Source organism: Phascolarctos cinereus, unplaced genomic scaffold (assembly GCF_003287225.1).
Source record: "Phascolarctos cinereus isolate Bilbo 61053 unplaced genomic scaffold, phaCin_HiC Scaffold_3;HRSCAF=262, whole genome shotgun sequence".
Lineage (NCBI taxonomy): Eukaryota > Metazoa > Chordata > Mammalia > Diprotodontia > Phascolarctidae > Phascolarctos > Phascolarctos cinereus.
In genome coordinates, this window is record NW_027555736.1 from 36,781,775 (window position 1) to 36,848,910 (window position 67,136).

The following is a 67,136-nucleotide window of genomic DNA, read 5'->3' on the forward strand; positions in this document are numbered from 1 at the left end:
TGTGTATGTGTATGTGTATGTGTATATGTATATGTATATGTATGTGTATATGTATATGTATATATGTATATGTATATGTATGTGTATGTGTATATGTATGTGTATGTGTATACGTATACGTATGTGTATGTGTATATGTATACGTGTACGTATACGTATATGTATATGTATATGTATATGTATGTGTATGTGTATGTGTATGTGCATATGTATGTGTATATGTATGTGTATGTGTATGTGTTTGTGTATGTGTATGTGTATGTGTATACGTATGTGTATATGTATACGTATACGTATGTGCATGTGTATGTGTATGTGTATATGTATATGTATACGTATACGTATGTGCATGTGTATGTGTATGTGTATATGTATGTGTATGTGTATGTGTGTATATGTATGTGTGTATTGTATATTATATGTATATGTATATGTTATGTATATGTATATGTATATGTATTGATTTATATGTATATTATGTATATGTATATGTATGTGTATGTGTATGTGTATGTGTATGTGTATGTGTATATGTATATGTATATGTATATGTATGTGTATGTGTTTGTGTATGTGTATGTGTATATGCATATGTATACTATACGTATATGTATGTGTATGTGTATGTGTATGTGTATGTGTATATGTATGTGTATATGTATACGTATACGTATGTGTATGTGTATGTGTATATGTATATGTATATGTATGTGTATAAGTATATGTATATGTATATGTATACGTATACGTATGTGTATGTGTATGTGTATACGTATGCGTATGTGTATGTGCATGTGCATGTGCATGTGCATGTGCATGTGTATGTGTATGTGTATGTGTACGTGTACATGTATGGTGGCTGTTTCCCCAGACAGAATGTGAGTCCTTTAGGGTAGGGTCTCCTTGTGTATTGCAGTGAATGCCGCACAGCAGGTCATAAATAAATGCTCAACTATTTGAACAGCACTGTAAGTTTCCCAAGGGAAGCATTTTTGCTTTCATATTCCCAATGCCTTTCATGAGGCCCTTAAAATGTGTCTTGAATGGAACCACTGCAGCCTCCTCTTGATGATGCCTTGATGCAATCCAGTCTACTTTTGGACAGCTCTGATGGGTAGAAGGTTTTTTTTTTCTTATAAAACTTACCTCTGCTTCGCTGTACTCCCTGTCCCCCATCTCCTTAATGCTGCTGTTCCTCTCCTTTGGGACTGGTCTAATCCTATGTCCAGATAACTGCCCTCAGAACAATCAGAGACAGTCAGTGGGTTCTCTTAAAACACCTTCTTCCCTAGGCTAAATTCCTTCAGTTGATCCTTATGTATAGGCTTAATAAATTTTTGTTAATTCTGTGGCCTGGCCCCCAGTCCCCTTCACATCCTGGGCGCTCTCTTCTGCCTGCCAGATATCCTCCAGCTTCTCAAAATCTTCCCTAAAATGTGTTACCCAGACCTAGGCACAGTGGTCCAGATGTGGTCTGATCAGGGCAGAAATGTCCATTAACCTCCCATTGCTATAGCCGAGCTTTAACATGATCCCTCAAGGTTGGAAACAGTGAGACAAAGAGAACAAGATACAGTTTAATAATGCTAAAAAGTGAAGTTCTTCACAGGCTAAAAAAAAAAATGAAGGAAGGAAGGAAGGAATGAATGATACAAATATAGGTGGGGCTGAGGGAGGAAATGGGAATCAACAACAATTCTTGTGAAAAAACACCTGGGGACCATGAGGTGAAAGAAGCAGACAGCAGTCAGTACTATGACATAAAGGCCACAAAAACTAAGAGGCCTTGGGCTACATTACCAGAAGCACATTGTTCCATTTTTAAAGGGCTTTAATATTACAAAGTGCTTTCCTCACAACAAGCCTATCTCAAAGACGGTAAGTGCAATTTGTTTACCCGTTTTACAGATGAAGCAACTGAGGAGTGACAACTTACTTAGGAAATATACAAGCTGAGACTTGAACTCAGATCTCCTGACTCCATGTTCTACACTTTCCACTTATTCAGTCTTTTCTGTCATGTCCGAATCTTCATGACCCCACTTGGGGTTTTCTTGGCAGAGATACTGGAGTGGTTTGCCATTTCCTTCTCCAGCTTATTTTACAGATGAGGAAACTGAGGCAAAATGGGTGAAGTGACGTGCCCAGAGTCACACAGCTAGTAAGTGTCTGAAGTCAAATTTGAACTCAGGAAGAGCAGTCTTCCAGACTCCAGATCCGGCGCTGTGTCTGCTGCACCACCTAACTGCCTTACTCTTTCCACACTACAGCAGATTACCTAGAAGCTCAATTATAAGTTTATAAGAAAAGTAACAATTCAAATTAATTAATTTATTTCAGGGGCTGTGGAATTCCAGAATTGGGGGCTTCTATTTTCAAGGCAAGAAAGCTGAAACTCAAGGAGAAGATACTAACAAAGACTAAGGAACACTCAGGTTTGACTCCCGAGTCCTATGCTCTCTTTACTCCACCCACCTGCCTCTCTCATTCAGCAGTCCAGAGAGATTTGAGACTCTATAACATGGCCTCTGTATTTTCAATGAAAATAATTCAGGATTTCTGAGCATGAAAAGCCCTTAAGAATTCTCATTCCAGTCTTTTAACTGTGAGGGAAGGAAGGAGGGGAGAAGTATGATTTGCCCAAGTTACAAAGCCAGTTATTACAATATTACAAAAAAAATTACAATGTTACAAAGCCAGTCAGTACTGCTGACCACTATCCATCCAGGACTGATAATGAGAACAGATCTAGCTCTTAAGAAAACGGAAAATATGGGGGCAGCTAGGTAGCACAGTGGCTAGAGCACCCAGCCCTGGAGTCAAGAAGATCTGAGTTCAAATGTGACCTCAGACACTTGATACTTACTTGGGCAAGTCACTCAACCCCACTGCCTAGCCCCCCCCCCCCAAAATCAACAAAACTCAATAAGAAAACAGAAAATATGGTGGCAAAGGGAATAGAACTTAGTAAGCTTTCTCACACCCTAGGAGGATTCTACAAGAGAAAAACGTTTAAAATAATGTGAATTACATTCTATACCATAGTATTTCTTCACTTAAAAAGTGATCGTACAGAAGTTGGTCTTTAGGACGAATTCACCTTGGTACATTTCACCTAATCGGGCGATCTGAAGTAGAGGCCTCAAACATGAAGCCCAAGGCCTGCTTGTAGCTCATACACCCACAACATTCCTGAGTGCTTCGGAACCAGATTAAGATGTAATTGGTAAATATTTAACAAAGTAAATAAAAATATAAAGAAACAGATGTTAAAATGTAGTCTTTTGAGTCCATATGCTGCTCAAAGGGATCCTTATGTACCTACTGGCCTGTTTCTCTTTGAGTTTGATACCATTGATCTAAATTGGATTATCCGAGAGGAGAACAAAATTCTTTCTGGGATTCCAAATTCTTAGATTTTACTTCAATGCATTTTTAGTCTAAGAATCAATTTTCTCAGTCCACAGGCATATATATGTACTTTGTGATCCAATGTATTCAGTACTATGCAGAGCACTGGAAATAAAAAGACAGAGATTAAAGTCTCTGTTTTCAAGCTTACATTCTCCACGAGGGATTGGGGAGTGGGGTGGGGTGGAGAGAGATATTGAGGCACAGGTTGTGAATGTGACCAGCACAAACAGGTATAATACAAGGTAGGAGATGATAGGGTCAAAGGGAACAATCCAAAGGGCCCTGGACATTTTTGAGGAGGAAGACTTGCAGGGGAGAGTTGGGTGAGAATCCTGGAAGGCTTTTCTGAAGAAGGTGCTGAGCATTAAAGGAAGAAAAGGCGTATGAGAGGCAAAGATGAAGTAGGAGTGTAAGGCAGGAATGGGGAGTGGCCTGGCTTTTTGTATGTGAGCGAAGGCTTGGGTTATCTGGTGCCACCTTAGCCTGAAATCTTGAGCAGACAGACAAGTTGGTGTTAGAAGCCCCAGATCCCAGATAGGGATGTAGCTATTTTGCCTTCTAAAATGATAAGTTCTCTCAGCATCAGAAGCTCAGGAGAAATATCTAGGGAGGTACTGAAGTCTATCCAGAACATCTTGTGTGGGGGCAGCTAGGTGGCACAATGGATAGAGCACCGGCCCTGGATTCAGGAGGACTTGAGTTCAAATCCAGCTTCAGACACAGAACACTTACTAGCTGTGTGACCCTGGGCAAGTCACTTAACACCACTGCCTAAAAAACAACAACAACAACAAAAAAAACAAAAACAAAAACAAAAAACAGAATGTCTTATGTGGGGGGCTTTAATCCTATAGAGGACATCTCTTTATTTTTCATTCTTCTTTGTGCATCTTGCTTCATCTTGGAGACTACCCAATGACTCCTCCAACAGTGCCCTAAGTTGTGACAAAGAAGCACAATTGTGTAAAACCAGCCAACACATTATCTGTCTCAGAAAATGAATGCCCCATTCAACCCCAGGAGGCTACCACCTCTTATGGATGTCACTATCAGTTCTCTGAAGTTAGGAATGGTCACTGCACTGATCGGAATTCTGAAGTCCATCACTGTCACTTTCTTTTGTATTATTTTGTTTATTACATTATCAAGTATAAATTATTCTAGTCTTAGTGGATGACAATTACCATTGGGAGAAGCATGATGTAGTGAGGATTGAAGTTGGAGTCAGGAGACCTTAGTTCAGGTCCTGTGACTCTGCCACTTGTGTGGGCAAGTCGCTGAGCCTCCCTGGGCCTCAGTCTCTCCATCTGGAGGCGAGGAAGGAGTGTGCTCCAGAAACGAGATAACGAAGGCAAAGACATGGAAATGGGAGATGATGTACAGTCTGTGAGGAACAGAGAGAAGGCAAGTTTGCCTGGTTCTCGGAGTGCGAGATGGGAAGGTATACACCACGAGGCAGGGAAGGTAGACGGGAGACAGGTTAGGAGGGTTTAAAACCTATCTGTACACGTGTTGTCTCTTCTCATAGAAGGTAAGCTCTTTGAGGGTTTACTTCACTCTTTTTGGACTTCGTATCTCTGGTGCCTCATACCTGACGCATAGCAGACAATTCATGGAAATGTTTGACTGACTGCTATTGTTGCATAGCTCATATGATGCTATGTTTCTGTACGTGACCTATATATTTGATGACTGCACACAACTCTTACACATTCTACGTGTATTTATTACAAGAGACTTGAATTTCTGGTTTTTATTTGCAACATTGTCATTTATGCTATGATCGTGTACAGTGAATTAAAGTTGTTTTGCATGCTATGGTTGGCTACATGAAATTCTAATGGAACAGATGTAGATTAATGCATACATATCACTGAATTATTTTAACATCTGCCGAGGAGACTAGCTGTGTTAACTTTATTGATTGTTTTCTATTAATTTCTTTAATTATTTGATATGCTAAGTTCTGTCTGCTGCACTACATATGCATAGACATGCTGGTTGTATGATTTTCAGAGACTGCAAATTCTTCACTAGGGGAGGATGTAGGGCAGCGCTTAGCGCAGTGCCTGGCATCCAGATAAGTGTTTAATAAATGCTTGTTGACTTGATATAATTTGTCCCATTATTGTGGCAAACATCTAATTCTGAGTCCAGAGGCATATCAACACAAACTTGCAAAACACCTGAGTTGCAGCATGTTTCTTTTTTAAAGAAATTACTCTATGTTATCCACTGCATCCCAGGTCATCTCCAGCTCTCTTGACTTTTGTCTGGCCCCTGGGACTTTGATGACTCAGGAAGAGAGTGAGGCTGATCACTCCACCTCATTTAAATCCAATTCACAAGCAAGCCGAGACATCACCCGTAAAATCAATGGTCCTCTTCAGAAATGAAGGATGAACATCAATGATCATGAGTGAGTCACTTAACCTCCATGAGTTTTAGTGTTTTCTTCCCAGGGTAGCTGTGAGAATAAACTAGGATGCCTGTAAAGCGCCATGTAAATAAATGTCAGCTGTTATGATGATTCATCCTGAAAAGGGATATCAGACTTTGAGGTCGCCTTGAGAGAGTTTGGATGGCAAACCAGAAGGAAGAAGCACCACGGAGCATTGGGAATTAAACCAGATTCAGTCAAAAAATCCAAGCTCAATTTGGCCTTCGTTTAGGAAGCATCTACGCTGTGCTCTTGATACTATGCTAAGCACTGGTTGGAATCTGGGCCCTGCTACTTACCACTTTGCTAAGTTAGCCTTAGTTTCCTTCTATGCCAAATGAAGGGGTTGAACTCGATTCTAAGGGCCTTTCCAGTTCGAGATTCTATGAGTCTAAGCTCATCTTATCACATCTATGGCAAAAAAAGGAATCGGGGCAGCTAGGTGCAAGGGATGCAAGTGGTGCAGCGGATAAAACACTGGATCTGGAGTTAGGAAGACCTGAGTTCAAATCCGGCCTTAGACATCTACTAGGTATATGATCCTGGTCAAGTCACTTCACCTCTGTTTGCTTCTGTAAAATGGGAATAATAAGAGTATCTACCTCCCGTGGTTGTTGTGAGGATCAGACAAGATAACATTTGTAAAATGCTTAGCACGACGGCCGGCGTATAGTAAGCACTATATAAATGTTAGTTGTTATTGTGTCTGAGCAGGGTTAAATCTGATCATGACACCAGGTACCGATATACCAACTGGCTAAATTGGTCTTTAGTTTGAGAGGACACGGCTGTACTCAGTAAGTGGGTATCTTGTGAGGAAAATGGGGTTGACCTTTATCCACAATGTTCTATTTTCCAAGCATGAACTATGTACTGGGCATTGTGCTAAGTGCTGGGGAGAGCAAAAAAGATATAATCCCTTCCCCCACAGAGCTTACACTCTTTTGAAAGAGAGAAAACAGGTACACCGAGAAACAAATACAAAATATGTATAATGTAACTTTAGCGTACGGAGAAGCTTCTTGCAGATGGTGGCATCAGCAGAACGAATGTTGAAAGAAATCAAGATACTTTAAAAGATGGAGACTGAGGAAGGAGTGCACACAGGGACAGTCTATGCAAAGTCATGGGAACAGGAGGTGGAAAGTCCTATCCTGGAAACTTCAGGTAAGCCAATCTGGCTAGAATGGAAAGGTCATGGAAAGCAACTAGCAAAGATCTTGAAGAGCCAGGCCGAAACCGAGTCAGGAAGTCCTAAATTGCAGAGGAGACACCAGGGTGTCTTGAGTGGGGGGTAACATGATCAAGTATGGTTAGCTGGGTAGAGGACGCGGGGGATTCTCCTGGTCAGGCACAGAAGAGAGGCAAGGAGGACAGTTAGGAGGCCATTCCAATAGTCTACACAGGGCAGGAAGACTCAGATTGAACTATCCTTATTAGTGATATTCAATAGGGAAGCTGGCCCAAATTAATGTGAGCTTATGCATTTTCAGTTTTTATGGCAAAGTTTTGATCGGTAATTTTATTATTTCAGGTAATTGACTTATTACTTATACTTCGTGGATTCCTACTTCCCCCAAGCAGATAGAAATTACTTTATATCTTATTAGACTGTTTCTCACTTGTTGCTTTAGCCCCCAAATGCATGGCTTGGTGCGGCCTCTCAGCAAAGAACTTCTCTGCTTTTTTCTACACTTATCCCAGGATGATCTTTGGTTCAGGCCATCTCTGAAGCCTTCCTATTTCAGGGGCAGGGTTTGTGGTCTACTGTCATGACCTTAAAGAAAGGAAGGTAACTTCTGGGACACAAAGGAGGCTCATAGGGGGAACTTTAGTGAAGACAGATTCACAATAATATTAGAAGAGATATTGTTGAATACTTACCAAAGACACCTATTCAGGTTTTCAAAAGCCTCTTGGGACACACCACACAGCTAAATAAAACTGATCCATAGAAAAGTTAAACTGCTATCTTCTGGCTGAATTATTCAAGGCCTTTCCCATTTCAAAAGGAAAAAAAAATTCAACTTGATTTTTAAATCCATGAGATGGATATGACAAATTACTTTGCCACAATATACTTGTTTCTCTTTTCTCCCTTAACCTTTCCCCTCTATCTTTCCCTCCTCTGCTACCACACATACCTTGGGCTCACAAACCTAATATGAACTAAGAATGGGATAAGGTGAAGCTCAAACACAAAGGTATTCCTAAATTATCATCACTTGAAATCAAATTGCATTTTAACTATCATACTTCCTTTACCTTTAGCAAGAGAGGAAAGAGACACAAGGTGGGAGCAAGGAAGAGTGCTGTTAACATGTTGAAGAGCTCCGAAGTTTGTCATCCGTGACCATATTGATCCGTCTGACCATTATTACTACAGTAACCCAAATTTTCACAGGCGGAAGCCTTGCACAACACTGACCTTTCACACCTTCAGAGATGGTCTTCAAGAGTTCCTGAGACCAAAATAAAAATGATCTAGTGGTCAACTTTCTTACTGATGAGCCTCTCCAAACCTGATTAGACAGGCTGGTCCTTTAGAAACAGGTCTAGGGACTGGGACTCGTGCTGATTTCATTGACATAAACAACTTCTGGATGAACATATTCCCCCCACCAGTGAGGACCAGAATCATCTCTGCAACTTAGTCTTAGACATTGAAAAGAAGTGACTCACTTCCAGGGCCACACAGAGCCAGTGCTTAAGGCCTTTCTAGGCAGGAGAGCTGGCCAGAGTCTGTATTCTGCTGGCAGTGTTTCTGAGAATCAGGGTCTCTAAAATCAGATGCCTCCTTAGGACTTCAGGAGACATATTACAGTTAACTGTACACATTTCCTTTTCTATATAAAGGAGAACTGAAATAGCAACCTTCTGCTCTGTGCTCCTGACTAGATTACTAATGGTGGAAAGGGGCTTCTAGGCATTGTACAGAAACAAACACGTTCATGGGGAAATCCCTCTAGACTTTTCTGAAAAAAAAAAAAACTAACCTTGGGGCCCAACACAAGAAAAGCACGGCAGCACAAAACACATTACTAATATGTACTAAAATAAGGTTATTTACTTAAAAATGATACATTGGACATAATCTGTGTACAGAACAAAGCAATTCATGGTAAACTTAATAAGGCACCTTTTAAACCAGATGCTGTACAAAATACATTTAGTGTATTACCATTTAAAAGCGTAATCTACACTTCTGGTATCTAAGCGAGAATTTAATCAAACTGTTTATTTTATTTCATTTTCTATTTACATTTTCTCTAAGTAAGGTATAATGTTACTTTCTTTTTATACAATATACTACAATTTAGTTTTAAAATGGGCATTTCAAGGGCAGTCACTAGGATGGGCTTTTAAAAGGTAGTGTATGTACAGCAGTGGTGTCAAACTCAAATAGAAACAGATCCCTACAGCCCAAATGTTGACTTAGAAAACCACAAATTAACATTATGTTACACCATATTTTTATTTCATTTGTTAAACATTTCCCCATGACATTTTAATCTGGTTAGGCTGTACGGGAGTTTTGCTGGAAGCATGAGGCCAGCCATGAGTGTGACACCTCTGGTGTAGGAGAAGGAGCTTAAAATCACCATGAGATGACAGTGTATACTTTACTCAAGCAATATGAACCACACTTTCCTTATGGGCCTCCCTGGGCCAAGTGCCCCATGGTGGCTCTGTACCACCCTGTCAGACATAATTCTACTGTAAGTACGAAACGTGCCACTTCTCTAAGAAACTCTCTCTCTGATTTCTCATAACAGTGAGGCCAGAGGGAGAGCTGACAGATTGCCCTGTCAGTATCTGACCAAAATAAATGACAGCTGTAGCTCCTCCTTTAATTCCAAAAGGACATTTTAAAATTATATGGCATTTTTCCTATCCAAAATGCTTTACTTATTTAGAAAAAAACTCAACTTCAAATACATTTGAGGAAAAAAATCAGTAATTTAAAATAGGGAACCAATCCTAGAAAAAAATATATAAATTCTTTACAGGCAAAGATGTCCTTAGCTGAACTTCGTATTTTTTCCAGAACCTAGAAGAGAGCTCTGAGACACTGTAGATGTTGGACAAAAGTTTGATGAATGAATACTTCTAAACAAGGCTTTCTATTTGATCCTAGGGAAACTGTCAAGGGAAATATTTGAACTTTTTGTTGCTTTCATTTCCAAAAGTAAAGTTAGCATAAAGAAAAAAAAAATTAAATATGGCTATAGTAAATAAGAGATCTGGCACAATTTGGTTAAATGTTATTTTCAGGCATTTCAAAGTTTAAAAAATTTACTTAAATATTGATGTTAAAAGACCACAGTGGGTGGGGAACAAAAACTCATGCTGGAAGGTATTCCAGAAAAGTTATCAGAAAAACTGGATTTAGTTCTCATACCTCTGGTATTTGTTTGATAAGAAGGTATCAAACTGAAATCATTTTCAAGTTCAACTGTACCTTCAATTCTAGCAATAATCTAATTCCTTTATCAATTAGAAGGAAAGCTGATTCAAGACACTGCATTCTCTTTCACTAGAGTTAAGGGGCACCAGGCATGCTCCTCTCTGCTCAGTCTCACATCGACATCTAAGCTCAGTTTTAAGCTTCAGGAGGGACTTGCCCTGGGTCACTTGAATAGGCTGGTCTTTTAAGAAGCAGGTACACAGACAGGCCCCTCCTCCAACCCAGGGAAGTCCTTAAAGCCTTTGCAGGCAATGAGGCCCACACTGGCATCCAACACCAGGGTCATCCTCCAAGCCCCAGAAAGGCTTTTTAGCTTAAGTAGCTTGAAACTGCAATGCGACTTTGGGGACACCCTGTATTTTAAGTACTTCATACACAGAATAAACACGTAATTTTGAATGAGGAGAAAGGAATAGAAGGGTTTCCAAATAAGGTAACATTTATGTTTCAACACCATGTTGTTCCTTACAAATATTCTTACTGAAATCTTCTGAATGCTATGATTTTCAAACCAATTTTCTACTACTAGTTTATTGAGCATAACTCTGACATTTATGCAGTATGCCTAATATTCTGCTTCTGAAAATATTTTGTGATCTTAAAAAAACTGCTGGGAAGAAAGGTTGCATTTTTCATATTTTCTCTGTTTTTATTAATAATAACAAACGGCTTCTTTGAAAGTTTGTAATTTTGTCATGTCCAAAAAAAATTAAGGTCAAATTAGACAAATAAGTCAGAGCTAATAAAGGAGCTTGAGTCACATGGCACTTCACATTACAGTACTTGTGTCCCTCTGTACAAACAGATGGAAAAACTGTTCTTTTGAAAGAACAAGCTCATGGGACACAGAAATCAATTTTTTTTAAAAGAATGCTTCAACCTTAGAACATGACAAAGAGAAGCTTTATTTTAGACTGTAAAAATGTTAAATCTTTCCAGTTTCCAGTTACCTGTGCAAAACTGGTCTGCTTAGAAATACTCAACAGCTTCGACCTTCAATGTCAGTCAAGTTTTGGCAATGGACGGGAAAATGCTCTAAAAATTATTATTTTAAAAAATTACAGCCCTTTGTCTTCAGTACTTCTATAGCACAACCCCATTTATTGTCCTATGCTGCATCCAAAACTAAATTTAAGTCTAACTTCATGGGCCCATGAATTGTTCTGCCAGAATATAACATTAATACTTAACAGACATTACAAAACTGTAATAACTTCAAAGAACAGAAATGTCCCTTGAGATAACCAGGATTCTATAAAATATGTAGCACTTTGTTAAATAAAATCTGTACACTGTGATAGTAAAGAAAAACACTGATACTTCTTTTTTTTTTGCCTGACCTTTTTGCATCTGCTTTATAAACAATGGAAAAAATATTGTTTCTTAAAAAAACCCCAAATTTCAAATAATGACTAAGATGGGCTAGAACCTAGTTAGCAGTTGTTGGTACGTTCATGTAGGTTCTGCAAAATAAATTTCCAATTAGAATTTTCTCTCGTAAGGAAAAATTTAAATGAAATTATTATATTGAAAGCTGTTATTGTATGTATATTGTAACAAAGCCTCGGTTAGAAGATATAAATTTGAATGCATTCCTTTCGAAAACACATCCACATTCATATGCATAAATGTTCTTCCTAACTATCTTTGGGTGATGGTTGTTTTTTTTCTTTTCACCTTGTAAGCCTGGGCTATGAGGCGTGTGTGATCTGGTTTCTATGGCACGAATGTGTGTGGACAAACGTGACTACCCAAAGTGAAGGTAAGACTGATGTCCTGCAAATCAAGCACACTGTGCACAAGATACGTCATTTCCCTTTTAAAAGTCACCTAGAACAAACTGTACAGGACAAGGTTGTAGGCACTTAAATTGCTATCAAAATCACCCCAATAAGTGAGTTTGTTCTTAAGGACAGTCATCACATTGGGAGTTCCAACTAAAGATATTATGCTTTTCACAATAACAGTAAAAATTGCCGAAAGAAAGAAAGAGAAAGAAAGAAAGAAAGAAAGAAAGAAAGAAAGAAAGAAGAAAGAAAAAGAAAGAAAGAAAGAAAGAAAGAAAGAAAGAAAGAAAGAAAGAAAGAAAGAAAGAAAGAAAGAAAGAAAGAAAGAAAGAAAGAAAGAAAAGAAAAGAGGAATGAAGCTCAGGTTTAGAAACATGGTCTTAGCTTCTTTTGGCTTTTCAATCACTACCAACTTTCCTGGTCAGAAAAGGTGCTGGTAAGGAAGCCAATTACTCCTATGAGCTAAATGGCTTTTATGTGACTGGCTAGTCTTATTGCAACAATGACAAAGACCCAAAGCACTAACCAGCCCCACCTTCCTGGGCATTCATTCCTCATTTTTTTCTCTTAATCCACATGGCAGCAGAGGAATCCTGGCACACACACAACACAGACGATAAACTGTTAAAAAGAGAGTAGTATCCCAAAATGATCATGATCTACAGGCTGTTTTACAAAAGCAATAATATGAACAGACTAAGTTTTATCAGGTAGAAGGCAAAAGCTTATATTTCTCCATCTCTGTTGAATTCATTTTCTTCTTAAGGCTTTCACAGAAAGCACCATAATATAAACATGCAATTCAGTACCCAGAGTTTTACTGGAGACTCATGAACGATGACTGAAGTTTCAACATAGCTCATAATCCCTCCTCCCCCCCAACAAAAAAGAAACACATTTAAAACAAGGCTGTCCATAAACGTAGCATGTAGTGAACACAAGTTCCCAGCATCATATTCTACAGAGTACTGAAAGGTTTCATATTAGCAGCCTGTAAAGGTGTGGTGAGGAAAAAGTCTAAGAACCACATGTATTTCCTCATGCCACTTCAATCACCACCCTTTGCTTGGGTGAAGAAAGTTCTTGGAGTCCAATGCAGCTCCTGAGTGTTATGTAATTGTCAAATCTTTACATCTTGAGATTCAACCATCTTGGCAAGTGTCTTCTTGATTCTCAAGGCGGTAAGTCTTGAAGCAGGGTTGTGGGCCCAGCATTCTGACATTAGCTTCAAGATAGCTCTTAGACACTGAAACACAGAGAAAACAGATAATGCCATTTAAAAAAAGAATAAGAAAAGAAAAAGGAATATATTCCTACAGATTTGTGACTACAGAGAAATTAATTTCCAACATACTTCATCACTATTCCATCGGTTGGACACGATGGGGCGCAATCGCTTAACACACACAACCTCACGCATATCTTCGTAAGAAGGATCATGAGGCACCATGTTGTAGTAAGGCAATTGGTACTCTTCTGCAATGCCTGTAATGGGGAGAAAAAATCCAAAACTCTGAGTGGCAACAGACAAACAAAACTGATAAATCTACTATAAAGTAATTACACTTAATTAATCTTAATTAGCCCAATTGTGGATACATAATTTACTTCTACATAACAAAGTAAACTTTAAATCAAGGTTAACTAGAATTTAGTGCTAATGTTTACGGTTTCTTCAGAAAATATTTGTTACAGGTCTTTCACTTATCTTCCAATTTACTTCACATAATCACAAAATATCAAAACCAGAAAGGACTTACGACGTACCTTTGGGGGTACTCTTAGGATGTAACCCAAGACCGTTCTGGGTCTTTTTTTCTTTTCTCTCTACCGATGAGCTTAACCACTCCCACTGGTTTGACTACATTCCCTATGCTGAAGACTATAAGATATCTATATTCTGTTAGTGTTTCTGCTAATTTTGAGCCCCACATAATCCAAACTGGATGCCCCATAATATCTCAGGTTTAACACATCCAAAACATAACTTTTACTTCCAAAACCCAAAGGGAAACCTCTTCCAAAGGGGAACCACCAGGCTTCCAGTTACTCAGATTCCCAAATTCTGTGTCCTACTCCATTCTTGTCTCACTCCACATTTGACAATCACCTGCCAAATCTTCTATCACCACCACAACACCCAAGAACCTTTCTATCTCCGTACTCACACACAGCTACTACCATAGTTCAAGCCCTCATTATCTCTCACCTAAACTGCACTGCAATAACCTCCTAACTGCTCTGCCTGCCCACTTCAATCCAACATTCACATGGCTGTCAAAGAGGTTTTCCTAAAGTACAGACCTACCCATATCTTTCTCCTACTAAAACTCTAGTGGCTCCTTATTACTTCTATGACCAGCTATGCGTTCCTCTGTCTGGCGCTACAGGTCCTTCACAACCTGGCTCCACGCCACCTTTCCAGCCTGATGACACTCTCTTCCCTTTTCACACACACTACATCCCAAGAGCGATTCCATCCTAGCCTCCCCATCCAGTACTCCATTTTCCCTACTGATCCCCTTGAGCAGGCTGCCCCCCAGTGCCTACAAGGTCCTCCCCCCTTCACCTTAGTGCTTCCTAGGCTCCCTCATTTCCTTTGAGTCCTAATTTAAGTATCTATTTCTACACGCAGTATCTGGAGGTAAGTAACTGCTCTAAGGTCAGTTAGTAAACAGCAGAGCCAGGATTTGAACCCAGTTCCAGGACTCTTTCCACTGCACTTAACCTCTTCCTTCAATACGCCCAGTTAAAAGATTATTTTTTTCTTCCTCAACAAAGGATCTGACCCATCCCCAAAGCATCTCTTCTCCAAAATGTCTAGTGCAATTTCCTTTAGTTCAAAAAATCCATTTCTCCCCAAGAAAAAGCGTAATAAAGACATTTCAATTACATAACCTAAACAGGCACAGCTTGCTGTTTCTCTCCTGGCGGCATCACACGAACACCCACCTCCTGTGACACAGCGACGAGCCATCTCCCACATGATCAGTCCAAAGCTATAGATGTCGGCCATGATGTATGGCTGAAAGTGATTTTTATTTAGGCTTTCATCGAGCACTTCTGGGGCCATGTAACGTTTTGTACCTACTCTAGTGTTCAAAGGGACATCAACTTCATTTGTATCACTGAAAGAGAGAAAAAACCACCACAAAGTCAGAGGGCAGTACAAATATATTTATTTTCTATTTTCTTAAAGTTAGTTTGTGGACATACAACAAAGTTCACACATGTAGACTGAATTGTCTACAATATGGAAAAATGTAGCTATATACTGTAATAATATTACTGCTCTATTTCCCATATTTGGCCTTTAGGATACCATTTGGTTGGTTCTCTGTTGTTTCAGGATATGGTTTCAAACTAAACTACTTTCCTTCTTTTTAAATTCATTTTTTCGCCCCACAAAATTCTACCTTCTCTCCCTCCTTCCCTGCCACATGGCCCACTGAGAAAGCCAGAAAAACACCCCACCCTATTATAAAAAGGCAGAGTCAAGAACAACAAATTCCCTTGTTGGCCATGTTTAAATAAAAAGTGCCCCCATCAGCCCTTTGAGTCAGTCACCTCCATCTGAGCGGAAGCTATTTTTTTTTTCAATTTCTTAATACCTTACTATGGAATCTTAGTTGGAAACTTAAGTCACCCCTTATTTTTCCTTTTACTTAACATCTCTTGTCAATTTCTGATCCAGGTATCATTTGTGAAGGAGAATTAAACGGAAACCTTCGTTTATTTTTCAGTTGGCAAGAAAAGAAACTACTTCAGCTCAATTAAACCCCAAATAAAAATACTATTTTTATAGTTTTTATCAAACACACACACACACACACACACACACACACACACACACAGAACCCAAAGCAGCAGCTGAGCGGCCACAAAGACAGACTCCTGAACATACAGTCTTGGCTCCTCCAAGGCAAGGAAGGAAGAGCCCTGTGATGAACAGGCCACTGCCACTGCAAAAGGAGAGCGGCACCGTGCCTTCCCCAGCGTAAAGGGCACCAAAGCATCTACACAAGCACTTCTGAATCACATCTCCATGGACCTAAGCAGATCCTTCTCCTCTGAGGCACGAAGACTCTCACCCTTGGGCATGTGAGGGTGGCTGGGGCCCCACAAAGTACTACCTGTTAAATTTCACAGCGAGGCCCAAGTCGGCGATACAACAACTCCCATTTTTCTTGATCAGGATATTCTTGCTCTTCAGGTCTCGGTGGGCGATCGCAGGCTTTCCTTGGGTACCGTAGATCTCTGTATGGAGATGGCACAGGCCACAAGCAGCTGAATATGCCAATCTGAGGAGGGCCCTGCTGTCCAGAGTGGCACACTTCAGGAAGTCGTGCAGAGATCCGTTTTCGTGGTAGTCGGTGATCAGGTACAACTGCGTCCAAGAGCCTGTGCCCTTGATGTCAGCCGCGATAAAACCTGTCCGATCGATGAAGCACAAGCGTGAGGGGCTCGTCCGGCTCCCTACAAGGTGACTGAAATCTGACTCTGCCTGGGTACAGGAATCCCCGACAGAAACCGCTTGCTTCCCCCATCACTACATGTCTCCACAACATGGCAGGCAATGTGGTGGAGCACTAGCCCGGAATCACAGGCCTGGGGTTCAGATCCTGCCTCTGATGCTTTGACCTCCCAGGGCCTTCCTGGCTCAGTCACCTGTAAAATGGCCTTGCCACTGCAGCTCCAAGGCTACGACATCCTCACATGTAAAATGCAGCATGCTTCATAATAAAGGGTGAAATTACCTGCTTCATGAAGATCTGGGGAAATTTATCTTCCCAAACAAAGCTTCCCTTATGTCTATAAGGCAAGCTTAGAGGGAAAAGAATAGAGCTGAACTACAAACAAACTCCCTTGCAGAAGTGCAGGATTTAGGTAAAATGGCTGCCCAAAAAGGGAATCCCATCTCAGGCTGCATTCATAATGTGCATGGTATAGAGGGAGGGGAACCTTCTGCCATCCTTAGCCACAGACACAATCTAGGTGCCGCTTTTTAGGAAGAACACTGAGAAGAGGGACTGTGTCCAGAGAAGGGCAGTACTAAGGATGATGAGGGAACTTAAAATCCTAAGGATCAAATAAGGGCATTCAGGACGTTAAGCCAGAAGGGATGCCATGATTGCCACCCTGAAGTATCTGAAGGCCTATCACATAGGAAAGGGGACGAGCCTTGGTACGTTTGGCTCCAGAGAAAAGAGACAGGAAGAAGGCATGCAAACTGCAATGACAGACCATGGAGTCACACGAAGAAGAAGCTTCCTGACAAACAAGAGATGCCCCAGGAGAACCCTGAGTGCACCATTACTAGAGGTATTCAAATGGAAATGAGAGGTTCATTTTCGGGTCTCCTGATCAAGTGTGGGTTGGACTAATGGCAGAGGGTTCCTTTTATTTTGATAGTCTCATGAGCTTAAGTTTGCTTTGGTTAAAAAAAAAAAAGGCAAGCTAACATAGGATTTGGGGCCATTCCTATAATTAACCATGAGATACATCAAAAGAATGAGTCCTGAATTGAAGTCAGTTCCTTTTTGCCCATTTATCTTACTTTTCCAGTTTGCTTCTTGTGGTCAACACCTTAAACACTATCTCCAAAGTAAGAGCATGGAAATCAAATAAGGAGTCAAAATGGAACTATCATACATGAAGAAGCAAGGTTAAAAACCTCTACACGTACTGTCTACATAACAAGGATATAATGCAAAAATAAGGTCAAGATGATCTTTGTTTCAAAGAACTTACAAATATTATATAACCTGAATTTTAAAGTACTTTCACACTTCATCATTATTTAACTACTACACCCCTTTACAATTTGACTCAATACTTTTTCTTCCAAGGCCAAATCTGCTTACCGAGGATATTCTCATGACGCATTAGAACAGTTTGATAGATCTCTGTTTCCCGAAACCAACTGGCCTCTTCAGTGGTGAAGAACACTTTGACTGCCACCTTTTCACCCCGCCATTTCCCCATCCACACCTCTCCATAGCGACCTTTTCCCACCTGTCGAACCATCTGAATCTGCTTGGCAATAGTTCGTTGAACCTGTTAGGGGAAAAAAATTGTTTTGGCATATTTTTTAATCCCTTGGAAAAAAAAGAATTTAGGCTAAAACTTATTACAAGTTCATTTGCCTACCAAAGTACTCTCATCTAAAAGGTTAGCTACATGCTGTTATTATTAGGAATGATAATATACTAAGCTCACTAAATATTAATAACACCAAATAAAAAGAAAACATAATGCATAATATATCCCAAAATCAGGAACTGTTGTATGTGTATACATACACACAAACACACATGCAGTTATGACATGTAGTGTGGCATCACAGAGAGAGAACTAACTCCTGAGATGAGAAGGCCTGTGTGCAAGTCCTATTTCTACGCACTGGCCTTGGGACTCTGAACAAATGGCTTCACTTCCTGGTGCCCCATGCTATAAACAGAGCAGGAGCTGATCAGCACTGGTAGATAGAATTTACTCGTTGGGGGTTCTCTATGCAATTAAAATCGTAGGTCCAGTAAAAAAATACAACTATATTTCTTCCTTATTCCTATACTATTATTACTATACTATACTGTTACTTATTATATATTATATATTATTATATTATTCCTTATTCCAATAGTATATACTACTATACTATACTATTATTACTAATAGCAGTAGATCAATCAACAAGAATTTATTAAGCATCTATGACAGAAGTAAGTCTATACCTCAAAGAGATCAAAGAAGAAGACAAGGTCCTATTGCATAAAAATATTCACAGCATCTCTTTTTGTAGTGGTAAAGAACTGAAACTAAGGAGGTGCCAATCGAATGAGGGGATGAACAAACTATGGCACATAAATGTAATGAAATACTTCTTCATTCCTATTAGAAATTATATATGATACAGTTTCATGTGTGTGTGTGTGTGTGTGTGTGTGTAAAAAATACATACACACACACACATACACACATAACGAACTGATGCAGAGTGATATAAGAAGAAAGAGAGATTAGATCTGGACAGACAGGTCTGAGAATCACTGGCAAACTGAATCTGAGAGAGCTGTTTTTCACCACAGACAAAAGGTTTTAGCATGTGTTTTCTCTCCAGATACTAAAGGCTGGGACTGAGCTTCACAAATCACAGATCACAAAATTTTGCAAGATAAAGGTCCTTAGAAACAAATGAATTTATTTTAATGAAGTTTCATTATAATAAAATAGGCTGAATGTCCCATGGAATTTGTTGTAAGAAAATTTTGCCTATGAACAAAAGCAAAGCTACCATATATAAAATGTATATGTAAACATGCATTATTTTTTGTAAAGATGGATGGTAAACTGGAGTAAATGTTTTACTCAACAGTGACATTACTGAAGAATGAGGGAAAACACTATATTTACCAGCAAAGGAAGTCCAGATCCACTGCCAGAACTTTGTGACTGGTCAATAAGGTCCTTCAATGACTCTCCAACTGGTATAAAAGCTTCATCCTGTTCTAGGTCCCGATTGTAGCAACGACTTCTTGCTATTCTTTTGCAGTAATGCCTTAAAAAAAAGACAACAATGCTAAGTGAAAAAATAGTGCACACTGAATTATATCCTTTGAAAGTCTCTCAAATTTATTCTCTCCTCCTGCTTTTAGACAAAAACATATCCAGGTGAGTTAGCCCTGTGTATGGGAGTCCATCTTACTCTAAAAATACTTCCAAAGGAGTATTAGCATAGTTAGGGCAGGCGGGCAGGCAGGCCTCCCCTCAGTAAGTCATTCTAACACTTTAAAGTTCTCATTAGAGAATACTAGTTATGTATTATCTAAATCCTCCATGCTGCAAATTCAATTTGTAATATATATATTTTTTTAAATTCAGCAGTGGAAGAGAGTCAAAGGGCCAAAATTTAGAAACACATTAAAAGTTGATTGAAAATAAAAAGAAAGGAATGTTAGAATAAAATTCTTGAACAAAACAGGATTTAAATACCAAGTGACATTCAAAATAATCACCATCACCTACAAGAGACTGAAGTTAAACAGTTATTTTTGAAGCCAAAAATCACTTAAAAACTTACAATGTGAGTAGATTCTGTGAAAAAAAAAACTACTAATCTACATGTAAGGAAGGGCAACGAGTAATGGGAAAATCATCAGAAGCATTCACGAGTACAGAGAAGCAGAGGATTTGGCAGTTATCCTTTCTTCTGCAATACCTGACAACTCAAACCTAAACCATGTCAGTCACTTGTGGGGCATGGGAGAAAAAGAAGCCCTCAAGGGCCTGATAGAGGGGGTGAGGAGGCAGAACTTTTCTTATGTGAGAAAAAGGGTGAAAATGCAAAGTTATATAAAGAGTTTCTCAACTTCTCATGTCTCCTATTTCTTTCACAACGACATTATCTGAAACAATTAGACTAGATTAAGGGGTTTGTCTTTCTTTTCCAAGTATGACAAAAATCCACTTCAATTTCATTAATAAAGCACAGTTCTTACTTGTAACAAAAGCAGCTGAAGAAGATGATCATAGCAATTATGCACACAGCCATAGAAACAAGGACAGCCAGCCAACGAACACTACCATCAAAAAATGGACCTAAAACAAATCATAAAAAACACTGGTTGTAGAACCACAAGAAGGGATTACTTTACAATCAATGTAGTCTCTTCAATTTTTATAACATCTGATTTTGAGAAAAAATATTCAGAATTTTCTGAAGACAGCACTATAATTCAATGGCACACCAGAAGTTTAAGAAAAAACAAAGATCGCTGTTAATAGTCTCATGTGTCCTTCCCCCAATTTCTAATATTTCTTTGAAATGTATTTATAAACAAAAGGGTAATAAAAATTGGTCTATCTGCTGACAGATCAGGGCACTGAACTGGGTAGTCTGCGTGATTTAATTCTTCTTTCATGGAAGACACTTTTATCACAGTGAACAAAAACCGTACCTGTATACAAAGCTTTCTTAGTGAACAAAGGAGAAATTTTTCAATTCAATATCTCACATATCTATGAACAAATTAAACTGGTAACACTGAAAAGCCTAATGTCCTAGGCTGAGAGAATGTTGAGAAAGCATAAAAGTTGATCATTAGCAAATCTGCTAACAGCTAACATACTTTCAAATGCAGTGAATACACTGGGCTTCAAATACATGGCATAATGATAAAAGGTATTCCACCTAGTAGTAACAAAAGGCACTGCATATAACATTTCAATTTGGGACCTTCAGGTGCTACTCTTTCTTTAGTCAACTGACCTACCTATAACAACAGGTGGTAGTGTAGGCTGCAAATACTGGTTACACAAATTGGTTCGGCAACATTCAATTGTTCTCCGTAGCTGAGCTTTGGGTGAATCCTGGAGGAGGAAAAGTATGAAAAATATCAATGTTTCAACATGATAAGCAGATTCCTCAGATTTCATTATTGTCACAGCTCTGGAAATATCTGCACTAAAAAATGAATAAATGAATTAAGTGATTATTTTGTGCCAAGAACTGCACCAAAGATACAAATACTAGAATGCATGGTAGAGAAGGAAAATTCAGCTGAATTTTGGCTGAAATATTACATTGAAGCCCAGGAAACACCAGTACAGAATCATATATTCTCCTTCTATAAGTCCTGATAGAACACTGCATACAAATAAAGTGAGATTATAGATTTAAATTTTAAGTCTTTAAAGGAAACTTTCCCCAATCCCTCTTAATTCTAGTGCCTTCCTTTTCTGGATTATTTCCTATCTATCCTGTGAATAGCTCATTCGTACACATTCATTTGCAAACTGACTCCTCCATTAGGTTGTGACCTCCTCAAAAGCAGGGACTGTCCTTTGCCTCTCTTTGTGTCCCTAGGGTTTAGCATGGTGTCTGGCACACAGTAGGTGCTTAATAAATGCTCACTGACTGAGTCTGTACAGCAGCTTTATAAACAAAAGGGCAACAAAAACTGGGTCTATCTGTTGATAGGTCAGGGCATTGAACTGGGTAGTCTGCATGATGTAATTCTTCTTTCAGGGAAGACACTTGTATCACAGTGAACCAAACCTGTACCTGCACACGAAGCTAAAGCTTGAATGCTTTACTCCATAAGCATTTACTGTGCACTAGGCAGAGCACTAGGTACTAAGCACTGGGACTCAAAGACAAAAGCACAACAGCTCCTGCCCTCAAGGAGCTTATCTACAAACAGGGAGATGTAAATAAATAGACACAGTCAGTCCATTAGCATTTGCTAAGTACCTATTACTGCCAGTCATGGGTTTTAAGCTAAGGATACAAAGAAAAGCAAAAGACAGTCCCTGCCCTGTGTGTCATCATACAGTGTGGCTATATTACTGTGGACAGTGTTCTCCTGGCTCTGCCCACTTCACTCAGCACCAGTTCATGTAAGACTTTCCAGGTTTTTCTGAAGTCTGTCCGCTCATCATTTCTTATAGCACAACAGTATTCCATTACATTGATATACCACAGCTTGCTCAGCCATTCCCCAACTGATGGGCATCCCCTCAATTTCCAATTCTTTGCCACCACAGAAAGAGCTGTTATAAATATTTTTGTACGTGTGGATCTTTTTCCCATTTTTATGATCTCTTTGGGATACAGCCCGAGAAGTAGTACTGCTGGGTCAAAGGCTATGCACAGTTTCATAGCCTTTGGGGCATAGTTCCAAATTGCTCTCCAGAATGGATGGATCAGTTCACAACTCCACCAACAATGCATTCGTGTTCCAATTTTCCCACATCTTCTCCAACATTTATCACGTTCCTGTTTTGTCATGTTAGCCGATCTGATAGGTGTGATGTGGTACCTCAGAGTCGTTTTGATTTGCATTTCTCTAATCAACAGTGATTTAAAGCATTTTTTCATATGACTATAGATAGCTTTAATTTCTTCCTCTGAAAACTGCCTATTTCATATCCTTTGACCATTTTGGATAAAGAGATTTCAAAGTACACACAAGAAACAGAGAAAGTAGAAAGAAAATAGCCTTTGAGGGGAAGACTACATAGCCTGAGAGATCTAAACATCCTTTTGCAGAAGGCAAAGTCATTTTAATTGAGTTTTCAAAGAAGACATGGATGTCAAGAACTAGAAGGTAGGGAGGAAGAGCATTCCAAGCTCAAGAAATAGGTAACACCCTGTACTAGAGTGGTGGCTGTGTGAGAAGCACTGTGGAGACAGAAACAATGACACAGATATGCATTTGCTTTGGGAAGGAAAGGTTTCACTAAAGTTTATTCTGTAACATGGCTGAGGCTTAGTATGCTGAGGCTCTCCATTTCTGAAGGAAATGTCAGGGAAAAAAATAGCCTTATTAGTATAATTATGAATGGGTTTAGAACCCAAAGACTTCCCTTGGCTGTCTTAGCTCTCACCTCTAAGTCTTCATACTGTTTGTCACAGCCCTTCTGCGTCACCCCTATCTATATGACTTCTTCTCCTCTATCAATCAACCAGGTAAGTATTTCCTAAATTTATATTTGGCTTATTTCATAAATTTCAACATTTTGAAATGTTTCTGAGCTTTAAAAACAGTGTAGAAGACTGCTGCCCTGGAAACCAGTCCTCTCTAGATAAGCTCCCCAGGTTGAAAGGTAAGAGTAAGCCACTTTTATTGCCCCTCCCCCCACTCCTGCGCACCTATCTCAAGACACAAGTGTTTTCAATGAAGAGCTACCTCCAAGGTCTGCCCTTCTAATCGTTAAAGTACTGATGCGAAACATCTTCTTGGTTTTGCTTCTCCTGATTGAATAAGTCCATCTGACTTTTCACCCCAAACACAGTGTATAATTCAGGGGTCTGAATGATGAACTCATTTTCCCGAGTCTTTGTGTTACATTAAGTAAGCCATTTCTCAATGATTTCATCTTCAAATCTATAAAACAGTGACGACCAATCTCATAATATGCACATGAACAATAATGAAAAATATCCTTAGAAATTATGAAAAATTAAATCGAAGGGCTTGGGGGTTTTTGTGGTGACAATACCTACCCTTAGTCCCACCCAACATTTGGAAATGGAAGAACTGTCATAATTTTAAAAATAAATAACCAGTACATATCTAGAATCACAAATTGCAATGAGGCCCATTCTTCCCCAAGACATTTAATTAAACAATGTCACAGATCACTGGAGCTTGAACTGGTTTCTAAAATCAATGGATTTAGACTCATTTTACAGATGAACAAACTAAGGTTGTGGTGTACAGAACTGATACTAGTGTACAAAACTGTGCTAACCCGATTCCCATCACCATTTGCAACATTCATAGGTCTCAAATTAGATCTTACCTTGCACTGAAAATCTGAACCTTCATACTTCATACAACCTGAAGCTAATGTAGTTTCTCCTTGATCATCTTCTTCTATGATGGCAAAGCAATGACCATTAGTTCTGAAAGAAATGCAAAGACTTCCATTGAAAATTTACTAATTCTACTGGGCTTCAACGAAACTGCGCACCTCCCTTAGCCCTACTACTTACTTAACAAGTGGTATTCACACAGGCATCCTAGGTAAAGTTTAAAACAAAGTGGCTGGGTAAATAGATGCTCTCCAGCTCTGTCTGAATTAAGACCAGCAGTATAAATGAGGCAATGTCAGATTAACAGGTGAACAAGGACTAGGATGCAGCTTTCCAGACATGGAATGCACTAATTTTCCCCCACCACACTGCCTGAGTAAGAAAGCATATCTAATAGAATAAAATACACCCCTTGGCAACCCAGAATGTCTTTGAACAATACTGATTTTTTTATGGGAGAATGTGCTTAGCACAGAAAAATATGGGCAACAGAAAATACAGGCTGACTTTTTGAAAAGCTGGTGAGAAGTAGCTCTCTGAAAAGCTTTCCTGGTCAAACTCCTGAGGAATCTCAAAATGAGAGGCTGACTCGTCACAAAATAAAGCTAATCACCACCAGAGGGCAGACAAACCAAAGACAACAAGCACAGAACAGACTCCAGGCAGCAAAGAATTTTCTAACATTCAATGAAAACCAAATACCTTAAATTTGACAACTCATTCACATTCAAAATCCATGCAGAATTACACAACTGTTAAGAACATATTATTCAACTAACTTTTTCTTTAAGATGTAAAAAGCCAACAAACTAGTAAAGCTGGGCAACTCAACAGCCTAATTTACATACACTGCCTTAGTAATGTTTTCCTTTTGCATTTATAACTTCATGGAACAATTTTTTACACCACCACATCTAAAATCATCCCCTGGGACATACAACACTCACTTAATATTCTAAGCAGCTGTGAATTCACCCCTGTACTTTTTTCGTTCCAGCAATGAAGAAAAGTACTCTGATTTGGTAGCAAGTGAAAAATACATTACCCTGAGTCCCACCTGAACTTAGGGAGGCTGTCTCAGGAACAACCAGAAGAGTCTGTCATATAACATGGTCAGTGTCTTTCTTTCTTTTTAAAATAACATGAACTACAATCCTCTCCCCAAAAAAATTCTGGTTTCCATCCCCATTTTTATTTGTGTTTTAGGCTTACATGATAAAAGCTATTTAGGTTAAGTCTGACCTATAGAAGAGGCAGTATGACCTAATGCAATGGTGCCAAACTCAAATAGAAATGATCCCTTTGGCTAAACAGTGACTTAGAAAACTGCAGAGTAACATCCGCTAGGTTGTGTTGTATTTTATTTATCTTGGGGCACATTTCTCAATTTCCTCTTAATCTTGTTTCCAAAGCACTAGGGCAATGAGTCTGATACCTTTGGCCTAGTGGACAGAGAAATGGCCTCAAACCTGGTCCAGTTCCACCTGTGACACATGGTGACTGAAGGATTCTGAGCTAGCTTTTGCACCTCTGAGAGCTGGTAGAGAGCATTTCCTCAGAGGGAGTTTCCCATACCAGTGAAGTCACCTGTCCTATATCCCACTCCAGAGACACGCAAACTCAGGCTCAATAAAGTTTCACATGAAAGTCTGACAAGTTTATAAAAACAGGTACACCATAATTCTTTTTGGAGGGGAATATATAAGGTTCTTTATTAATATATTTTCAGGTGGAGCCTGATGAGAAAACACTTGACTCCTTTTCTTTTATTTCCCTTTGAAAAACTATTATAATAATAATAACTCATATTCATGTGCTACACTGTAACCTGCCTGGTGCTTTCTTTACAACTCTCTTCTGAAGTAGTGAGTCTAAGGAAATAGTATTCTGTCTTACAGATGAGAAAACAAAGGTTCTAAGAGACTGGCTTCCCCAAAGCCACATGGCTAGTGGATTTCAGGCGGAGGGATTGAACCCAAATCAGTTGTGATGTTTCTCTAAGAAAACAGGTGCCTCCGGTGGTGCATACTTGTAATTCCTACTACCGAGGAGGAGGAGAAGGCTGGTGAGTTCTGTGAGTTTGTGAATTCTGGATGCTGTACGGCTAAAGCCAATCAGGTGTCTATACAAAATTTAAAACCCATATGTGAGCCCCAAGGGTTTGGGGAAGCAGGGCAGGCTCTGTAAGGAAAGGCAAAGCAACCCAGGTCAGAAATGGAACAGGTCAAAGCTTCCATGCTGATTAGTGGTGGGGTCCATATCCATGAATGGTTATTGTACTTCCAGACTGGGCCAGATAGGGAGGATGAAGGCAGAGGGAGAAAGGAGAGGAAGAGGGAAAGTGAAAGAGGAGGAAAGGAGAGGAGAGAAAGGGGAAGGAAAAGGAGGAGGGAGAAGAGAAAGGGAGTCTTACTCTAAGCAATATGCTCTATTATACGCAAAAGGAAAGTATTTTTAATCTTCTAAGATGAAAGCTATCATGTAAGATGAACTATTATTAGGCTATTTAGTTAAAATGTCCTTACAATAGGTGAGCAAACTTATAGCATTCTGTATCTAGCACTATTATTGCCACTGTAAGACCTCTTACACATAATACTCACATGCATGTGTTATTAATAGCATCATCAGGGCAATGTCCTGAACAGTGGCACTTCAGAAAAGGCAAAGTATCCTCTGGTGCTAAGGTTACTCCATTTTCCTGCTTTTTTTGATTTTGGTCTGACTTCATTTCTGTACCATGAAGGAATCGACTATCTGGATTCTGTCCTGCATATTAACATATAGGAGAATTATAAACATTTTAGAAAATCATTTGATTATGTTATTAATAGATAAATATTTTCAAATTACCTTATCAGAATAATACAAAATACCATTTGACCTTATATAAAAACAATTCCTTTAAAGCCATTAAAAATGAATCTTTCAAAGATATGATTACATGCTGTTAACTTGGGAATTTTGCTCCAAAATATTTATCAGGTTTCACCAAGACATTTATAACAAGGTACAGAGTCTAGAATAATCTAAAGATAATTATTATAGTGACTGAGGCAAATAACTTACCTAAATAAATTAAAGCTTTCTTTGACATGTTACTGATATCTCTCACACACACACACACACACACACACCCTAATAAAATGTGTGTGTGTGTGTGTGTGTATTTATGTATTTCAAGCTTCTGATATCTGTTTTAAATGCCAAACTGAGGGTTTGGATTTTATTCTAAACATTAATAGAAGGCCACTGGGACTTTCTGAGCAAGAAAGAACATGGCTCAGAGTTGCGCATTAGGAATGTCAATTCAACAGCTATGCTGGAGACTGGCCTGGAGAGAGAAGAATATGAGGCTGAGATACCAATTAGGAGGCTACTGCAATAGTTTAAAAGAGACAGGCTGGAAGCCTGAACTAAGGAGTGGTCACATAAGTAAGGGAGAGGGAGCAAATGCTAGATGTTGTAGAAGAAAAATCAGTAAGACATGGCAACTGATTAGATAGGGGGTGGGTACAGTGGGAAGGAGTATCAGTGAGAATGGAGAGTTTTACGGGGGTGGGGAATCTGTGGCCTTCTAGGTCCTTTGGTGTGGCCTTTTGACTGAGTCCAAGTTTTACAGAACAAATCCCCTTTTATTAAGGGGATTTGTTCTGTGAACTTTGGATTCTGTACTTGAGGACCTACAGGGCCACATGTGGCCTTGAGGCTACAGGTTCTCCATTCCTGGTTTAGGAACACTCCAATGCTGAGAACCCAAGTGACTACAGAGATGGTGGTACCCTCAACAGAAACAAGGATTAGGAAGAGGATGAACTGGTTGGGGTAAGGGGAGATACCAAACTCTGTTTCGGATGCCTTTGGGAATCCAGCTGGAAATGTCCAACAGGCAACATGGCTCCCATCACCTTTAGCTGGCTGAGTCCAGATTACTGGCCATCATAAATTCTACATTCTCGTCCAAATGGCATATCTGCTGTTCCCTGCACAGAACAATTCCTCTCCTCTGTCTCCAAGCCTTTGCAGACTGTCTCCCATGCCTAGAATGCATTCTCTCCCTTGCTTCCTTCAAGGTTCTGTTCAAGTGCCCCCTCCAACAGGAGGCTTTTCCTGGGGCACCCAGATATGATTTTGTGTTTACTTTGCATTTAAAGGGTATTCAGAAAGTCTTAGTGGAGTTTTGAGCATTAATGGCATAATACCACTTTAATATATTAAAACTGAACCAAGACTTTTTGAGTACCCCATATTTGCTACTTTCATGTGTACATATTTCTCTCCAGCAGAATATAAGCTCCTTGAGGGAAGAGAATGTGTTTTTGTCTTTAAATTCCTACTACCTAGCACAGTACAGCACACATATAAAGGCTTTAGAATGAATTAACTACATAGTATTCTTAAAAAGATTCCACTTTTGTTTCTGTTTGGATTAATGATTGCTAAGCATCTTACTTGGGAATTGAATTTTAATATTAAAGTAAGGGAACTGTGAGAGTACAGGAACTAATCATCTATTTTATCTGGTGTATTGACTCTCAAGACCAGTTTAGTTAGTAACTGAAAGTTATCACTGGATATCTGTCTGACAGTCTATCGAAAAAAAGTTTTCAAGTTTTAAGTTAGAAAATAGTTTTAAATAAAAAACATACTATTCTCTTTGGTATTATATCTGGCTATCTTGGTATAGCACAGCAGACACCTATTGCTTCAGAGATGTCCTGAAGCACCCATGATGACCAAGGTCATTCCTTCATGTCTGAGTCTTTTGCAGATTTGAAGACTTAAGGACAAACAAATTGGAAATGACAGTATTATAAATGGGTTTCATATACTGCAGTGAATTTAAGTGAGTAATGCAAGCTGTAACATATGCCTAAATAAATTAAAGAATTTAGCCATATGTACTTAAATGAACTATTTAACAGATAATGATAGCAGGGATTTAAAGCAGAATCATGAGAGGACCCATGTGCACAAAGATATTTATCATGGTACTTTTGGTTGTACTAATGACTTGGAAACAAAGTGGGTGCCTAACAAGCGGAGAATGGCTGAACAAACCGAAGCAGATGAATGTAACAGAATATTACTGTACATTAAGAAATGACAAACATGACAATATCAGAGAAACCTGGGAAGGCTAGTATAAACAGCTGCTGAAGTAAAAGGAGCAGAAAAAATAATACAGAATGCCCACAATAAGAAATGTAAAGAGAAGCAACTGTGAAAGAGTACAAAAGTCCAATCAATGCCATGACCAATCATGATGTCTGAAGACTGATGCAGACACATGCTGCCCATCTCTGGTCAGAGGCGGTAACAGACTAAACACACTGAATGAAACATGCAATTCAGTTATGGCCAATGTGTTGAAATGTTTTGCTGCACTGTAATAATTTGTTACAATGGAGGGTTTCTACAGGGGAGGAGAAGAGTTAGTGGGTACTGACTGAGGAGAAAAAAAGGAAAAGAAAAAAGCATCAGTAAAGTATTAAGTACACAGATGACAAGATAAAGTTCGGGAAAGGGCACAAACAAGGCATTTGTCACTACAATGTTAAATTTGATATGTACTTTTAAAAATTAAAACTACATCAATATATCACAAAGATTATACACTATGGCCAGGTTGGATTTAATACCAGGAATGCAAGACTAAGTCAGTATTAAGAAAACCATAAACATAACATATTAATAACAACAACAAAATTATATAATTATATCAATAAATGCAGAAAAAGCTATAGTCAAAATTCAAACATTTAAAAGCACAGGAATAAACAGGACTACTCATTAATATGGTGAATAATGTCTTTTCTATAATGGGGAAATGCTCAAGTCTTTATGATAAGATCAGGGATAAAACAAGAATATCAACTGTCACCTTTATTATTTGATAGAGTTTTCTAAATGTTAACCATAAAACGAGTAAAATGAATTAAGCATCTGCAAAGAGGAAACAAAATTAACTCCTTAAGCAGATAATATGATGGTTCACTTAAGGAACCCTACAGAGTCAACTAGAAAATTAACTGAAACAGTAACCACTGCAAAGCAGCAGAACATAAATTAAATCCACATAAATCATTAGCCATTTCATATTCTATCAACAAAACCCAGCAAAAAGAGATAGAAAGAAAAATTCCATTTAAAATATACGCAAAATGTATAAGCTATTTGTGAGTCTAACTACCAAGACACACAGGAATTATATGACTACAACTACAAAACAGCTCTTTAGAGAAATAAAGGCAGACTTTAAAAATTAGAGAGATGTTCATTACTCATGGTTGAGCCATTCAAATACGATTAAAATGGCAATATTACCTAAATTCATTTTTCAGTGCAATACCAATCAAACTACGAAAAAGTTATTTTATAAAATGGGGGGGGATCATCTGAAAGAAGACTCTCAAGGGAAATAACGAAAAAAGTAGTAAGAAGGCGGCTCTGAAATAACAGATCTCAAACTATGCCACAAAGCAGTAATCATCAAAACTATTTGTTACTGGGTAAAAAATAGAAAAGTTGATTAATGAAATAGAAAAGTATACAACATGAAGATGCAAAATGACACAGTAATACCATGTTAAATAAACCCAAAGATGCCAACTACTTCAATAAAGACTCCCTATTCAACAAAAACAACTAGAAACACTGAAAAGTAGTTTCCCAGAAATTACGTTAAGACCAACATCTCATACCACATAAAGCTCTAATCTAAATAAATGAAAAACACAGATAGAGAAGGACATATCATAAACAAATTAAAGGAGCAAGGGGGAAGATGTCCTTCACAACTATGGACAGGGGAACAGTTCCTGACCAAACAAGGGAATAGAAAAGATCACAGAAGATAACATGAACAGTTTTGATTATTAACAACAACAATAATAACTAGAGTTTACATAGAGCTTTCAGGTTTGGAAAGCACTGTACAAATACTATCTCATTTGATCCTAATAACAACTGTGGAGATAGTTACTACTATTATTATCCCCATTTTACAGCTGATGAAACTGAGGCAGACACAAGGTAAGTGACTTGTCTAGGCTCACAAAGGTAGTATCTGAGACAGGATTTGAAGTTTAGTCTTCCTGACTCCAGGTTTAACATTCTATCTACTGCACCACCTAGTTTCCTGATTCTGTAAAATCAAAAACCTCTGACGCAAAATCAGTTCAGTTAAAATTAGAAGTGAAACAGTTAACTGGGAAAAAATTTTTGCAGCAAATTTCTTTGATAAATGCTTCAATGGCTTAGATATACTAGGAACTGATTCAAATCTATAATAGCAAAAGCCATTCTTCAGTAGACAAATGGCCATAGACATGGGATATGAAAGGGATTTCTCAAAAAAGGAAAAGAAAGTTATTAAAAGTCATATAAAAATGTTACAAATCACTAATAAGAAAAGAAATTCAAATTAAATAAACAGGTTCTACTGAACAGCCATGAAATTGGCAAGTATGACAATAAAGGTTAAATGTTGATTGTAGGAGGACAGAAACACTGAGGCACTGCCCATGGTGGAACTATGAATTGGATCAACTATTCTGGAAAGTAACTTGTAGTTATACCCCAAGAGTCATTAAACTATTATCAGGCATATAAGTCAAATAAAATTAAGAAGAAAAGGATCCACACATACAAAAATATTTATTTATAACAACACTTTTTGTTGTATTAAAAAAAACACAAAATAATTTGGAGAATGGCTAAAACAAATTATGGCATATCAATACAATAGATTGCTACATATGAACCCAACGATGGGGACACATTCAGAGAAGCCTGGTAACACTTGCATGAATAGTGAAGCAGAACGAGGAAAACAATCTATTCAACTCACAACGTTGGAAAGAAAAATAATTTTGAAAGACTTAAAAAACATTATCAATGCAATTGATTACCTACTATGACTCCAGAGGACAAATAATAAAGCATGATATCCACTGCCAGACAAGAGAATTAAGAGAACTTAAGAACAGGCTAAGAAATGTCTGGACGTGACCAATGTTTTGCCTGACTATGTTAATTTGTTGCAAAGTCCCCCCACACACACACACACCTTAATTGGGGGAAGGAGGATTTGGGAGGGGGATATTATGATAGTAGCTAAAGAAGAGAAGTGTAAACATCGGGTCAAAAACAACCCACCTGATTTTAGCCTTCATTCTTAACTAGACAAATCAGTCACTCATCTACTTTAGACTAAGTATTAAAAGGCCTTCAAATTATAATGACTTTGCACTATTTCATCAGGACAAGGAAATTTGGCCATGCCACAAGGATCATCCAAAAATTAAGAAGTCGAATTTAAATGAAAATGACATCCACAAACTGGAGCACGTGTGACATTTCTGAGGAGTAACCAGCTGCTGGAGGACAAAAGGGCTAGGCTTTGCCCTTTGGTTGGAAGCAGACTTTGCAAGCAAAGGGTCCAGAAGATCTTAGATTTTCTATCTCCCCACTGGATAGTGAGCTCCTTGAGGGCAGGAACTGTCTTTTGTCTCTTTTTACTATTCCCAGCGCTTAGCATAGTGCCTGGCACATAAGAGGAGCTTAATGCATGTTTAGTGACTCTCTTTTCATCAGTGTCCTAGAAGCACCTTAGGTCACCTGGCAGCATTTGTGCAGATGGGCACAGATTCACCATGTTGCAAAGGAGCTGCTTGAGCACCTGGTGAATGGCAGAAATGGTTTCCAACCACGAGGAATCAAGCTACTCTTCTGCCGTGTCTCTAAGCTTGACTTCACTTCCTATAGACTCTGGGTACTTTTGGGAGAATGTGTCACAGACTTTGGGGAAGATGTCTATACCTTCATTAGTATACTACTTTCACAAATGTCTTTATTGATTCCGTATATAATCTCTCATTTTGTGTGTGTGTGTGTCTGTGTGTAATATACTTCTATTTCTACATGTTTTTCCCAGTAAAATGTAAGCTCCTACAGAGCCAGAATTTCTTGTATATTATCTTTCTATCCCCAGGTCCTAGCACACATAGGTGAACACTAGATCTGGAATCAGGAAGACATGAGTTCAAATTCAAACTCAGACACTCATTAGCTGTATGACCCTGAGCAAATCCCTTCTGTTTGCCTCCATGTAAATCTGTAAAATGGGGATAATAATAGAACTCACAAGGTTGTTGTTAAGGATCAAATGAATTAACCTGTGTAAAGTGCTTTGCAAACCTCAAAACTCTGGGACAAAGGATGAATGTCGAATGGATGACAATTTAAGGCAGGGAGAACAATTAGGGCATTGCAAGAGTCCAGGCAAAAGGGTCTGAACTGAGGTGGCAGCTACGTAAATAGAATGGAGTCAGGTAAGAGCTAGTATGGAGCTACAAATGGCAAGATGTGGAAGCTACCTAGATCTGTAGGGTAAGGGATAGTGTAGAGCTAAGGATAATGCTGAGATCATAAACCTATAAGAATGGTTGTGCCTGCCTTTGAAATATGTAAGTTCAATAGAGGTTTTAACATTTGGAGGGGAAACAACAACGAGAAGACAATTAGCTTAAGGACTAGAGCAAAGTAAGAGAAAGTTGGAAGTGATGTTCTGAGGAGAGCTGATGCACACAACCTGGAAGAAGAGGGTACTCACAATGGCTGGTCTTTCTTTTCTTGATAAAGTATGAGGGAGATCCTCTCCTCGGGCAGAAGGGGAGATGGCAGTATAGATGACTATGAAGAGAAGAGGTTTAGAACAGATGCTGTATAAAGTGAAAGTCATTCAGGGGAGAAGAAAAAAATGATCATGCAGTCATCAGGGCAAAGCTGATATTAGTTAACAAATTAGTTAACTAATTAGTGACTGCCCAGCAGTACCCAGCAAACACATCAGCAAGGGATAACAAGGTGGATGCTAAAAGTATGCAAAGGTTTACGTTTCAGAATGGTGGGTGGGAACAGGGTAAAGAGATAACTGCATCCTTATGGCAGGGTAAAAATTGAAAATTGAACTCAAGTGGGGTCAAAGAAAGTATGATGAACTTAGAAAGCAAGGGGTGAAATAACTTGAGGTTGTGGTGAGAACTAAGAACAGGAAAGATGGAAGAAGAGGAGGTGAAGATAAAACAAAGGAAGCTCAGAGTTCAGGATTAGGAACATGGGGCATAGTAGATGATGACAACACCAAAGGTCTAACCATCCCTCTGTGTGGCCAAGTTGAAGAGAAGGTACAGGTCATTCAAGATGAGGTGTGTGAACAGATATTAACATGTATGCTGAATTCCCTGAGTATATAGACAGGGGTTGAATCTATGAGCCATCATTCTATTTAGCTCCAACTTGTTTCTGTCATTTGGTTTCATTTATTGAAGATTATCAAGACTGATTATGATTCAGGTCCTCTACCAGTATGACTGTTAGGTCACCAGAAAAAGATTTCACATATAGAATATCAACCAAGTTGTAACCTTTCAATAGTAAGAAGAGTTTATAGCACAGTATTGTGTGTAAGGGATAGGAAGCAAGTCTCACAGTCAGAAAGACCTTGGTGCATGTGCAAGTCAAACCTCTGACACATACAGGCTATGTGGCCCCGGGCAACTCTGATCCTCTCAGTATACTAAGGCAATTCTTAGAGTAGGTCTGTAAAGCAACTGCCAATGGGCATTGATAGAAGATTTTTCACTGGGAATTCTCTAAATCAACAAACTAAAATTCAGATCAAATTATAAATACCAATAAACGTGATTACGTGTATGGTGATCCAGAACTGTGAGGTGCTGGTGTAGGAAACTCCCTCTATCGATGCAGGTGGGGGTGTGGTGTGACTAATCTATGGTCTCAACAGTGCTGGTACTCCAGACAGAAATGCAGCAGTCTGTAACCTATCCACATCTTATCCCGTACTACCCTAATCTGTACTCTCCCCTACATCCTGCATAGAACATCTACTCAACACATTAGAGTTCCAATTCTAGGTCTTATAATTACACCTCTCTCTCACTCCATGACTGGTACATCTTTTTATACATGCTCTGGATGACATCTTTTGCTGGCTTTTGTGCAAGTTATCATGGATAATATTTTGAGGTCTGTTAATACTTAATATAGACCTTTCCAGTGCCCGCTGGATCACTGTCAATTTTTATTTATTTGGAGACTGTGGTGTTTGATTCTTTGAAAACTAAGTGTGGAATAGTAGTTAAAGTGCTAGACCTGAAGTCGGGAGAAGTATAGGTTTAAAATCCAGCTTTGATACTAAGTAACTAGGTAACCATAGGCAAGTCAATCAGACTCTCAAGACAGCCTTTATCATGTATATATTATGCACCAGATAATTTTAAGTGACAGGGATACAAAGAAAGGAAAAAAAAACAGTCCCTGTTCTCAAGTAACTCCCCAGTCTAATGGGAGGAGATAATATGAAAATTACTATGAATTAATTGCTAGTTAATAATTAACAAGATATATGCAGGATAAATTGTGGGTAATCTCAGAGGGAAGGCACTAAGATTAAGGGAAGAAGGGCTTGCAAAACATAGACCTTTAGTTAAGACCTGAAGGAAGCCATGGAAGCTAAGAGGCAGAGATGAGGAGAAAGGGCATCCCAAGCCTGGAGGCTAGCCAGTGAAAATACCCAGAGTAAGGAAATTAGGGTGTTTTGTGAGAGGAACAGTAAGGAATCCAGTGTCACTGGATGTGGAGAGAAGTAAGGTATAAAAAGAATGGAAAGGGCTGGATTATGAAAGGCTTTAAAATACAAACAGGGTTTTTTATTTGATACTAAAGATAATTGAGGCACCAGAGTTTTTTGAATGGGTGTGTGTGAGAGAAAGAGAAAGAGAGAATGAGAGAGAGAGAGAGAGAGAGAGAGAGAGAGAGAGAGAGAGAGAGAGAAGAGAGACAGAGAGAGAGAGAGAGAGAGAGAGAGAGAGAGAGAGAGAGAGAAAGAGAGAGAGAGAGAAAGAGAAAGAGGAGAGAGAGAGAGAGAAAGAGAGAGAGAGAGAGAGAGAGAGAGAGAGAGAGAGAGAGAGAGAGAGAGAGAGAGAGAGAGAGAGAGGGACAGAGAGAAATGATCAGATGATCAGATAAGCACCTTAGAGACAGCAATTTGAGAGCTGAGTGGAGGACTGAGGCACAGAGACCCTCCAGCAGGCAACTGCCATAGTCTGGCCATGAGGTGATGAGGGCTTGCACCAAGCAGTGTCAGAGGAGAGAAGAAAGTTCATATAAGAGATGCCACAAAAGTAAAACTGGTAAGACTTGATAACTTAGTGATACCTTCCTATATTCTCCCAGTACCTAGTACCCATTCTGTTATCATCTCTATACACAACTCTCAGATTTGCTTGTCCAGCCCTAACCTCCCTCCTGATCTCTAGTTTCCCATCTGCAACTGACTATTTAGACACCTCTGATGACCCACAAACATCTTAAATCAATATGTCTGAAGCTAAACTCAGTATCCTTTTATCCAATCATTTTTTCCTAAATTCCTCTATTACTGTCAAAGTTTCCACCACTTCTCAGTCCTGCCCCAGCTTGTCATCAGCAACTCCTCATTGTCATTCCTCACAGCACAGGGATTGGCACATAGCAAGCACTAAAGAAATGTTAGTTATTATTATTTCTAGTCACGCAGCATCACAAAAAAGAAGACTGTGATCAAGATAGGTTTTTGTTTCAGGGAAGCGCTTGGGCTCCATGCTGAAAATGGCCACACAATTCCCCAAAGTAATCTGGTGTTCCCTTCCTCCTGCACCATCCTAGATCTGGCTTTCTTTCCTCTTGCATGCAAATTCAAATCCAAGATTTATGTACTGATAAATTGGATCACTGGGCTGTCCATCCAAATGAATTTTAATTTGGACAACAGACTCTCTTTTCATCCATGCGTTTTGAATGATTTGTTAGGTTGAATTCTTTCAAGTGATTATAGATTTCACTTAGAAGTCTCTGAAAAAGTATGTTCTTCCCTTCATTGCAGACATGGGGCACTATGGACTATCAGAAGTGACTGATGAGTTGACTGATTTTGCTGAACCGTTTTTTTCCTCTCTTTTTTGCATCTTTCTTTTAGGCATGGCTTGATGAGGAAGACAAAAAGGAGGAATATATTTGGAGATGAAAATGTAAAAACAAAAGATTAATTAAAATAAGATTAAAATGAAAAAGGTTCTGTAGTATTCCAGGACTTAACAAAAGCAGCAAAAAGCCATCTCCAAAAGGCAGCATTTGGGGAACCTCGCCATCTTCGTATCTTTCATCAATTCTCTCATTGAGGACTCATGACTATTTCCTCTAATTTCAATCTCATTGAGTAACGGAAATTTGGTTGTACCGTTTCCAACTATCACCTAGAGAAAAGTTTTCATTTAACAAAGTTCAATACGCAGTGCTAATTAAACTCATCCAGGTCTTGCCAGCCATTGGCTTATTACCACATTTTTGTTACCTGAAATAATTTCTTCCCTTTGAAGTCACTGTTTTTAATGTAGTATTTTTCTTCCATATGTAGGCCTATTCACAAATAAAACAGAAGCTCTGAGTAGACCCCAGACATAATCCTAGTAAAAGAGTAAGAACTTTCAGATCCACACAGATATGCCAAAAACACTTTCATACTTAATGATGCTCATGAGAAGTTTTGTTTTTGAATAGATGTTGGTATGCTATGACAAGAAATTCCATCTGTGATTTCTGGATAACTTAAGATCATGAAGAAGGTCACTTAAATCTTCTTGAGTTGTTAAACAATGATCAGAGAAGGAATGCTTCCTTCGAAAGAGGATCACCATCTTGCTTTTTTCCTATCTTGTCATGCCATTGACTTCTTCATCGAAATTCCACATTTCTGGTGGTTTCAGCATAGGTAGTTCACTATATAAAACAGTTTTCATGGCTGATGGCAGATCTGGTACATTGTGTTTAAACTTGAAGGTAGCCCCTGATATGTTTCTTAAACAAAAACAATTATCTGTGAATCATTTTATAAATTCTCTCTGAATCTACAAATGACAAGATCCATGCATCCAGTTAGTAATCTAATAAATGAGATACTGCACATGTGAAGCCCAAGCTTTATCCTGACCGCTATTTTATAACCCAAATAATGTTTGCAAGCTTTCTTACCTGCTGAAAAAAAAGTTTAGTTACAGATTTAAAAGTTAGCACATGGCATACTTAAAATTATTCAGATGATCAAAACTTGTGAGACATAATGAAAAAATGTTTTTAGACTGGGTTTCCCATTTCACACAGTCAGGAAGAGCAGGGGCTATTTAAGGACCCAATCCCAACTCTGAAAGTCACAGGAGCTTTCAGCTGATCCAAGTCCAACCTACTGATCAAATAAAAATTTCAGAATGGATTTTTCAAAAAGAAAAGGAATAATGGGCTTACTTTCAGTTATCAAGAAAGTTCAATTCCCACTGGACTTTTTCATTATGAATTTTGATAACTAAGCATCAGTTTAATAACAGGCTAATAGATTAAAAACAGAGAGACAGACTCATAGACACCAAAATGTTTGCAGGATACCTTTTGTGGTAACAAAGAGTTGGAAACAAAGTCAATGCCCATCAATTGGGAAATGATCAAACAGATTGTGGTATATGGATTATTGTACTGTAGAAAATGAGGAATACGAGAAATACAGAGAAGAATAGAAAGATTTATATGTATGACTAATGAAGAATGAAGTAAATAGAGCCAAGAAAACAATATACACAATGAACGATATAAACAGAAAGAACAACCACAAAAAAAGTATCAAAGTTGAATGTTGCAAAACTATAAATAACAAGCAAGGCTTGAAAGAAAGGATATTAAAAGATTCTCCCCCCGCCACCGGGTCCACAAATGTTGTACAATACACATATTTTAATACTTTCTTGATGTACTGATCAGATAGGCTGATTTTTTTCCCTTTTTTTCTTTAATAAATATCGTTATATGGGATGGCTTTCTGGGAGGTGGAGAAAGAGGAATACTGGGCGAATCTAAGGTGACTATAAGGTGGTATGCATGTATGTATCCTATATGATTTACATGAATTTATTTGTAAAATGTCAGGATGGTAACTGTTTGGGTAAAGAGGAGTAGGATGTAACAATAAATCTCACTATCAACTATACATTTTTTGGTTTACAGAAAGACCAAGACTTGTATTCCAAATAGTTTAATGAAAGAATTTATGTTACATAATCCTGTTAAAAAAAAGTTATTTTAAGGACAGTTTTGTATTCTAACCAAGTTAATTAGCAAATTATATGCCAAAAAATATAAAGGAAATATATACTCACAGGTATCATTCAACAACATTTTTGTGGCTAACCCTGGTCAACTTGTTACTGAAACACTAAACCTCAACACCAAGCACAAACTTAGGAAAAGAGCAACTTTTTACTGCTGAGTAGCCTACTGAAGGGAGTAAAGATAAAGTAAAAACTCCGTATGAAACCTTTTTATGAAATGAAGACTTCCCTTTGGTTTTAAATCTTATCCTAAACAAACTGTTCAGGAAACAATGTGTAAGACCAAACAGGCTACTCCTCACAACCAGCACCATCACTTCCTATTTGGAAACTTTAAACACACAGTAAACAGCAAAACTATATATTGCCTTTAAGACCTGGCTCATGAAGATACTATAGCATTCTGCATATAGCGATACAATTCAGGCTTTAACAAAATTTGAAAAGTATCTCTACTAGGAAAAGATACCATTTTTCATGACATCCATCTTTATTCTTTGTTCCGTTCTAAGGGCACAGGATTTTTACTAGCAACAATCATTTCAAAAATATTTCATTATTCAAGTCGTATATAAGGCCCCCCCAAAAAACTATACAGCTCTTTTCTGCTTTATGCATCTTAAGGGCCAGTTTTCTAACAATGGCTAATACTGAAAAGTAACTATACAAGTAACTTCATACAATAAGAGGAAGTAAGTTTTCTCTGTAGCATACAATATTTGGAATGAAATAGATCACAATTAACATGATTTCATTATTTTACTACCAAAAAGGGAGAAAAGATTGTTTATATGAAGATGGGCTTACCTTGAACATAAAAAATGATGAGCAGATAGGCTCCCAAAAATGTGATGCAAATGCTTAGCTGAGTCATCATTCAGTTTTTAATCTTCCCTGTGAACTGTCGCCCTGAGCAATAGGTCTTGTTACTCGATAAATTTTAAGCTCGTCTGTTTGGTGAAATTCTGCCTGCAATAGTTTGATAATTACTCCAACTTCTACTGCTGTTTCCTGCTTCCTGAAAGATAAATGAAAGTAAGGCAGTGAGTAAACTCAAATGCTAAAAAGCTTTCTCAAACCAAGAAAGGAATAAATGCAAAAACATGTTTTAAAAGACTATATAACTGAACCAATGCAAAGATCTCTTTTACTCCTTGAGATAAGCCACTCTGATTCAAGAGCTGCTTTAAAAATGATTTACTAAATCAGATTTTAAAACAATATATACTATTGAAAGCACCTTAGCATTACTGTTTAAGAAAACACATAAGAATCACTCAAAACTGAGTAGGAGTAGCTAGTCTTTGAGTTAACCTTAAGTACAGCCAGATATAGGGTTAGGCTAAGCAGATCTTCAACAATTTCCTCATGTTCTCTTTAAGCTAGCTAGAACCTAACAAGTATTCAACTCAAAAAGATCTTGACTAGTTTCCATAAATGGTGTTACCTAAAAAGGCCAAGTCCATACAAATCATGTCTAATTGGCTTTACCAGCATTTTAAAAATAAAATATTAATCTATCTTAAGAAAATTAAATAAACTGGATCAAACTGTAAGAACACTCTAGAAATTCTTTCTAAGAGTGCTTTTTTTTTTTGGCAAGGCAATTGGGATTAAGTGACTTGCCCAGGGTCATATAGCTATTAAGTGTCTGAGGTCACATTTGAACTCAGGTCCTCCTGACTCCAGGGCCAGTGCTCTATGTACTGCACTTGCTGCCCCCTGCTTTTTTTTTTTTAAGCCATTACTAACAAAGGCAATTTTCATTCTTAAATGTCTGGAAAACAATATAACAACATAGCTAACAAAAACAAAGGCCATTTGCATAGATTCAAGTCCTATCTGTCAGTCTTTCAAAGACTTTTAAGTTGTATCTCATAGCAGAAAGGAGATGGACTAGAGATACAGAATTGGTCAGACCTGACCAATTGTGTTGATGTCTTTTGTCTGACTGTACTTATTAGTGGAGGTAAGGGAGGGCAGAAGGTTAGTGGGTAGTGATAGAAAAATAACACCAACAAAAACATTTTAAAATCACAAAAGAAAATGAAAAAAGTTCAGAATAGGAACACAATAGAGGAGTTTTATATAGGTTGTTAAATTTAATATAAACTTTAAAAAAACAAACTATGTAGCAGAAATTCACAAAATCATATACAACACTGTTAGAGCAAAACATTTTTGTTTGTTTATGACAAGCAGCACAGCAGTTGCTGGCCTGCATTCCTAGTGGAAGTGTCCTCACTAGGAATCTCTTACATCATTTAAACCAAAGGGCCCAGTCCTCTCACCTAATTCTAATTTCCTGGGGTGACTTTTATAAAAATTTGATTCCATAAGATTCACTACTTCTTTTTTTGAAAATTCTGAAATCTGCTATCCCCAAAAATATGTCAGAATATAACCAGGTTTCCTGTGCTTCTCAACCATAAATTCTAAGAAGCTATGGTCACTTTACCCCATGGATCACATAATTTCCAACCCAACAATCAGTTTCTCCTATTTGGTGAAAACTGGATCCATGCCAGAAGTCCCCTCCTTGCTTCCTTCTCTTTTTGAAGAAAGAAATGATCATTGAGGCAAGTCAAGAAATTATTTAATTGCTCTGTTTTGAGTAGAGAGATTGCTCTACCAGGTGTACAGGTAAGTAAACCCCCCCCCCAATTCCTGGCAGTCTGTGAGTGCTTTCCTTAGTTCTTCCAACTGCACTGTTGTTCACAATGTCAACAACGTGGCTTCCTTTCCTACTTCTGTCATCTTTACCCACTGCCTCTTCCCTGCTTGCTGGGTCTCTTCACATGAACTCATCTCCTTACAATGTTACTCTGCTCCCCCCTCCCTCCTCTTAACAGAATCCTATTCTTTTTGAATATACCCTTCCAAAGTCATTTTCTATTTATGTGTCTCATCCCACAAAGTCCCAGGGTCAAACTTACTTCCTTGGGATAGGATGAATCTCTAGTTTACTCTGTCTGTCAGTCGCGTCTTATAACTTTTTTCAATTATGTATAGATAGCGGAAAATGTGAGTTTCACTGCTGGCCCTTTTCTTGCAGTCTGTGTCTTGCAAAGTTCTGGACATCTCTACTGTTATTCTTCATATGATATAACTCTACTCTGTGTTGATGCCAGAGGTGATAAGGAACCAGTGGAGTTCACTTATTGGGGGTAGGAGTGACACAGTCAGATCTGCACTTTGGAAAAAGCAATCTGATAGCTAAGTGGATGATGGATTGGACCGGAAATAGACCTGATGCAGGGAGAGACCAGCCAGAAAGGTGTTACAATCATCCAGACATGAGGTGAGGAGATCCCACATCGGCATAGTGGGAGTGTTAAGAAGAGAGAAGTAGGCATATATGCAAGAGATGTTATGAAGGCAGAACTGATAGGACTTGGCAAGCGACTGGGATGAAAGTAAGGAAGGAGTTCAGGATGACCTGTAGGATCTGAACATGGATGGGACTAGGAAGATGGTGATGACCTGGACAAGTAAGAAGGAAATGAGGAAGAAGGTGGAGTGAGGGAGAAAGATAATAAGTTTATTTGGGAACGTTGAATTTAAATGTCTGTGAAGCATCTGGTTTGAGATGTTTGATAGGCAGTAAGAGATGCAAGAAAGAAATCTGGGCTGGATAAAAAGATGTGAAAATCATTCACATAGAGATGATAACTAAATCCACGGGAGCTGATGAGATCACTAAATGAAATAATACAGAGGGAGAAATGAAGAAAGCCCAGGACACAGCACTGGAGGGATGTCCATGATTAGTGGACTTGGATGAAGACCTAACAAAGGAGCCCAAGAGGTAGCAGTCAGAGAGGTGGGAGGAGAAACAGGAGAGAGCACTGTCAAAAAAAAAATCTTCATCCCGCACTCCCGAGGTTTTCTCAAGCTTTTTCCTGTCTCCTGAAACTTCCCATCCCCCTCCTACCTGGAAGGTCTTAGCAGAATCACTTTGCCTCTCCAGGGCATCTGATCCTGCCACCCCATCAAAGTTTCATTCTGTATCTCTCCTTTTTCACAAAACTCTTACGAAAAGTTGACTACATTTTTTATCTCTAGTTGTTCACCTCCCACTCCCTTTTCAACACTTTTTAATCTGGCTCCTGATCATTCTACTATCGAAACTGCTCTTTCTAAGATGCCAGATAGCCTCTTAGCTGCTAAATCTAATGGACTTTACACTCAGTCCCCATAACCTCCCTGCAGCTTTTCTAACTGCGGGCCAACTCCTTCTCTTACATAGCTTTTTCCCTCTGTATTTCCAGGGTCTTGCTTTCTCCTAGTTTTCTTCTAAAGTAACCTGCTCGGTGTCTCTGGCACCCTTAAGCACAAGGGCCCTCCTCCTAAGGTTGGTCCTATGTGACCATGTGCAAATCACTTAATCTTCAAGCATTAGTTTCCCCATCTATAAAATGAGGGTGTTAATAATTGCTCTGAGAGGGTTATAAGGATTGAGTACAATAGTGTGCAATGACACATTTAACAATGAGCAATATCCAGAATCCTGAAAATCAACCTTTACTCTAGAAATTTTAAAAAAGAATGAAATTCTCTAGAGATTAAGACACATAAAGTCATCCATAAGAAAGTCTCAAAGTAGGGACAGAAATATTTTTTTTTTGTCCAGTTGTTGAAGCTGGTTACAAATTTTAGTTAACAAGAGCTGGGAGAAGAATGTGTTTTAAGAGACAAATTCTAGGGTAAAAGTTAACAGTAATGTTAATACTCTTCATTTTTCTAAAAAGTTTAAAAAGCGGAGGAGGCAAGCTTTTGTGTGCCTTTGTTTCCTTTCTAAAAAATACTGTTTACATGTACAAAAGGAAATTCAGAGACAGGAACAGGCTGTCTGCCAGAGAACTGTTTATAAATTAAAGACCTGTGATAATTTATCTGAACCCTGTCTGACCAGTAATGGAGGTTAAGTGTAAAGAGACCCTCTAACTACAGCCTAAAACTGTCAATGTAAACATCTATAATGGCAGTTAGCTAGTTTAAGGTCAATTTTAAATTCTTTTTGCAAGATAAAGTGAAGATATCTAATTATACAATGTAATTCCTTACTACTGAGCATCAACTTATCTCACCCCCCTCAAAAAATCTGAATGTTACTTTCTAGCAATTGTTTTAAGATACAAACAAAAATGATGATTTTGGCACTGAATTTTCCTTTTTAAAGAGAAGGAAAAATATATCCAAATCATAGCAACATTGGTTTACACTAAAATTTTTAGTGCTGAAAATCTGATTCATTTTATTGTTCAAAAACTAATACCTATGCTGGAATTCCACGAGATGAAATGCAAGTGCACTCCCTCTTCAAATGACTTGTATTCATTTTTGAATATATTGTGTCTATATTTCTGTGTGTACAGGTTGTTTTTCCTGTTAGAAAATAAGCTCCTTGAGGACAGAGAGTATTTTATGTTAATCTTCGTATCTTTAGACCTTAGTACAATGCCTGACACATAGTAGACACTTAAAATGTTTGCTGACTGATTTTAAAATCACAGAATTTTAACTGCTAAAAGAGATCCACAGAATATCATAATCTGACCCCTGATTTGCAGAAGTGTAAAAAGACTGAAAGAGGTTAAGGGACTTGTCTTATTAAGTCCTACTGTGGGTTAGTGGCAGAGAGAGGATTAAAATCCAAGTTACCTGATTCCTTGGTCAGCTATCTTTCTAAACTGATACTATGCTGTTCTTTATTCAAATTCAACTCACTTTATGGGTTGAATTATCTATTTTTGAACTACAGGGAACCTAACTTCCACCAAACCACTTCTGCTGATCTTCCAGGAAAAAAAATGGTAAGTCTTAGAAACTGAGTGGCTGTTGGAGGAGGGATAAAAATAATAAATAGCATTTATATAGTGCCTCAAAGTTTGCAAAGTGCTTTACAAATATTATCTCATTTGATCCTTACAACAATCCCATAAAACAGATGCTACTGTGATTCCTATTTTACAGATAAGAAGACTGAGGTACAGACTGGTAAAATGACTTGTCCAGGATCACATAGTAATTAAGTATCTAAAGCCATATTTGAACTTGGCTCTTCTTGACTCCAAGTCCAACACTCTCCACTATACACCTTACTGCCTTGGATGAAAAGTAAAGGATGATTCCTAGGTAGCAAAACTAAGCGGCTAGAAGAAGGATGGTATTCTCAACAGAAATAGGAGATTTGAAGGCAAGGATGGGTTTAAGGTTTAATGAGTTCCATTTTGGACATGACTAGGGCACATCAAGGAGAAGAAGTCAAAGGCAGTGGTGTTGCTGTAGTGGGCCTCAGAAGAAAGATGAGGGCTAGATACATAGACATGGGTGTAAATCTAGATCTGGAAGTCATCTGCATAAAATGATAGCAAAATGAGTTATACTGAGAAAAGAAGAAAGACTCCAAGATAGAACCTTCAGGTACATCCATGAAGGAGATGGAACATGGATGATAAACCTGCAAAGGAAACCAAAAAGTATAACATCAGACAAAAAAGAAAAGAACTACAACAAAGCAACGTCACAAAGACCCAGGGAGGAAACAGCAGACAGGAGGAGGAAATGATCAACAATGTCACTCAAAGGAAAGAGGTCAAGAAAGAGGGGCCTGAGAAAAGACTAACGGATTTATTAGACAGAAAGACCATTGGTGACCTTGGAAAGAGCAGTTTCAGTCAAGCTCAAGAATAAAAAAGAGTGAGATATAAAGGGAACAAGCAGAAGGATGGGCCACCTCTCTCTCTAAGATGGGGACGAAGAAGAAGAGGAAGTGAGAGAATGCTAAGACCATATGAAAATATGGATTTGGAGAAGAGAGGGAAGCTATGGACAGATAACCTCAATTTTTCAGTTAAGGAAAAATAAAGGTACCCTGCTGAGAGGGAGGGAGAAGGCAAGTTAATGATGCCTTTGGTTGGCCGGGTATTTGGTAATTCCATTTATACTAGACTGGCATGCTCATTACCGAGAAATCTATAGTCTGTATTCTGATGATTCTTATTAAATACCTCTCTCTAGAGAAAATTATGCTAATGTTTTATGGGCCTCAGCTCTGCAGAAGTACTAAGGCCAAAGCCAAAAGAATCTAAGAGTCCAGACACTGCAAAAGATTCTGGGAGTACAACAGACAGCAGCTGGTTGGAGTTGGGGTTTTTTCCCTCTTCTGTCAGGAGTGGTAACATTTTACCTCAAAGGTTAGCCACAGAGGGATCTATGAGACTCATACTGCCAGGAAGTATGAAGGGCAAGTATAATTTTTCATTGATCTGTGAGAGTATGCTACATTTCTTCTGCCAGTGATAAACAGTTAAACATGCACAAAGGGGCATGTTGGTTTCCCTTACAGAAAAGTAATGAGGCTAGAGAAATACCTCTACAAGTTTTCAAGGAGAATTAAGTTGCTGGTAAGGCAGAGGGGAACCCTAACTTATATCAGGAAGTTAGAGTTAGAGGATATGACATAAAGTGGGCAACCATAGAGTAGACAGTAAAACTGGACTCTGAAAGGTCAGCAGCTTCTCACATTCAAAACAAGGGTAAGGAGGATCCACTAGTGCTACCTGGATAGAATTTATCAAGTGATGATGAGATGAAGAGACAAGCTCTCGTGGCTAATCGCTCCATGATGCGAGGTACACAGGCAGCTACTATCCGTGATTTTGAAGAGAGTAAAAGAAAGGACTATGTTCCAGGGGTATCTGTCTATAGTATGGAAGAAAGCATAAGTCTTTCCACAACTGAAGACCACTACAGATTCTTAATTCTTATGGGAAAAATGTCACTGTTAGAAGCAGCCCAGAAAGCATCACTAGGAACTGTAACAGCCATAGTCATTTCTATGATGCTTTCAAGTTGGTTTCAAAGCACTTTACATACATCATCTTATTTGATCCTCACAACAGCACAGATGGTGCTTTCTTCCCTACTGCCAAATAAAATTGGAAGCATTTTAGAAGAGAGAGGAAAACTTGGAAAATGAAAATTTAGTTAATTAGACAGTATCTGAGAAATGGATTTATTGAGTTTCCATAGCTTAATGATAGATGTTTAAATATTTAAAGGTCTTGGTCTATGATAGAATACATAAAGAGAATCAAGAGAAAATACATTAGTCTAGCGTATTACAAATCTGATCAAGATTTTAATCTGAAAAAAAAAAGAGGGAGAAAACTGTCCTCATCTATCTGCCAAGGAAGAATAACAGAAAAATATCAGTAGAAAACACCAGTGATGCACAAGAAGCAACACCCCAAAGAAAATAAGCTATAAAATTCATGGTTTCAGGTATCTATCTACAAATGCAAAAGGTATGAACCATAAAAATGCAAAGCAAGGAGACAAGTTCAGTTTCATGGGCATCACTGAGACTTGGTAGGGTCCGATCCAACAACATTTATTAACTATGTGCTGGGGACACAGAGACAGAATTTAAAATATCCGCTGCTGTACCCCAGCTTACATGCTACTCACACGCTACTGGAGAGGAACCTATGTATGTAAGACTGTGAGCACAGATAAATTTGAAGAAGCAGGATAAAATGCTAAACGAGATCAAGAAGGGCTTTCATAGCAGGTGGTACATGAGCTGAATGCACTCGACTGGTCTTGGGGCTGAAACACAGTTCTGGGAAGGAATACTTAATTCATAAGAAACAGTCTGTATGAAAGGGGTGAAATTGTCACACTGTATGTTAGGATGATATGTTGATGACAAAATGAAAAACTAAAAAATAAATAATAAATAAAAACTAAAAAAAAAAAATTTAAAAAGGAGGAACATGGTGGAAAGCACTTTGATGAGAATGAACAAAGAGACAAATCCAAAACGATATTATGCTTGGAACATACTTGAATGGAAAGAAGAAACAGTCAAGGAGTTCAGTAAACAGATCCCAAATCGGGCCTATCCTCCATGGACTGGACCTTTTTCCCTGTGCTAAAAGGAGCGTGGCTGATCAAGTCTTATCTCATTTTAACAATAATTTTATTCTAGAAAAGAGGTGCTATTTTGAATCTGATCATAGCCCAAAAGATCACTTATTATTGAAGAAGAAATGATGGAGAATTTGATGGCACATGATCATTGATTTTTTTTAATGATACAAATCAAGGCTTGATTTATTGTCTTAAATAATCGTTTAGAATTGAGAAAGTGATGGAGAAAATGTCAATGCACATTAAACTTAAAGTATATTTGTGGTTGTTCAGTTGTTATTAGTCGTGTCCAACTCTTGGTGACCCTATTTGGGGTTTTCTTGGCAAAGACCCTAGAGTGGTTCGCCATTTCCTTCTCCAGCTCATTTTACAAATGAGGAAACTGAAGCAAACAGAGTTAAGTGACTTGCCCAGGGTCACACAGCTAGTAAGTGTCTGAGGCTGAATTTGAACTCAGGTCTTCCTGACTCCAGGCCAGGCACTCTATCCATTGTGCTATCTAGCTGCCCTTTAAAATTGTGTAGTGAGTACTTTTTTTTTTTGAGGGGGGAAACGGGTTGTTAAACATTTACGAGCATACTCCTGGGTTTAGGGTAAATGCTCTTTACATTGTACTACACTGCCTGCTCTTGTCTACCCTTTAACTTTCCTTTAAAAAAAGTTCAATTTCATCTCATTTTCCTTTCCAAATTTTGCCCTTCCCATTCCTCTCCCAAGGAGGAAGCAAGAAAAATAAAATCTGTTATAAATACAGAAAGATATACAAAACAAATTTCCACATTAGCCAGACTGTCAATTTTTAGAATTTGTGGTAGAGGAACCAGACTTGAACTTGAAATTTTGGAAGAATGGATTTCAAAAAGTTCAGACAGAGGATAAGCAGTTTCCCATGGTCTTGCATCAAGAAGTGTTAGCATAAAAATGATAGAAAGTTCTCAGGAATGAAATTATAACACTAACACATACATAACATACATACACACACACATACACACACAGAGTAATAATAAAAAATAAGTGACCTTAGACATCTACTCTGAAGTCTGAAGACTACTATGGATACAAACAGGGAATTCATTAACCAGTTTCTACTTTACAGCAAGTAACGGAGAACAACTACAAAACAATAGCATGTCCCTGTAATAACAGTTTTTAGAAACTAAAGATCAACAGAGTGGAAGCTGAGGATGAATGCTACAGACAACCAGTACTTTTTTTAAATCTATATTAGTGACAAGAGGATCATCAAAAAAAGGACAGGCAGGACTAATCCTGAGACTATACAGAGAGATGATAATAGAGAGAAGTCAGCACTACTGAGTCTTAGGAGCTTCAGCTTCCTCTATCAAGGACAGTGATTTTTGGAGGAGAAATGCCATCAAGTCTACCATGGTGTCTCCCCTTCCAGCTCTCAGCTTGTCCAGCAGGACTCTCCCAATGCCTTCCAGCTACCAGTCTTCCCCTCACAACCATCTTGTAACTATTCTGTACAGAACTACACATATTCATGTTTTCAGTCCTCACCCTCTGAGCTGTAGACTCCTGAAGGGCAGAGATGATTTTTTATTTTGTCTTAGTGTCCTCCCCAGTGCCTGGCCTAGAATAAGCACTGAAATATGCTTGTGGATGGATTAATTAAGTGTGAGAATTCTGTCCACAAAGTAGATTGAAATTTTCTTTGTAATTTAGGAGCTAAGCTTTAAAAGTGGCTGGCCACAGCCACAGAGCCAAAGTACCAGCGAATTTTGCCACAGTTTTTCCTAATTTCAGATGAGCACAGTCCTGAATCCAGAGTCCAGGTCCTAGGTCCAGTTGTGTGACTGATCACTGGCAAGTTATTTAACCTCCATTATTGTCAATTTCCTCACTAATAAGCAGGGGATAATACCCACAAGACATTGTAGTACCTCTGAGGCACGGCCTCAGAGGGTTGTTTAGAGGCTCAAATTATAAGACACTCTGCAAACTGTAATGGGAAGAAGAGATCAAAAATGGTTAACAACTTTTGAAACAGAGGATAACTGTGAAAAAAGGAAGAGACCACTGAGATGACCACAATAAATTCAAGTCACCAGGACTAGATAAATTACATTCCAGGGTCCTGAAAGAACTGAGAACTATGGCTGTCAGCCCACCGCTACTAATCTCTGAAAAATGTGGTGAACAAGAGAGTTGTTCAAAGAGAATGATGATTTATTCCCATTTTATAAAAAGAAAGTGAATGTAGTACACAAATTACTTGCCAATGAGCTTGATGTCTATCCCTGGAATAATCATCATCATCATTCTTGTTTAGTAACGATGATGGACTAGATGACTAAAACGGTCTTCTCTAACTCCTAAGCATCTTTTATTCTATGACAGATGCAATAAACAAACAATTAACCTGGAATCTGGTGCAATATTTTCTTTAAGTAAGAGGATAGACATGCTATTATTTTGCACAATACTTATATTAAACATTAATTCATAAGGAAAAAGAAAAATACACAGGTCTATGGTATATTGGTTATGATATTTTTTTTCAATTACCACAACTGAAACATCAAATATTGTTCATGCATGTTGTTTCAGAGAGTTTTTAAATAGAAAAGATGAAAAGCAAATACCAAAAGAATAAGAGAAAAGCCAACACCATTGATCCAAAGGTTCAGCAATAAAGACTATTAGAAAGTACAAGTGACCCACATGCACAAAAATATTTATAGCAGCTCTTTTTGTGGTGGCAAAGAATTGGAAATTAAGAGGATGCCCATCAGTTGGGGAACGGATGAACAAGTTGTGGTATATGAATGTAATGGAATACTATTGTGCTATAAGAAATGATGAGCAGATGGACTTCAGAAAAACCTGGAAAGACTTGTATGGACTGATGCTGAGTGAAGTAAACAGAACCAGGAAAATGTTATACACAATAACAACCACGTTGTGCAATGACTAACTTTGACAGACTTAGCCCTTCTCAGCAATGCAAGGATCTAAGATATCTCCAAAAGTCTCACGATGGTAAAAATGTTATCCACATCCAAAGAAAAACCTATGGAGTTTGAATGTAGATGGAAGCATATTATTTGCTCTTTTTTTTCTTCTGCTTTGTTTTGTTTCCTCTTTCTTGTGGTTCCTTCTATTGGTTCTAATTCTTCCTTACAACATGACTAATGTGCAAATATGTTTAGTAGGAAAGCAGATGTATAGTCAACATTATATTGTGTGCCATCTTGGGGAGAGAGGTGAGGAAGGAGGGTGAGAAAAATTTAAAACTCAAAAGCTTACGGAAGTGCACTGCTGATAAATCAAAATAAATTAATAAAAAAAAAGAAAGCATAAGTCATAAGCTACAAAAGGCAGTGCCCACCTGCCCACTGACCCTACTTCCACACTGTCCCCAGAAGTCATCACCGAACAGAGTAAGTGTTGTGGAGAAGAGGTCTGCCATCCCCCACCAACTGCCAACTGCAGGGAAGACAGGCCAACCTAGCTGACACAATAACGCATTCTGAACACCAAACAGGAGCTGGCATATTTTGGGCAGTGTGATCTTGGGCAGTAATCCTACTCCCTGGGCCTCAGTTTCCTGTGTAAAATGAAGATGATGGACTGGATGGCCTCTGAAATGCTTTTTCCAAATCTAGATCTATGGTGGTATGCACAAAATAACAAATTTAATTTCTCCCCTCGCAAAAAAAAAATTAGCTAAACAGGAATATCAGACATCAAAGTGTTAAATAACCCGTCCAAACAGTATAATCAACGATGTCTCTCTTTTTAGGGAGTTACCAGACTCAAATAAAAAAATTTATTTGGATAAAAAGTAGTTCTAAGAGGCCAGATGAAAATTTTACCACAATTTTGGGCTGAATATTAGCATATTTGCTATTTTAAGTTCTGGATTCCATTAAAATATCATTTTTCTTTTATTCCAGTAGAGGCACTTTCCACATAATAAAAAGGAAGGGTGGGGAGGAGTTAGTAGTGATAAAATACTTTTTTCTCCTTTGGGAGGCAGTATTCTTTGGGGAAAAAAATGGTGGTTGTAGCACTATTTTCCTCCTATGAAAGTTTGAAATTCAATATGTGACATTTCCTAGCTTTCAAAGTACAAGATATAAAAATCACTAGCAAACATTTTAAAATAGAGCAGTTAGGTGGTACAGTGGATAGAGTGCTAGGCCTAGAGTCAGGAAGACTCATCTTCCTGAGTTCAAATCTGGCTTCAGACACTTACTAGCAGTGTGACCCTGGACAAGTCACTTCACCCCGCATGCCTCAGTTTCCTTATCTGTAAAATGAGCTGGAGAAAGAAATACAAACCACCCCAGGATCTTTGCAAGAAAACCCTAAGTGGGGTCACAAAAAGTTGACATGACTGAAAAATGACTGAACAACAACAATCTAAAAATAAGTCATCAGGATTGTTTTTATGATGGTCTAAAACTACTGTTCTTATGGAATTAGGATTAAAAATAAAACAAAACAAAGACCTCGACTCTTGAAATGGAGATGCCCTACAGCAAAATAGAAGGGGAAGGGGATAAGAGAAGGAGTGGAGAGAGAGGGCAGACTAGGAAGGGCTATTCAGAATGCATGCCACCTTGGGATGGGGGGGAGGGGCGAGATAGGGTGAAAATTTGGAACTCAAAAGCTTGTGGAAGTAAATTGAAATGGAGAGCCTGGCCAAACAGATTTTTTAAAATGATGCTGTCTCTCCACTCTGAATAAACAAGCCTCAAATACTCAAACTAAACTGACAAAGAAGGCAGCAGAGATCATGGGATTTGTGGCCAAGAAAAATAGAATTTTTAGAATGGCTGACTGCTGACCTTGGACAAGTCTCTTACCTTCTCTTGGCTTCAATTTCCTCTACTGTAAAACAAAAAAAGATGACACTAGCTAGAAATAAACTATAGTCCAAACAAACAAATGTATTTTATTTTACTAGATTTAAAGGTTAGTATAATCTTTTCTCCACAGAAAAGTCACTAAGACAAATTTAGCTATTGAACAATAACCAAACATTTATATGCTTGTGTGACACAAAATAAATGCCTTTATAGGAATAAGAGAAAGCTGAACCAACAGTTCTGAGAAAAGGCTAAGGAAGAAAGAGCTGGCTGGAAAACACATTGCAGCTATTCTTTCCTGTTCCTTTCAATGTGCACTTCCTACTGGTGAGGTTTGGGATTTTTCAACTTGTTGGCCTGGAGCCAATTCCATAAACTAACTCTGAGTCCAAGTCCTCTCTCCTCGGAGCCCCTCCCCAAGCAACTCTCGGCGCCCAGTATGACATGCTTTTCGAGGCATGCTAGACTCCAGAGCAGACTTTCTGGCTCCACTTCCATTGTTTGCATGGCTACTTTGCTCCTTATCCAGGGCCTGGATTAGCATAAGAATATTGTCTTCCTCCTTAGCAAGCAATCCAACCATTCCTTCTCTCACTGACTCTCTCATCCCTATCAGCATACAGGCTAACACAGAATTTTAAAACAAAACCAGAAAAACCTCCTTTCCTCCCTTCCTCAACTTTCTGGTTTTTTCCATCTGACGAAAGACAAACCCCTAAGGGTTTCAGAAACTGGAAAAACAAAAAGGTTTGCGTGGATGTGTATATGTTACAGCTGGATTCACCAGAGTGTGTGTCATGTATAGCAGGCACTGCAGATGGACCATGAGCCCAGCAAGGAAGAGGAGCTACAGAACCCACGGAATTACTGGGGGAAAATCGGGCAAGGCTTTTAATGACTCCAAGATTCTCCCTAAAACAATGGCCCAGCTTTCAAGCACCATTTTCTTCCAGTGGTGCTTATATGAATGAGAAACATGGTCCAACAACAGACATTGATATTACACTTCAAGCTTTGCAATAGCAATTTACAGATATTATCTCATTTGAGCCTGACAACTCTATGAGGTAGTTACTATATTTATTACTACCTGCATATTATAAATGAGGAAACTCAGAATCAGAGATGTTACAAATTCCTTACTGTCACAGAATTCCTTACTGTCACAGAGCGAGTGTCAGAATTTGAAGTGGAATTTGAATGCAAGTGCTCAATAGGGGGGCACAGATCCCACAAAAGATAAGAAAGACACATGGTCATACAAATAGACTGCAGCACATTGCCAATAAAAGACTGGTACAAAAGAAACACAGTACAAGATATTATGTAAGAAACATATGACCAGAAAGGTAGGCAGAAAGTGAGAGTGAGGGCTAACCAGTGGATAATTCACATTTTCCAGTGGTGCACATATAAATGTCAAGAAATCTAGAGAAAGTATCCACAGCACACCATGGGTCCCTGTACAAGGATTACAGAGAGCTCCAAGAAGAGAAGGCCTGTATGACTATAATCTCTAGTCCTGGAGAGAAGAGTTCACAGATCCACTGAGGTACATAAGGTTATATATCAGAATCAATGAATTCACGACTCCAGATGTCAGGTTACAGATTATCGACTCAATGTTCTTGAATATTACTTCTTATTAACAGCTTGAATTTTTACAAACTTTTAAAATTATGCCACACTGTTGATTCATATTGAGTTCTGCTGTTCAATAAAAGCTCCAGGTCTTTCTGTCTAGTTAAACAATGCCATCTTATACTGATACAAGTTGGGCTTTTTTCAAATCCATATATATATGGTTTCAATTACTACCCTAGGACAGCTCATTTATTTTTAGTCCACTCTTTCAGCCTACTGAAGCTGTTTGGGAATCTCGATTCTTTCACATATCTAGCCCTTCCAGCTTTGTATTATTCATTAATTTGGTGAGCGCTGGAAATATGTCTAAATCTATATCAATGATAAAAACATTGAACACAGCAGGGCCAAGAAAAGAGAGAGGCCTATGGGATTCTACTAGCTCCAGGATGACACCAGTCCATTTACCAAGTTTATATGGATTCAACAGGCATTGAGTCCATCTAACTGCATCCTCATTCAAGGTACATCTCTCCATCTTTTCCCAAAATTATGTTAAGAATACAAGTCTATCTTATATACAGTTACCTAAAAGAAGGTACTTCTCAAATCACATCATCAATATATCATAACAAAATCCCACTATCCAGTCCAAAAACATTGCTGTAATATTGCTCAGCTAGTTAATCTACTCACTGTTAACATTTACAATATCATTCCCATGGAACTAAATGTACCCTGTAATGTTGATTCATCTAACATGTTTTTTCAGAACAATTAGCAGCAAGAGGCATATTATGACTATACAAAACGACATTAACTATATTTCCAGTCTAGTCTTTTTTTTTTTTTTGGTGAGGCAATTGGGGTTAAGTGACTTGCCCAGAGTCACACAGCTAGTGAGTGTCATGCGTCTGAGACCGGATTTGAGCTCAGGTTCTCCTGAATCCAGGGCTAGTGCTCTATCTACTGCGCCACCTACGTGCCCCCAGTCTAATCATTCTTAAAAAAAAAGAGATTTAGTCTGACATAACTTTTTAAATTTACTGATTTCATTTAAAAAACATACAAATAGTTCTCACTTTACACAAACTCAACTTCATGTAAAGAATTCTTAAAGAAATCTGCATTGCAAGATAACCACCTATGTTAACTGTATTTTACAATACTATGCTCCCCTGCTTCTGCTCCTGACCCTCAGCTCAGTGCTTTGTGGCCTCCAACCATACCACCACCACAAAAAAAATAAAAATTAAATTAAAAACCCTCCAAGTGAAAGCAGAAGAACAGACTCCAGGGACACTGCCATTGGACTGGAGACTTGTTTTGAGACCTCCAACACCACTGAAAGAGGAAACCTTTGCTCAGATCCGCCTACCCACCCCTGTGCCAACCTCTGTGTGTCTCCCCACGTGTCTGCATCCAGTATGTTCTTCCTTTTGGTTCTGGCCAACCCTCCCCCCATAGCTGGCCCTGGCTCGAGTATTCCTTCTGCTCAAGCTTCTCTGTGCCCCATGTGTCCCTGAACAGTATGCCAAGCCCCTCGATCCTTCCTAATTGCCTTCTTTCCTCCCTTCCCCATGTCTTCAGGAAAATTTACATGATGTAAAATTAAAAATCACTTTATGTAGAAGTCTGCCAACAGTACACAAAGGGAGGATTATCTGTACTTCTCCCAAAACCTATGGTATAGTAGATAGGGTAAAGAGTCAGAAAAACCTCAGTTCAAATCCCATCTTAGACACTTACTAGCTTTGTGATCCTGGGCAAGTTACAACCTTTCAGAACTTCAGTTCCTCAACAGCAAAGTGAGGGGCTTGAGTAGAAAGTTACAAAGGTACCTTCCAGCACTAAATCTACGACCCATTTACAAAATGCATTTACTAAAGAAAAGATTAGATCATCAATTACTAAAAGGAAAAAGGAATCTATTCTTTAACTCTGGTACTATGGTGCTATTAATACCAATAGCATGGCATTAACATTGTCTACCCTAACTTGTTTTTAAGAAGTCCATGTCGTTTTTCTAAGTTTTCATGTTGTTGTTCAGTCACGTCCAACTCTTCATGACCCCATTTGGGATTTTCTTGGCAAAGATGCTGGAATGGTTTGCCATTTCCTTCTCCAGCTCATTTAACAGATGAAGAAATGGAGGCAAACAGGGTTAAGTGACTTGCCCAGACTCACACAGCTAGTAAGTGTTTGAGGCCAGATTTGAACTCAAGGAGGTGAGTCTTCCTGACTCTAGGCCCAGCATTCTAGCCATTGCACCTCTAGCTGCCATACATTTTCATTAGCCATCCCTTTAATTATCCATTCCAGAATTTTGCCAAGAACCAAAGTCAAAGTGGCCTATGTCTTACAAAATCCATCTTGCCCTTTTTTTTTTGAAAATTGGCACATCTAACAATTATTTAATACTATGTCACCTCTCTTATAGCCAATCAACAAGTGTTTATTAAGCATGTATCCAATATGCAAGGCACAGTGCTAAGCAATGGGGATATAAATAAAAGCAAACAGGATTTCAAGGACCTTATATTTCATTGAGGAAACACAACACATAAATGAGGTTCAAAGTGGGTTTAAGAGTAGGGAGGAAGATGGGAAGCATGACGGAGGAGTCCAGATTGCAACCTGAGAGAGAAGACTAGCCTAGGCATCTTCCTTAAATGGAGGTCCTAGGAGGAGTTCTCTAATCAGGGACTGAGGGTACTTTTTTTTTGGGGGGGGGCTAGGCAATGAGGTTAAGTGACTTGCCCAGGGTCACCCAGCTAGTAAGTGCTATGTGTCTGAGGCCGGATTTGAACTCAGGTCCTCTTGAATCCAGAGCCGGTGCTCTTTCCACTGCGCCACCCAGCTGCCCTCTAAGGGTACTTTCCAGGTGTGGATTCCAGGGTTGAAGTGACCTTCTAGGATGAGGAGTTTCTGGGGCTTGGTGGAAGAGTTTAGATCGCACTGTACAATTCCTCAGGAGTCAATGTCCTCATTTTATAGACTCAAAAAAACCCCCCAAAACTTGAGGCTCAGAGAGACTGAATTCTCCGAGCTGAAACTTCTAGGTGTTTTTCTGCATAATGGTTTTTGAGAGCAACAATACGACTTTTTTCCCCAGCAAAATCCTTTGGCCAAGAAATGTAATACAACTGCTGAATTAATGAAAGAGACTTTTCCAGATTTCTCTGATGGGAAAAATTAAGTCAATGATGTAGATATTAAAATAAACCCACCTTCACGAAAGGAAATATGACCAATTCATTAGGATTTATAAAGTTAACATGAAAACGTTGCAGAAAAAGTAGCAAGATTTTCCGTGACTTAACCAGAAGTGCTAATATGTTCGCTTACATTGTAAAATAACAAAACTATTTTAGATTTCAGTCAAGTTTTGCCTGCTTTAAGTGGTATCGATAAGGTCTTTAAAAAGAAAAGGTTTTTTTTAATGCAGATGTTTCAATTTTCATTTTATTTACATCACTGACCACATCCCTTGACAGGAGACAGAATTTTTAAAATTGGAAGAGACTTGTGAGATCAAGTTCAACTTGTTCATTTTACAAGTGAGGAAACTGAAGCAAAAGGGATGAAATGATTTGCCCGAGGTTATATAACTAACTGGCAGAATATATTTGAACTCTAGGGCCAGTGTCTTCTTTATTGCTCCAAATAATTTTGATACAGTACCTTAAAATTTACATGTATTTGATTAGTATTAGGCATAACCAACTCCCCCCCAAAAAATTAATCCTATATATTCCCTTTAATCTTTATTCCTTACTTTATGAATAACTCACAGTATATACCATCACAGTTGTTTAATTAGCTTCTATCAGTGTCAGATCTATATACAAGGGCTTAAGCTATATGAACTCCGAGGCTCTTTTTAATTTGAAGATTCTATAATTCTATGAAGGAGAGAAGCTATGAGTGCAAGTCATATCTCTCTATGCAGAAAAAAATGTCTTATAACTAAACTAATAGACTGAAATATGGCACAAGCCTACTATATATAAACACTATAGGCTAGCTATCTACAGAGACAATTACTTACACAAGCAAATGAAAGGGTGTAAAAATTGACTCAATGATAAAACACATACCTAGAAAAGAGAATTATAATTTATTATTCCTTATAAAGAATGGTTGAATTAGAAAGGACTGAATGACAATGCTAGTCCAATTTTTTTTTCCCACAGAGCCTAAAACCAGACAGCTATACTTGAACCAGAAGGTGCTATATCAATGGATAAGTGAATCCATTTCCTTCTCATTCCAACTACAATGATATATAAGCCATCCCACTTCCCTATTAAAAGCATCAATGTGTATCAAGGTTCAGTTGTATTCTTCATTGCTTTACAGGACACATTCAAGTTTGGAAAATAAATAGTCCCTGAAATAGGCGTTTGTGCAAAATATGACTCCTTGGCATCATAGGACACATCTGCAAAGATTGTCATGGCTGACAGTCATTCTTTGAAAGGCTGTGAAGAATAGGAGAGGTACTATACACCAGACTGGAGAAATGTAAATTATGCCCTGGTTTTCAAAAATGGGAAAAGAACAGATTCTTGATCAATAGACCAGTAAGCTTTTGGATATCTGGCAAAATTCTAGAACATGTTGTTAAAGGAATAGCGAGTGAGCATCTAGTAAAGGCAATGGTAACGGGGGGGAGAAGGGGCGGAAGGAGAGGCACAATGGAAAGAACACTGGATTTGGTATCAGAACCCTAGGGTTCAATACTCATTCTGCCACTTACTATATTACCTGTTTTACTCTGGGCAAATGAAATCCCCAGACTAAGCTTTAATTTACTTATCTGTAAAATGCACAAGTCAGGTAATCTCTGCAGGGGGCAGCCACAGAATGATTTCATCATGAAGAGAAAATACCAAATTAGCCTCATTTCCTTTTCTAATTATACTACTAGTATGTTTGATTAGGGAATGCTGTAGATCTAGTTTGCCTAGATTTTAGGAGAGCAGCTGACAAAGAATGCCAAGCCACTCTTGAGTAAAAGACATACAGCGATATGAACTACATAAATAGTACAACAGGGTGGATTTTGAAATAATCACTTGGCTACATTTAAAGAGCAGTCAATTAGAAAGCCATAACCAGCAGAATGACCCTGGCATCTGCATCTGTTCCTAGGCTGTTTAACAGTTTTATCAGTGACTTGGATAAGGACATAGATATGTTCATTCATTCAACAACATATGAAAAACACCTATTCTGTGCCAGGTCTTGTGCTAAGAGTATGCGATACAGAGAAAGAATTAAGAGTTTTCTATGACATGCCCATGAAATCTACAGAAAACAAAAATTGGAAGGGGAGCTAACACACTGGATTACAGTAAGGAGCCCCAAATATACTGCTAAAATGTCGGGCCAATGCTAATACGATTGACACAAATCATAAAGGATAAACACAAAGTCATATGTGTCTGGGGCTAAAAGTCAATGCCATGAGAATAATATCAGACAAATTCGGCTAGTGAGTAATTCATCTAAAAAAGATCTCGGGATTTTAGTGGACTGAATGCTCCATGACTTAACAACATGATAAAGCAATTAAAGAAGTTAATGCAATTTGGGGATGTATTTAAAAAAAAAAAGAATAGTGTCCTTGAATAGGAGGTAACAGTTTTGCTGCTGCCCTGATAAGATCACAAGTGGAATGTTCAGTTCAATTCTAGGTACCGTATTTTAGGAAGGACATCGATATACCAAAGAATGTCCAAAGGAGGATGATCAGGAGGGTGACTGGCTGAAGGAAGTGGAGGTGTTTGGCCTGTAAAAGAAAAGACTTAGAAGAAACAAGTTAGCCGTCCTCAAGGATTTGAAGATGGAAAAAGGACTTGTTCTCAGACCGAGAAGATAGAACTTGAAACAGGGGGTATAAAAGGCAATGAGGTAAATTATTAGAACTGTTCAAAAGTGGAACCAGCTGGCTGACAAGGTAATTAATTTTCTTTACTTGAGGTCTTCAAAAAAGGCAGAAGACCACCTGCCAGTTCTATCAAAGAAGGGATTTTTTTCAGGTATAGGTTGGACTGGATGGTTTCTGAGGTTCCTTCCTATTCTGTGTCCTTCGGTAATCCTTTAATTCCAAACCCTTCATTTTACAGAAGAGGAAAACAAGGCCTAGTAAGTGCTTTGCTCAAGATTACACAGGTAGTGAGAAGCAGAGCAAGAATTTGAGCCCAGGTCTTGATTCCAAACTCGGTTTTCCTTTCCATTCCATCATTCTGCCTCTGCTGTGATTTGCTGTCTAATATATATTTTTAAGACAGACAACGAAGCCTGTTAAATACTTCTAATACTATGTCACACAATTGTACAGCTATACTGATTTTAATCCATTCTGGAAAGAATCTCCTACCTTTGGTACATTATGGCTTAACAAACACATAGGTTCAAAAGAGTATCTTTAAAAAGTGAACACGTGAAAAATGACGAGACCACCAAATGAGACAGTATAGAGCAAAAAGCAAAGGTGAACTGGGCCAGAGTTTTGGGAACACTAATGGGAAGTGGGAGTGACATGAATGAAGAACTAGCAAAGAAGTCTGAGGCAAAGCAACAGGCCAGATAGGAAAACAAGTAGAGATCACTGTCATTAAAACCTAGAGAGGCAAAAATACCCAGAAGGAGGTGATCCACAGTGTCAAATGCCACAATAAGATTAGGGAGGAACAACATGGATTGGCAATTTTTAAAAATCAGTGGTAACTCTGGAAAGGACAGTTCCTGATGAATGATGAGGCTCGAAGCCAGACTACAGAGGGTTTAGAAGAGAAAGGACAGAGGAGTGAGAGAGTAGAAGCACTGAGTGCAGACTACTTTTTTAAAAACTTGGACAGTGAAAGGAAGGTGTGAGGTGGAATGGTAGATTAAGGAGCGTAGGGGGCTTGAGAAGTCTGGCCAAGAAAATAAGACCATTTATAAGAGCAGAGGAGTTAGCAGAATTACAAACTTTGGAGAATCAAATATTTAGAACTGGAAAGCAACCAGGATAGTTATGGGCCTTGAGTCCATGCCACATGCATACATTGGTTTACTCAAAAAAGCATTTATTATATGCTTCCATTCGTGGCAGACACTGTCCTAGGTGCTGGGGATGCAACAACAAAAAAGGTAAACAGTTCCTGGCCTCAAGAATCTTATGTTCTACTGGAGAGAAACAACATAAACTCAGATAAGTAATTACAAAATACTCAAATCAATCCATGATCTCATAGATCTTTCATCTATGTCCTGCAAACATTTAATGATGTCCACCTGATGTATAAGAGGCTTTCTTTGCTTTCTCTTGACATTGCAAAGGTCTGTAACCCATCTTCTCTATCTGTCATAAAATTCTCTGACCACATCTCCAGTTGCACTCCTGACTCTCCAGACTTCCTCCACCATGCTACAGAAACCACTTCATCCTTGAAGTTCACTGCACCCCTGAACTTCACACAATGGAAGTACCCTTTGCCCCAGCACCGCTCTTCTGATGGGCTGGTTCCATCAGAAAAATGAAACTTCTGAAATGAACTTCAATTTTAAGAAGGATACCCAGGCTAGCCACACCCTTGCTCCTCTGTAGACTATACTCCTGACTCACCAGACTTTCTCTACTCAGGCCCCCCTCACTGCTTTTCAGCTAACTTTTATCAGTTGTCTTCCCCTTTTAGAATGCAAGCCCCTTAAGGGTAGACATCTTTCCTTCAGCTTCTGCATGAATTCCAGTGCTTTGTACTTAATAAATGCTTGTTGACTTGACAAATATCACTCTCATTCTTCAGATTTCCCCATGTTACAAATTGCTTCCACCTTCCATGCACTTTTCCACTTTCCTCTCTGTGAGGCTCATTTTTAGCTCTCTGGGGCAGTATTCCAGGACTTGCTGCCTTAGGGCACTACAGTAAAATATTTGTACTGAAAAGATAGGTCTTTGCTAGGATGGGAAGCTTGGGGTGAGTGCTTTGCAATTTCCCAAGGCAATTCAGCCTGCTGAATTACATGCACAGGGGTTTAATTTTGGTTTGCTTGGGGGTCAGGAAGAGGAGGGAGAGGCTGCTGAGAGCATCAGCATCTCAGGGACCAGGACAGGCCTTGGTCTTCTTTTAGGAGATGGCATTTGTGGCAAGCCCTGAAGGAAGCCAGGGATTCTTTTAGTCAGAGATGAAGAGGAGTGTATTCTAGGTACAGACAAGTGAAGAAACGTCAAGCACAGGGCAGAGCAGGTAGAAAAAAGGATGCATAATATAAAGAAACTACTGGGGAAATAATGGTCCCCTTCAAGTATCTGAAGAAGGGTCATCTGGAAAAATCAGACTTGTTCTGTTTGGCCCCAGAGAGAGCTGCCAACCCGCTATGCTCCTTCTCCGGCCTGAATCCAAGCTCTGACCCCTGAGAACCTAGCTTTTGACTGGTGGTCATTCAAATACAGGTTTGGTGTCCCAAACCACTTCCTGATTCTCTGGTCATCTCTATGCCACGCTTAAGGACACCCTCTTCTCTTCAGTCCCTCCCTCAGTTTTTCAATGCCAATTCTCATTATAGTAATCAATCCGACATCACCATTCCTAAGAAAGACAGTCCACTGGTTACCCTGTGGCTCTGCTCACCTTCCCTGTGACTTTCCAGACCAAATCATCCCATCTCTAGCCCCCAATTTCCTCTATGTGCAGGCTCCTTTTATTGGAATATAAGCTCCTTGACGGCAGAATCTTACTTGCTTGCATTTATATTCCCAGCACTTAGCACAGTGCCTGACACACAGTAAATGCTCCTTAAATTCTTTTTCATTCAATTTTTATTCATTCAATGATAGAAACTGCAAAGAAGCAAGAGAATCTTGAAGTAAGGAGAAACATCCTAACAATCGATGCTACCCAACAATGGAATGGGCCACCTCAGGAGACAGCGGATTCTCCATCATATACCCTTCAAGCAGAATCTGGATGTCCATTTACTGGTCATGGTATAGTGATACTTTTACGACTGATTAGACTAGATGGCCACTAAGATCGCTTCCAACTCTGAAATAAAAGACTTTAGAGGTCATCTGGTCCAACCTTATTCTACAGATGAGGCAACTGAGGACCTAGAATGACTTGCCCACAGTCGTTTGGATAGTAACGAACAAAATCAGAATTTGAACCCAGATCATAAGAGTCCAAATCCAACACTCTTCCTACCGTACACGTGCTTCTCAGATGGAACTGGCTGAACCTAGTCCAAGAAGAACCATTAAAGGAGAAGAGATAAAGGGCCTGTTACAAGAATTAGTCCCAGCCAGGAGAAGCACCTCTTTCTCAAAGACAAGATGGGTAAATAAAGAGATGTTTTAAATAAAGGGGAAGAAAGATGAGAGAGCTTATATAGGATGGCCTCAATCTCAGTAAAAAGCAAGGCAAACTGCTGAAAAATATTAAGAACAGAAGTGAGACAGGGCTGAAGCCTCATGAGCTGAAAAGATTTTGAACACTGTAGAGAACAACAGTGAGTCATAGAAAGAACATTTTAGAATGAGACTGGACCAACCCCCTCATTTTATAAATAAGAAATCCTGGGAAGATTCAGGGGTCCATATCTGATTTGGAATGTCTAACATCCTACAGTGATCTAGGCTAGTGAACAAGTACCTTGAGAGAATGAACCCTTTAGAAAGGCCACAGTGCTATAAGTGGCATAGTGAGTATAAGTACCAGCTCTCCTACTGATCAGGAAAAATTCTCAAGCAAATACAATTGTTTCTAAGGAAAATAAAAGTCACTATCTGGAGAAGAAAAAAAAATTAATGAAACACATGGAGTATCTATTTATTTAACTACAGCTAGCATCTTTGTACTAGCCCTGATTATCTTCCACTGAACTGCTTGTTGTCGCTTCCAAATTCTCCTATTTCTATTAGCATTTAACATCTCAGCTTACCAGTGACATTTTGTCCTGCCCTCCGTTCAACCACATGTAATTTAGGTAAAGAGAATTCTTCATTGTGGTATTTAAAAACTGTAGCACATGTAATCTTCTACTGTGAACTGAGGTATAACCCATCAAAATCTAGATGACTCTGCAAAACGTTTTTCTCTCTATACAGTCAAATACCTTCACCTACTGCCAACACTTCTTCACCACAACTTCTCAACTTAAAACTCCACTATACCTCATGTCTTAGATTAAGTACCTAGTCCTCAGAAAATCCAGTGTTTTTCTCAACCAATCAAGAAGCATTTTTAAACACCTAACACAGTACTAGATACACAATTTTTTAAAAAAATTATGCATTCCTGTCCTCAGGGACATTTTATTTGCCATCCAGCTGCCAGCCAGGTCCTCTTGCCACATGGCTGACTGCTGCCCCGCTTTTCCCCAGCTATCTTCTACTTGGATATCCTCAAAGCTCTTTACTGGGGCCTCCCTTTTGTTCACTCCTCTACTATCTCACTCGGTGATCTCATCATCTCCCATGGGTTCACTTATCATCTCTATACAGATAAACTCCAGATCTACATATATCCTGACCTCCAGTCCCGCATCATCAACTATCTTTGAGATAACTAGAAAACTGATGTTCCACAGGCACCTCAAACTCAAACTGTACCACGCTAAATTCATTCTTTTTCTCCCCTCCCTGTCAGTATGGATTGTACCACTATCCTAGTCACCCAAGCTTGAAGCTTCAGTACCATCTCAAGTCCTCACTCTCACTCACCCTACACAGATAACTTACTATAACATCTTGTCAAACATATACATATCCTTCTCCCCACTCATATAGCCACCAGGCTAGTTCAAACTCTCCTTATCTCTCACTTGGACTATTGTAAAAGCCTTCTAATTTGTCTCCCTACCTCATGTGTCTCCCCATGCAATCCAACCTCCACTTGGCTGTCAAAGTGATCTTTCTAAAAGCACAGGTCTGATCATGTCAGGCTATACCACCCCCTTCCTGACCCCTGACTCAATAAGCTCTAGTGGTTCCCTATCACCTCCAGGATCAAATAAAAAATCCTCCATTTGGTGTTCAAATATAAAATCCTTCATAACCTGCTGCTCTACCTTTCCAGGCTCCTTATACCTTATATCCTCCAACCCTATTCCCACCCATACACAGTGTACTTTGTGACCCAGTCACACTGGCCTCCTTGCAATTATATGAACAAGACACTTTATCTCTTGGACTTCTGATATTTTCATTGGCTGTCCCCCCACGCCTACAATGTTCTCCCTCTTCATCTCCATCTCTCCTGGATTTGCATTTCAGGTTCATGATCTCTCTGTCAGGAAATGAATGGTGTGTTTCATCTTCATTGTTTTAGATTCATGATTCATCACTGTGTTGATCAGTTTTTAAATTTTTCAAAGCTGTTTTTCTCTATAATATTGTAGTCATATGTATTGTTCTCCTAGTCCTGCTCACTTAGCTCCATATAAGTGCATAAAAGACTTCCCCATTTCCTCTGAAATTCTCCCTTTCCTAACTTCTTATAGCACAATATTATTCCATTATATTCACAGACCAAAATTTGTTTAGCAATTACCTATTAGAAGGATACCCCCTTAGTTTCCAAACTTTAACTACTATGAAATAGTTGCTAAAATATTTTTATACATATAGATTTTTAAAATTTGTCTTTGATTTCTTTGGGGGTGTGGGCCTAGTAGTGGGTCAAACTTTAGTAACTTTGGGAAAGAGTTCCAAATTGCTCTAAAGAATGACCAGATCAATTCACAGCTCCACCAACAGTATACCACTATATCTATTTTCCCACAGCCTCTCCAACATTTGCCAATTTCTTCTTTTATCATCTTTGCCAATCTGACAGGTATAAGGTGGAAACTCAAAGTCGTCTTAATTTGTATTTCTCTAATTTATCAAGTGATTTGGAGAATTTTTTCACACGGTTGTTGCTAACATATTTATTCCTTTGAAAACTACCTGTTCATATCCTTTGACCATTCATCCATTAGCCTTATAAATTTTCATCAGTTCCATATATAGATATAGATATAGATACACACACACTTTGTATTTTTATATACATATATAAACATACGTGTGTGTGTGTGTATGTGTATGTGTGTGTGTGTGTGTATCTTGGATACAACACTTTTATAGAGAA

General features: G+C 38.6%; 1 protein-coding gene across 1 annotated transcript; it reads right to left on the reverse strand.

Moving 5' to 3' along the window:
* Window positions 1–12,810: 12,810 nt before the first annotated feature.
* BMPR1A (bone morphogenetic protein receptor type 1A) lies at window positions 12,811–40,616 on the reverse strand. The gene is made up of 11 exons (XM_020994636.2): window positions 40,454–40,616; window positions 27,032–27,197; window positions 24,416–24,518; window positions 21,382–21,478; window positions 20,608–20,707; window positions 19,523–19,667; window positions 17,974–18,166; window positions 16,243–16,540; window positions 15,062–15,237; window positions 13,464–13,594; window positions 12,811–13,355 (listed from the first exon to the last, which is right to left on the reverse strand). The coding sequence occupies exons 1-11, from the start codon at window positions 40,521–40,523 to the stop codon at window positions 13,230–13,232; spliced, it is 1,605 nt and encodes a 534-aa protein (XP_020850295.1). The 5' UTR covers window positions 40,524–40,616; the 3' UTR covers window positions 12,811–13,229.
* Window positions 40,617–67,136: the final 26,520 nt, after the last annotated feature.

Coding starts and splice junctions, on each gene's coding strand:
- BMPR1A (XM_020994636.2), bottom strand. CDS start 40,523: ATGATGACTCAGCTAAGCATTTGCATCACATTTTTGGGAGCCTATCTG. Junction 24,519..27,031: donor GCTATTAATAACACATGCAT/GTGAGTATTATG, acceptor CATTTCTTTCAG/AACTAATGGTCATTGCTTTG. Junction 19,668..20,607: donor TTCAGCTGCTTTTGTTACAA/GTAAGAACTGTG, acceptor CTTTTTTTTAAG/GCATTACTGCAAAAGAATAG.